A 71,329-nucleotide genomic window follows, 5' to 3' on the forward strand; every position below is an offset into this window, starting at 1 on the left:
GGAGTACTGTGACGATCATCCACTCGGGCCGGGAGTACTTGGGGTCCAAGCCCAGGATGACATCCTCCTCGTCCGAGATACGCTTGAAGATCTCGTAGACGCGCTCTGGGCTCAGCAGGATCTTCTTCTCCTGTGAGTCCTCGTTCACGTGCTTCCACTCAGCGTACAGCTCCAGGCCCGACCGGCGGATACGCGGCTGGTAGCGCCCACAGCCACCGTGGCCCTGGGAGTGTCAGGGAGAGAGTGTGTGTGCATGGGAGAGAGTGAGAGGGTGTGTGTTACAAGAGGAAACAGAATCAGACAGATGTTACTAAGGGAGATGCAGCAAAGAGAACAAAAAAAAATACATGTTTTAAGTATCGATGGCCTACAAATGACATGTCGACAAGCATCCCCGGTGAAAGTACCTTCTCCTTAGTGATGTCCTCACTGTCGTGCTCCTGCTGGTCCACTCCAAACTTGTTGTCCATCTCCTCTCCGCCCTCGCAGATGTTCTTGCCTTTACACAGGTCGTACACGTGGGTCAGACGCTTCCTGGGCTGCCCCTTGGACTTCTGCAGGATGTCTTTGATCTTTGGGTTATTCTAGAAGGAAGGAAAGACCATCACATAATTTAAGGGGTGGCAGGTAGCCTAGTGGTTAGAGCATTGGGCCAGTAACCGAAAGGTTGCTAGATCGAATCCCGAGCTGACAAGGTAAAAATATGTTGTTAGGCCCCTGAACAAGGCAGTTAACCCACTGTTCCTAGGCCGTCATTGAAAATAAGAATTTGTTCTTAACTGACTTGCCTAGTTAAATAAAATAAAATAAAAAAAATCAACAAGTCATTGGAATATGTGTAATGCAATTCCCAGGACTAATATGCAATCATTAGCGTGATTTATTCCATAGTGCTTATACCCATAAAATGACAATCAATTAGATATATCAGGAGTTAATGTACTGCTATATATTCTGTGTGTATGCTGTGCAGCGCAGATGTTTGGAGGTATAGTCTTGGTCAATTTCCGTTAGCCTCACAAGAGAATCGAATGCTGGAGCGGATTAGTAAATGTTACATATAGGTTGCGTAGCTGCACTGTAGGTAGTGATATGAGTTAGGAATGGAGGGTTACTGACCGTGTCCACCAGAAGCTTGGAGCACGAGTAGCAGACACATCGGAGGACCTTCATGATCTTGTTGACGAAACCCACGTGGAAGACAGGCTTTGCCAGCTCTATGTGGCCGAAGTGGCCCGGGCATTCTGTCATGTTGCCTGAATAGCAAAAACAACAATGCTTTGTTGACAACATCCCAATACAGTAGTGGTGACCTAACCTTACACACACCTGTTTGGGTTTGAGAATAAATTTACAAAAACACTATCAAATTCAAAACAAGTGTTTTATTATCATTGAGATGAAAATTGACTGCCTGGTAACTTTCGGGAGATGAAAATTGACTGCCTGGTAACTTTCGGTACCTGCACACGTTTGACACCTTCCGGATCGTTCGATGACCCCTTGTCTGGGGTCCATCAGCCCACCAAGTTTAGGACGTCCTCCTTCTGTGGTCTCGGGGTACTTGATTCCCCCTTCTGTGACCGACATCCGTTTCTACAGTGACACATCCATGGTCAACATCAAATCCGGTTCCAAAATATGAACAGCCCAAGTACATACACAAAACAGTAAAGCTGTCACAAGTTTACGCAGACATTGTAAAATGGCTTACATATTTCTCAAACCAACCTCTTTCAGGCCACATGGGAATCTAATTCAAATAAATAACTGCTACAAAATCAGTAATTGAATCAAGATATGACAGTACCTACACTTCAATTAGAACATGGTGGTACACTTCGATCAGTTGTATTTCTAAACCAATATTGGTACTATCTGACAAATCACTTGTGTGAGGACCAACTCATTAGATGAAAATCAATTGGAGGCGAGGAAAATGACAATGCAATGATTAAGGACTGTGTAAAGAACGTATTCTATTATACCAAACGAATAAAACAAAGTAAAGAAAACATGCATAACTTTGACTTTATTGACGTGACCTTTTATTACGATATAGCTCCCACATATAGTAGGTCATAACAAGAGGGAACATCTAGACTTACTAATGTTTGTGCATTTAACTTTTAGGGAACAATATAGCAGAGCAAAATAGCCAAGTTCAGTAAAAGTAGCTAAAAATTGTCTTTGTTTACATGTAGAACTTTCAATATAAAAAGGGAGTTTGATTCATGATATGGCTTAGCTCAGATGAAAAATACTGTGTGTGCTGAAAGTTGGTCGAACTTCCTACAACATGCTGTTGCTAGCTCAAGCTCCAACATGGCTTAGCTAGCTAGGCTATCTGCAAACGAATTGCTACATCCATTTCATTGTCATAATACATTCTAGGTATTATCATGTACAGGTAAGATCAATGTGAGAACGTTCATAAAGTAAACGAATCCCCCCACCCCAAAGCAAAACCTACAAGCTCATCTGGGCTGATGATGCCGAATTGCACTCGCTTGATGAGGCGCAATGGGCATGCGCTGTCGCCGGAGGGCGGTCCGTGCATCCTGTCTATTCAAAGAGAAGCGTCCTCCCTCGGCACGCCGCTTTTGTAAGAAAGAACAGCTTTAAATGCCACCAGGACTCTGGCCAGGCCGCCAACGGTGACCGGAATGTCTCCGAAGGCGATATCACGAAGACCCACGTTGGTTATTGCCCTTGGAGTCTATTTATTTACGTTTTACTCCTATCCACTACGGCTACCAGCTGTCCCCTTCCCTTTTCCTGATCTACACTCCAGTGCGCTCTACGCGCATCTGAGTTTGAAAGTAGCCAACGCGTGTTTATATAGACTGGATACTTTGGTACAGGTTGACACACTCAACGAAGCAGGGGCTGAACAGTCAGGAGGCGGGTTGTGGATCTGTGTAGTAAAACGTTAATTGGCTACATAAGATCATAACATGAATAATAMATTTCATAAGACGCATGACCAATTGTAGCTTACGTTTTCTTCTTTAACCAATTGAAACATAAGGTAGGCACTAAATTGATAGAAATGCTCACCATTGGTGAGAACAGAGCAGAGGCGGGGCTACAATGTAAATATGGTTGTAGTTCTATAAATATTCAATAAAATGCAGTGTGGTTGGTCAATTACGTTATTAATATACATTAATACACGGATCTTAACCAATGGCTATAGAGATACGATGGCGTTGGAAAAACCCGCCTTATTTCCGATTTTTGCCGAACTTCACCGATTCTTATTTTTTCCTCTCTAAGCAAAATTAAAAAAAAATCCGTGTTGTCTCGTTCGTCTCGCTCTGGATCGACTACAACTCTTGGAAAAGAAGCTCGTTCACGAGGCCTACCTCGACCTTTCGGAAATCAAAGACATATTTAAAGTGTTTTTTAGCTTAATATTATTTTTAAACCAGTTAAAACTAGTTATTTTTCTTACTTTTTTAAGAAGATGTCGAAGTTACTGTTACTTTACAACAACATTTTGTTTTTTACGGGACTACGCGAGAATCCTCGGTCTCAAGTGGAAACCATGCCGGCGTGATCAGTGTTATTTTAAGTACTTCAACTGGGAAAATCCGACAAAAGCCTGCGGTGTTTAATACAATAACGGTGAAAGACTTTACCGTAATTAAAACGGGAAAGATTGAAATACTCGTTTTTAGAGCAAATTTCGTTAATGTTATCTACATTTTATTTATATTCTGAAATAGGGACGAGATTGGAAGGCCACGTCTAAAACGAAGTGACACAGCTTGGCTTTGGCGGTAAGTGTCTTGCTAGTTAGCAAGCCAAAGTCTATGTAAAATCAGATGTCCACATAGTAGTACTAGAATGTTTGGTTGGTGTTCAAATGTTCACCTTTAAAAATACAGTTACCTACCTACACGTTAGCCTAAATCAGGGGTCGACAACCTTGTTCCTGGAGTGCCGCAGAAAATAAGAGTTTGTTCCAATTAGGCACCACACCTGACCAACAACTAATTGGTCATTTCGGCGATGCCCCAATTTAACACTCTTTCAGGTCGGCACTCCAGGACCAGGGTTGCCTACCCCTGGCTAAGTAGTTAGCACGATGTAGCTAATGTTAGTTGCTAGCCAGCCATCTAACGTCGTTACCCCTTTGTGGGCACTGTAAAAACCCGCCATTGAATAGGCTATGTAACTAACGATGGAAAATTAGCACACAAAAAAATATATTTTTTGGCGCTGATTTTGTTTAAATGTCACCGAGTATAATAGAGACGCATTGGCTAGCTAGTTAGTGTTTCTTTTTTAAATAGGAAAACATCTAGCTAATATACCTAGCTAGTTACAAGCAAAATGGCATCCAGAGCGACCAGGTAACGTTAGTTAACTAGCCAACCTCAGTCACTAGCTACCCTGTTGGTCAGTTGTATAAATACGTTAGCTAAGTCTGTAAATTCATAGAAAAAAAGATGGCGTGGAGTTTGTTAGTTTTGATACAGTTACGATAGTTGGCTACCGGACTGTTTAAGTTATTTGTACACATGTTGCGTAATCTTGCTAGTTAGCTGAGTTGGCATGTAACTTTAATTTATACAACATGGTCAAAACACTGCTGGACATAGCTAGTTGTCTGTCTGGCGCTCGGACGGAGCAGTTAGCTAGCAGCTCATGACATTCTCTGGTCGTTTTTTTTTCAATATCGTTGCTATACATTTATTTCGTTGGATACTTGAATGTTAATTAATGTTATTTTTTGGGGGACCATTTTGTTTCCCGTCTTAATTGCTAGCTACTACCAACTAACTTAGTACATTAAACGTTGAAACCTCGTCTCAACATGGCGGTGTTGTGGCTTGTGCTTCTTGTTGGCAAGAAAAATGGAGTCCTGTTAGCTACCAGAGAAACTGAAAGTTAACTTTCAAGCAGACCAGTTGTTGGATATACTTTTAAATAGTAGATGTGTTGTATAACGTTGACAGCTTACATATTCAGGTACCATCTAAATTGAGTTCAGTGATTGTACTAACTAGGTAGCGAGCTATTTCTCCGTTTCACGAATTTCCTGTGTCACTAGGTACCAGAAGTGTTTTCCCCATGGAAGGACCTGGTTGTTGCCACTAGACATTGTTCACAAAACTCTTGCTACAGAACATTACCACAAGACCAAGAGGTCTTCAACTGAAACTGTACTCCTAAAAGCTGATGTAACATATTGTAGAATGTTGTCCCCCTTTAACAATTTTTTTGTTTGTTTGTTCTTGCATGAGTGTGTAGCCAGGAGGACTTTTTAAAGAGGAGAGCAAATAGATTTAACAGGGAAGTTGTTACAGATATGATCACATTGATTGCACTGCATCGGTTGATTTTAAACGGCATGTTCATAAACCAATCAGTTTGCATTACCGATTTGCAAATACTTTTCTTAGTGGCTAGGCTCTTCTGTATGCTGCTCCTTTTTAAAGTATAGAATGGTAGTTGCAAATGTACACCCTGATTGTTGAGCAATGAACTGATTGTAACTGTATTTTGTTTAAAGTAATAAAGAAATCAAAGTTACTTATTGACTCTGTTTATGTGTTTGGGAATTGAATGGTGTTTGACTGTTGACATCATGAACATGCCATTTTGCTCTCATAATTTATTTGGCAGACTCTGTACATGACAGTTGTCAAGTTCCCACCCTCAAGCTGTTGTAGTAGTCAGATCAGCTGTATCCTTATTACTTCCAAATGCTTTGATAAATCTTTTTTTTTTTTTTTTTTACAGCCTGAATTCAAAATATATTAAATATAGTTTTTTTCTCAACCATCTATACACTACCCCATATTGACAACATGTTTTTAGAAATGTTTGGTATTTTATTAAAAAGGAAATGCATCTAATTTACATAAGTATTCACACCCCTGAGTCAGCTGTGAGTCTTTCTGGGTAAGTCTAAGCTTTCCACACCTGGATTGTGCAACATGTTCCCAATTAAAAATATCAAAATTCTTCAAGCTCTGTCAAATTGGTTGTTTATCATTGCTTGAAAACCTTTCTCAGGTCTTACCATACATTTTCAAATAGATTTGTCAAAACTGTAACTCGGCCACTGGAACATAATCTGTCTTCTTGATAATCAACTCCAGTGTATATTTGGCCTTGTGTTTTAGGTTATTGTCCTGCTGAAAGGTGAATTAATCTCCCAGTGTTTGGTGGATAGCAAAAACACAAGGTTTTCCTAGAGGATTTTGCTTGTGCACCATTCCGTTTCTTTTTTTTAACCTGAAAAACTCTCCAGCCCTTTCGATTATAAGCATACCCATACTATGGTGCAGCCACCACTATGCTTGAAAATTTGGAGTGTGGTACTCACTAATGTGTTGTATTGGATTTGACACATTCTTTTGCAGTATTACTTTAGTGCCTTGTTGCAAACATGATGCATGTTTTATTCTGTACAGGCTTCCTTCTTTTTACTCTGTCAATTAGGTTAGTATTGTGGAGCCCCTACAGTGTTGATCCATCCTCAGTTTTCTATCACAGCCATTAAACGCTGTAGCTGTTTTAAAGGCAAAATAGGTCTCATGGTGAAATCCCTGAGCGGTTTCCTTCCTCTCTGAGTTAGGAAGGACACCTGTATCTTTGTAGTGATTGGCTGTATTAATACACCATCATAAGTGTAATGAACAGCTTCACCATGCTCAAAGGGATATTCAATGTCTGCTTTTTCTCTGGTCTTTGTGGTATGTGTGGGGTACAGAGATGAGGTAGTAGTCATGTTAAACACTTATTGTACACAGTGAGTCCATGCAACTTACTTTGTGAATTGTTAAGCACATCTTTACTCCTGAACGTACTTAGACTTTCCATAACAAAGGGGTTGAATACTCATTTTTTATTAATTTGTAAAAATGTTGATAAAACATAATTCCACTTTGACATTATGGGGTATTGTATGTAGGCCAGTGACATCTCTATTTAATCAATTTTAAATTCAAGCTGTAACAACAACGTGAAAAAAGTAAAGGGATGTGAATACTTTCTGAAGGCGCTGTAAAAGGCTACCACTGTACTGTTATACAAACAAACCATTATGAGTCTTTTGGCTCCCCCTTATGGTCTATGATGCCAATGGCATGCTTTGTAATGAAATTGCGCAACAACAGTTCATATGCGGAAACGTCCCCTGCCTGCTCTCAGCCTCCTACTGGCAACAAGACACTGGTGCATGGGTAAGTGACAGCCTTAACAGCTGTGTGCCAACAGCATAGTATATGAATGTAATACCTATTCTGCCTACATTCAAAACAGGTAACCTGGTCAAATATACTGTATTATGCCAACAGCTTAGTATATGTATATAATGCTTATTCAAAACAGGTAACCTGTTCCAAAATACTATTTGTTAATGTTGGTTCATTAGCACCACCCCTCTTGCATGGTCCTAAAGTTGTCAATGGATTCTAATGTCTTTCTCATATGGTATAGGCCTATCTTAGTTCACATTTTATGTTGAGCCACATAGGCCCAGATTATGGACCTTATCACTCTGTAACTTTGAGTTGTAAATTGTGACTTATTTTCCTAGAGAGGGTGACTAATCTACCATGTGAATACTGATCTGTGAGTATGTCATTTGTGGGTGTGTGTAACACTTCAAATTTTAGACTAGTGTCCTCAGTGGGATGGGTGACGTACATGAGCGTACTTGTTTTTGTGTGTTATATTCATTGAAGGGCTTAAAATTACCCTTGTCCAGAAGGAGTTCTCGTTTTCAGTGTTTGCCTGGCAATATGTGAGCGTGCGAGCCAGCGACAGAGCTGGGTGAGTAAGAGAGGGAGTCCTCTGTAGCACAGTGAGGAAGGGAGGGAACCAGGAACAGCAGGGGAGGAGATAGAAATGACTCCATTTTGACTCCGAGATTCTGGACCCCTGTTTAAACGTCTCCGACGGAAGGTAGGCTAAGAGCCGGAGGAAATAGTGGGGAGGGAGTGTTAGATTATGTAGCTTTTTATTCCTGCCTTTACCTCCGATGTCCCAGGTACACATGCACCTGTAGTGCAGGCCTATTACTAACTATGTGTGTGTATTCTTGTCTTTGTCTGCCACTTTAAAGGTACGCATAAAGCATCTTAACTAAACACATGAGATTACATACTATGTAATACCATAGGTAAATATGGTTCTATCAGGTCATTGACTTAATACTCACTGTTTATTCGCACTTGATTGGTCAGCCCTGTTACATGTGCCTGATGACTTCTCAGCCAGGTTTGCCATCAGTAGGCCACCTGACCGGGTCACAACATGGGACTGCGGTTTCTTAATCAATTGTGAATTCCTTCCATTCAGGACACGTTGCTGTGCAAATCACTTCTGAAGGCGCCTTGTGGAAATTCAGTATCCGCAATTATTGAATTACACCCCGTGTCTAATCACATGATCAAAAGAGAAATTTAAGTTCGGATTCAGCCCATTCTGATAATATTAGTACCTAACAGACTAATTGGTCAAGCATAAATGTTTAGCTTCCAACTCCATAAAAATAAATTACGACGTTTCAGTTTATATACACTGGCCCGCTGTTTCGTGGATCATGACGTTTAGTAAGAGGCACGCTCTTGCTTGTTTAACAAATATAAACGGAACAAGCGAGCTGTTCTCTTGAAAGGCATCCCAGACCTTCACAGGGAGCCCAGGGAATGTCCTGTCTCCTTTACTGTTTGTTTTGATGATGTCACCAAGTGGCTCTCTTTTAGACATCCCTAAGCATCCACCCATCAGATCCAACTGTCTCACGTAGGCATTTTTTATAGTGATTCTTGCGTTGTTTGGCAAACATGCTAGTAATTTAAGATGCTTTGATATTTAAGACTCCAAGTCTGAGGGAACACTTTGTCTTCTTACAGGAGGCACGGAGAGCTTTTGGACGAGATTCACACAAGTGATGTTCCATTGTGTGAAGGCTTATGGAGCCTCTTTCTTTTCCGGAACTATCTGAGGTGCTAAATTAATTGCACTTGATCCCACCTCCCGTCACAATCGGTTTAGTGTTAATCTGGGCTCCGTGTGGTGCGACAAAGTCTGGCACAAGCAGCACGGTTGAGTCCTCCTATACTCCCCCAGAGGACTGCCCCTGACTCCGGGCATCTCCCCTTCCCTCTCTTGGTCTGTCTATCCTTCACGCCCTGCCCTTTCCCTAATTCTATTTACCTCTCCCCTTTTTTGCTGCCTCGCTCACACCCGCACCACCTCCCCTCTCCCTCACTGCCTCCCCTGTCCTTTATTCTCTCTTCTTCTCCCTCTCTCTTATGTTCTTCCTCCCTCTGTCACTCTCTCCCATACCTCCTCCCTTCACCCATATTCTCTCTCCATCTCTTCTCTGCCTCCCCCTCCCTCTCTCATACTGAGCTGTAGAGACTACCAGATGCTGGCTGCACGGACTCTCCCCTTGCCCAACCACTGTTTTCTCTCTCTCTGTTTTTTTGCTCTGCCTCTGTTATGTTTTCTCTGGCATGACGCCACCGCCTCTGACCATCTGCCTCTTTCTTTCTCGCTCTCTTTCTCCCGATGTCAACGATATTATCATAGTGTTTGTCCTTTTTTTTATCACTGGGGAATGATTTGATTTAGTCACTCCCCGCTTTCCCTCACACGCTCCCTTTCTTTTTCTGTTCCTCACATCCATTCTCTTTTCTCGGTGTCAAATTGAGGTGTGCCTGCTATTTAAAGAGGCATTGCGGAAGAGCTGGGGTGTTGATAGCGCTCTGAAAAAGTATGCCGTTTTAGGAACAGGAAGTATCATAAACCCGGATTGCAGCACTAAAGGTCCGCCCGCCACACAGTCAACGCACAGCTACTTCCTACTCGCCGCTGAACACCAGCAAATCAACCCTCCTCTCCTGCTTATAAGATAATTATGCCCCACTCCTCCCTCACCAATACCCCCGCTCCACTGCCCCCACCCTCCCAGCTCTCCTGAATCGAGCACATATAACAGGCTCTTCACTCCTCCACCAAGTTCTCTACACTCTCTCTTGTGTACACTCTCCTTCTCCCTCTCTTTGCCAGTACAGCATGCCTGAGTAGCTGCCTGGAGATGAAGAAGCTAATTAATTTGATTTAGCCGTTCTTTCCCTGGCAGTGGAAAATCCACCCCCCTTCTCCCTCCTCCTCCCCAACACCAACACCAACACCACCACCACCACCACAAACCATATCAGTCACCCCTCCCAGATGATTTTCCACCAATCTTTTCCAGTCTCTTTTAGAGGTGTTCCCTTTCCTTTCCCCTTCTCCTCCCCTCCTTTCCTTTCCCTCCTCTCCTTTCCTTTTCCCTTCTCATCCTTTCCCCTTCTCTTCCTCTCCGTTCCTTTCCCCTTGTCTTCCTATCCTTTCCCCTTCTCCTCCTCTCCTTTCCTGTTCGCTTTTCCTACTCTCCTTTCCTGTTCCCTTCTCCTCCTCTCCTTTCCTTTCCCCTCGAAGCAACCATGTGTTTTAGGTTTGCTCTTGGTTGTATATTAATTTAAATCACTATCCACTAGTCACCTCTGTATTAAACTAAACTAAATCACTATCCACTAGTCACCTCTGTATTAAACTAACCTAAATCACTATCTATTAGTCACCTCCGTATTGAACTAAATCACTGTCCACTAGTCACCTCTGTATTAAACCAAACTGAATCATTATCCACTAGTCATCTCCGTATTAAATTAAACTAAATCCCTGTCCACTAGTCACCTCTGTATTAAACTAAGCTAAATCACTGTCCACTAGTCACCTCTGTATTAAACCAAACTGAATCATTATCCACTAGTCACCTCTGTATTAAACTTAACTAAATCACTGTTCACTAGTCACCTCTGTATTAAACTAAACTAAATGAAATCACTGTCACTAGTCACCTCTGGTATTTAAAACTAAATCAACTATCCACTACTCACTCTCCGTAAAACTAAGCTAAATCACTATCCACTAGTCACCTCTGTATTAAACTAAGCTAAATCACTATCCACTAGTCACCTCTGTATTAAACTAAACAATCAGTGTCCACTAGTCACTCCGTATTAAACTAAACTTCACTATCCACTAGTCACTTCTCGTATTAAACTAAGCTAAATCACTGTCCACTAGTCATTCTCTGTATTAAACTAAACTAAATCACTGTTCACTAGTCACCTCTGTATTAACTAAACTAAATCAGTGTCCACTAGTGACCTCCGTATTAAACTAATCACTATCCACTAGTCACTTCCGTATTAAACTAAGCTAAATCACTATCCACTAGTCACTTCCGTATTAAACTAAGCTAAAGTCACTATCCACTAGTCACTCTGTATTAAACTAAACTAAATCACTGTTCACTAGTCACCTCTGCTTATTAAACTAAACTAAATCACTGTCACTAGTCACCTCTGTATTAAACTAAACTAAATCATTGTCCACTAGTCACCTTGTATTAAACTAAATCAACTATCACTAGTCACTTCCGTATAACTAAGCTAAATCACTATCCACTAGTCACCTCTGTATTAAACTTAACTAAATCATATCCACTAGTCACTTCCGTATTAAACTAAACTAAATCACTATCCACTAGTCACCTCTGTATTAAACTAACTTAAATCACTACCACTAGTCACTCCGTATAAACTAAACTAATCACTGTTCACTAGTCAACCTTGTATAAACTAAACTAAATCATTGTCCACTAGTCACCTCTGTATTATAACTAATCACTATCCACTTAGTCCACCTCTGTATTAAACTAAACAAATCAGTATCCACTAGTCACCTCTGTATTAAACTTAAACTAAATCAGTTCCACTATCACCTCTGTATTAAACTAAACTAAATCACTATCCACTATTCACTTCCGTATTTAACTAGCTAAATCACTATCCACTAGTCACCTCTGTATTAAACTAAACTAAATCATGTCACTGTCCACCTCTGTATTAAACTAACAATCACTATCCACTAGTCACCTCTGTATTAAAAAACTAAAATCAGTGTCCATAGTCACCTCTGTATTAAACTAAACTAAATCATTGTCACTAGTCACCTCTGTATTAAACTAAATTACTATCCACTAGTCACCTCTGTATTTAAACTAAACTAAATCAGTGTCCACTAGTCACTCTGTATTAAAACTAAATCACTATCCACTAGTCACTTCCGTATTAAACTAAACTAAATTACTATCCACTAGTCACCTCTGTATTAAACTTAACTAAATCATTGTCCACTAGTCACCTCTGTATTAAACTTAACTAAATCATTGTCCACTAGTCACCTCTGTATTAAGCTAAATCACTATCCACTAGTCACCTCTGTATTAAACTTAAACTAAATCATTGTCCACTAGTCACCTCTGTATTAAACTAAACTAAATTACTATCCACTAGTCACCTCTGTATTAAACTTAACTAAATCATGCCACTAGTCACCTCTGTATTAACTAAACTAAATCACTATCCACTAGTCACTTCCGTATTAAACTAAGCTAAATCACTATCCACTAGTCACCTCTGTATTAAACTAAACTAAATCATTGTCCACTAGTCACCTCTGTATTAAACTAAATCACTATCCACTAGTCACTTCCGTATTAAACTAAGCTAAATCACTATCCACTAGTCACCTCTGTATTAAACTAAATCACTATCACTAGTCACTTCCGTATTAAACTAAGCTAAATCACTATCCACTAGTCACCTCTGTATTAAACTAAACTAAATCACTGTCCACTAGTCACCTCTGTATTAAACAACTAAATCATTGTCCACTAGTCACCTCTGTATTAAACTAAATCACTATCCACTAGTCTACTTCCGTATTAAACTAAGCTAAATCACTATCCACTAGTCACCTCTGTATTAAACTTAACATTAAATCATTGTCCACTAGTCACCTCTGTATTAAACTAAACTAAATCACTATCCACTAGTCACTTCCGTATTAAACTAAGCTAAATCACTATCCACTAGATCACTATCCGTAATTAAACTAAACTAAATTACTATCCACTAGTCACCTCTGTATTAAACTAAACTAAATCATTGTCCACTAGTCACCTCTGTATTAAACTAAATCACTATCCGCTAGTCACCTCCGTATTACACTAAACTGAATCACTATCCAGTAGTCACCTCCGTATTAAACTAAATCACTATCCACTAGTCACCGCCGCTCAGTGTTGTTCAGTTTTAATTTCCCTTCTTCACTGGCGCACGTTGTGTGACTCAACACTAGCTGTGGTTGCGCAGACAGAAGGCATGCCACCCTAATCCGCTGTGACATGCTGCATGTTCGATCACGTTGCTGGTTTGGGGCATCTGCCAAATTGATGCAGGTAATCATGTGACAGACGTGATGTGTGCTGTATATCATGTGCCATTATGCAATAGTATGTATTTGTGTGTGCGTTGAAGAGTTCCAAAATGTGTGTGTGCTTTTGCAAAGTTGCTTGCATGCAATTCTGCATGTTTGTGGGTGTGCAAGTGTTGCCCATGTAAGTATGCATGTGTAATTGATTTTCTAATATTTTTTTTCTGTCTGCTGGCCAGAGTGAATGYTCGCCAACCTGACCCCTTCGTGGGGCGACTCACTTCCTGTTCCCATTTAAGATGACCCCTGACCTTTTAACCTGAGGTAAACATCTCTGGACATCCCACTTCAGCAGGTTTGTCTCTTTAGGGGTAGTTTTGGTTCTAGTTCTTCTCTAGGCTTCCGCCATGAATTCAAGACTGCTAGTCAAATACATTGAAATGCAATAGTAGCCGCCTCGGTATCAGTATCAGCCACAGTACTGGCGGTTTCAAGCAGGACTCATGACAGATACTGTAGAGACCGGATTCTATTGAATACAAATTCAAGTGCAGTTGAATGTATGATGTCCGCTCACTGTTGAAATCAATTGCACTGTTGAAATTATTTAATGCTTTTCAGGTCCCTATTTTTCAGTCTTTCTGTCAAACGTGACAATAACCATGATACATTTCGAGAAAATATATTTATGTTGTGTTTATAGATTGTAAACTATAAAAATAAATAAATATAGTCGCACACTCCATATAGATTGCCCAGCAAAATGGCCAAAAGGTATTTTTTCTTGTACTGTTTTCAACACACTTACTTCAAGACTGCTTTTGTGTAGTTGGGCACGAGTTTCTAAAACGAAATGAATGGTGAATGGTTTTACAATGAAACTCGTTCTAAACTCTTCGACCGAAAGTATCACTCCATAATGGCTCGGGTTTTCCAGCAAGATGGCTGTCTTGGCGCTTCCATCTTTGTGTATTCAGATGTGTGTGTCGCTTTGTAGCACAGCATGAAAAGCTATGATCACGTTTGGGCAAACGCCCATGAATAGGGACGGCTGGACGACGGGACTCCCTCTGAATACAGAGTTTGTGGCCGGCCGCCACTGCAACAAGACAGGGCAAACACTCGTGGGACTGGTCAGCCACACTCCAGTAACGTGAGCATGTGTGCACACCCCTCACTATAATTACCGCCAACAGCTGCAATTACCCAACCCCCAAATCACACACACTCACCACTTTATGTGAAAAACACACACACTTTCCCTGTCGCAAGCACACTCATACTCTGTCACCTACCGACTCTCTCTCTCCATTGGTGAAAGACTGTATTGGAGGGGAGAGAAAAGCAACAAAGTTCCTTGAAGAGCTGGAGAGGTTACAGCAGCATCACCCAATCCCAGCACCGTTCCCATGGAGACAAGTGTGCTGGTATACAGTCAGGTCCATAATTATTGGCACCCTTGATAAAGATGAGCAAAAAAAAACATATATAATAAATAATACAAATACTGAGCTGTATTGTACGCTCAATACAATTGAGAAGTTATATTATTTTTTATACTAATACAATTGCTCAGAGAAAGAGATTTTGTTTAACAAGTAATATAAAAAAAATCTCAAACATAGGGCTCAAGTTATTGGCACCCGTTTTCAATACTCCTGCACACTCCCCTTGCGAAGAAAACGTCACTGAGCCTTTTTCTCAAATGTTTTGTGAGATTGGAGAACACGTTGGGAGGTATCTTGGACCATTCCTCCATACAGAATCGTCCCAGATCCCTGATATCCATCGTCTGCTCTCTTCAAGCCCGGAGACTGAAATGACCATTGCAAAATGTTGATTTTTGTGGTCAATTAACCATTTCTTTGTGGATTTTGATTAGTGCTTGGGTTAAAATTGAGGAAGACAACTGATTAAATTGTTTATTAATCAAATGTGTTTTGTGTTCACATTTTAATTTTTATACTGATCAAAATACACATTTAGTAACGACAGTTTAAACTACATGCAGAGTAAAACTTTTGTATGACTTAATACAATTATTTTATCGTTAAGAGTGGGATAAYGGTGCTTCTGCATCGATAAGCACACCAAAGTACTAAAATAAAGACTGCACTCCTTAAAGTTAATTTCACACCATAGCCTCCTGAATTTGGAAGATAACTTTTCTTTCGTTTTGATTTGGGCAAAAATGAAAATGTGGCACTGAATTGTCCACGCGCAGTTACAAACCTGCTAGAGTTAGCGGCAGGCGGACGAACAATATCCACCATCGGATGAAGCCTGAGCTGGAATGTGAAGCAAACTGAAGCTGTCTAGCTTTAGAAAACCCTGAGTAGATGTAGCTTGCTTCGTAGTATACCCCTCAGACGGTGCTATGGCCAGATGACGTAAAGGTAGAGCTCTTTGGCCACGCACACCAGTGCGGGTTTGGCATTGGAAAAAACAGAAGCATATGCAGAAAAGTACCTCATACCAACGATAAAACATGGTGGTGCATCTTTGATGTTATGGGGCTATTTTGCTTCCACTAGTCCTGGGGCCCTTGTTGAAGACATGCTCCTGAACTTTGGCGACTACTAAGTATTTTTTTAACCTCCAGCTTTAGGCTGGATGTATCAATGTGTCGTTCATACATGCATAATCTCGGAGCAGAATTACTGTTTTACCTCAATTAGCAACAAAATCCCTAGTTTGAAAGCGACTGTTTTTCTGGAAGATGTGTTGCACCATTTTCCCTAAATTTCCCCCACACGGGCCAGCCCCCTAGCAATTCAAGTCCTAGCCAATGAGCTTCAGCCCCTTTTTATTTATTTAACCTTTATTTAACTTGCCATTTGAATGACACACAGCAGAGCAAGAGAGAGAGCATTGATGTACACATACACTACATTACAAAAAGTATGTGGACACCTGTTCGTCGAACATCTCATTCCAAAATCATGGGCATTAATATAGTTGCCCCCCCCCCCCTTTGCTGCTATAACAGCCTCCACTCTTCTGGGAAGGCTTTCCACTAGATGTTGGAACATTGCTGCGAGGACTTGCTTCCATTCAGCCAGAAGAGCATTAGTGGGGTTGGGCACTGATGTTGAGTGATTAGGCCTGGCTCGCAGTCGGCGTTCCAATTCATCCCAAAGGTGTTCGATGGGGTTGAGGTCAGGTCTCTGTGCATGCCAGTCAAGTTCTTCCAAACCGATCTCGACAAACCATTTCTGTATTGACCTCGCTTTGTGCACGGGGGCATCGTCATGCTGAAACAGGAAATGGCCTTCCCCAAACTGTTGTCTAGAATGTCTTTGTAATGCTGAAGCATTAAGATTAACAGTCACTGGAGCTAAGGGGCCCAGCACGAACCATGAAAACAGCCTCAGACCATTATTCCTCCTAACTTTACAGTTGGCACTATGCATTCGGACAGGAAGCGTTCTCCTGGCATCTGCCAAACCCAGATTCGTCCGTCGGACTGCTAGATGTTGAAGCKTGATTCATCACTCCAGAGAACGCGTTTCCACTGCTCCAGAGTCCAGTGACGGCAAGCTTTACACTGCTCCAGTCAACTTGGCATTTTGTATGGTGATCTTAGGCTTGTGTGCTGCTGCTCGGCCATGGAAACCCATTTCATTAAGCTCCTGACGAACAGTACTTGTGCTAATGTTGCTTCCAGAGGTAGTTTGGAGCTCGGAAGTGAGTGTTGCAACCCGAGAACAGGAGATTTTTACGCTCTACGCATTTCAGCACTTGGCAGTCCCATTCTGTGAGCTTTTGTGGCCTACCACTTCACAGTTAAGTCAGTGATGCTTCTTGAAGTGTCCACTTTACAGTAACAGCACTTACAATTAACCCGGGGCAGCCCTAGCAGGGCAGACATTTGACAAACTGACTTGTTGGAAAGGTGGCATGCCGTCCTATGATGATTCCATGTTGAAAGTCACTGAGCTTTTCAGTAAGGCCATTCTACTGCCAATGTTTGTCTATGGAGATTGCATGGGCGTGTGCTTGATTTTTATGCACCTGTCAGCAACGGGTGTGGCTGAAATATCCAAATCCACTAATTTGAAGGCGTGCCCACTTACTTTTGTACATATAGTGTATGTGCACTAGGGAATCACATGGGTAACTGGGATCTCGGGACTGTCCCGGGAACACTTCACATTTCCTGAAAAAATTAAATGAGAAGACCCGGGAAATTACATTTCCCCCCAAATCATATTGTATTGGTCACGTACACATGGTTAGCAGATGTTATTGTGAGCGTAGCAAAATGCTTATGCTTCTAGTTCCGACAGTGCAGCAGTATCTAACAAGTAATATCTAACAATTCCACAACAACTACCTAATACACACAAATCTAAGTAAGGAATGGAATAAGAATATATAAATAGATGGATGAGCAATTTCAGAGCGGCATAGGCTAAGATGCAATAGATAGTGTAGAATACAGTATATACATATTAGATGAGTAAACCAGTGTCACCACTAATGCAATTCCACAAAATACACAACATTCACAGTATCAGATTAGCAAAAAGTAAAACAGCACATTATCCGAACATGTTGTCCGTGGAAGCCTTTAGTCTAACAAATGTACTTCACACAAAGTTGCCATAAAACAAATAAACATGGCCACTGCCGGATTGCACACGCAACCCGCATGCAGCTAATAAACCCACCAGTAACCCCCTACACACCTATATAATGTATACAGCCTTTAAAATAACGTTTGCCTCTTTGAACTGTCATTGTGACTCTTCAGACAGTGACAAATTTGATATGCCTATGCACAATTCACTACATAGGCGTGTCTCTGTCACAGACATGAAGTCTGTTTAGTAATTCAGAGAGGCATGAATAATGGTGATTGAGAAAGTTACAGACGCACAAATATCATACCCCCCCAAAAAATGCTAACCTCCCCTGTTATTGTAATGGTGAGAGGTTAGCGTGTCATGGGGGTATGATATTTGTGTGTCTAACTTTCTTACTCATCATTATTCACGGTTCATTCAGGACTATCCGTAATCATGGTAGCATCCACATTAATGTAGAAGTTTTTAGAAACATTATTATTTACAATAAGTGACAATAATTACACAATACATAATTTCCCATTAATTTCTTTTGGGYACAAAATCATCTGAACACAACCAAAACAAACAGCAAATGCATCCAACAAGTTTGTAGCGTCACAAGCGTGATGTAATCACTGTGTACTAGGAATATGGGACCAAATACTAAACGTTTGACTACTTTAATGCACAAGTGGGGACTATGTACAAAAACTGCTGTAATTTCCAAACGGTTCACCCAATGTTGATTTAAAATGTCCTCAAATTAAAGCTCACAGTCTRCACTTTAACCTCATAGTCATTGTATAATTTCAAATTCCAAGTGCTGGAGTACAGAGCCAAAACAACAAAAATTGTCATTGTCACATTACTTTTAGAGATCACTGTATGTGACCTAATACGCAGTTTTCGGAGACCACTTTTGGCTCGTGAGCTTTACCTTCAGAACTACTGGCTAAAAAGCATACAAAAGTACCGGAGAATCTCTTTAAGGTCAATGGCATTATGAAGTTTACCAAGTACCAGGATATTTTAGCCAAAAACCTGGTTGCCTCTGCCAGGAGGCTGACACTTGGCCACAATTGAATCTTCCAGCAAGACAAAAACCCATAATCCACAAAGAAATGGTTAATTGACCACCATCAGTCTCCAGACTTGAACCCCATTGAAAACCTGTGGTTTTAATTTTAGAAAAAGGCTGTGTCATTATCCTTGCAAGGGTAAGGTCCTGGAGTACTGAAAACAGGGTTGCCAATAATTTAACAATAATTACTTGTTAAAGAAAATCTCATTCTCTGAGCAATTCTATTAGTATAAAATAATCTGGAGCATGCAATATAGCTCTCTCTCTCCCTCACTACCCCTCTTTCTCGCTCTACCCCCCCCCCCCCCCCCCCCAGAACATAAGATTCACACCGTTTTTGAATGGTTTCCCATTTGTGTGTGAGTTTGTCAAACCAAGGGTATATTCACTAATGCACACCGTAGCAAAACTTATTACAACGGAAATGAGTTTGTTGTTGGACAAGTTGAGTAGTTCCTCCCCGCTTCGTATTCTTCCGTTGGTTTCTAGTGAATGCGACCCTGATGTTTCGAAGACGTTCTGACAACGACAAGGAAGATGTTATCATTTTGACATTAAAAACATGTCAAGGCCACGCAGATGTCTTCTGACTGTCAGTCAACCAATCGATCGTACAGCAGAGCAGGTGGAGTTGGACTTAGGGTCATCCGCAGTGAACCCCAAACACACCACCTGACTTTTTCGCCATCGCTCGCTCCCCATAAACTTGAACCTTTTAACAGAGGCAAAAAAACAAAGACAGTGTGTCCCTGCCATTCTCTCTCTGCCATTTCTCTCTCTCTCCTCCTCTCTCTCTCTCTTCTCTCTCTCTCTCTCTTCTCTCTCTCTCTCTCTCTCTTTCTCTTTCTCTTTCTCTTTCTCTTTCTCTTTCTCTCTCTCTCTCCCACCCCTTCACTCTCTCGAACTCTCTTTGATCTCTGCTTCCCTCTTTCCGGCAACTTCACTTCCATCGGCCAACCAACTATTGTCTGTAGTCTTCTCTCTTTCTCCCCCCCCCTCTCTTTCTTTCTTTCTTTCTTTCTCTCTCTCTCTCTCTCTCTCGCTCTCTCTCCTAGTGCCCAGGTTTTTTTTTTGTTGGCATCGCTCCTGTTTGTTTTCAGCCATTTTGGGGACTGGCAGTGCTCGTAACAAACTGCTTAAATGGCGTCCTCTGCCTTTCTCTCTCTCTCTCTCTCTCTCTCTCTCTCTCTCGCCCTCCCTATCTTGCCGGGCTTTGTGTATATAAAGTAGTGTGTCTGTGTGTGTGGTTGGAGAACAACACTTCCAAATAAAAAGAGGATTGGATTCGGGTGTGGGGGGGAATTCACTTGCTGGGAAAAAAAGGCAAAAATACTGAGAATCATGTGCACAACTGAAGTGAGAGAGAGTGGAGCAAGTGAGAGAGAGTGGAGCAAGTGAGAGAGTGGAGCAAGTGAGAGAGTGGAGCAAGTGAGAGAGAGAGGAGCAAGTGAGAGAGTGGAGCAAGTGAGAGAGAGAGAGCGAGGGGGAGAGAGAGCGAGGGGGAGCGAGCGAGAGAGAGCGAGCGAGAGAGAGAGAGCGAGCGAGAGAGACCGAGAGAGACAGAGTGTGAGAGTCGCTCCTGCCCTCTGTCTTTACACACTGCTGCCTGTGTGTGCGCCGTCTCTCCTTGCCTGCACTCTCTCACACACACACACTCACGCAGACGCACGCTCACACAGACCGAGGGAGAGAGCGGATAGAGCGAGCAAGAGAGAGAGGAGGGAGAACACATCGCAGCAGAGATGCAGCAGGAGGTTTTCCGAGGTACGTTGTCTTGTTGTGTGCTTGCCTAGCAGTGAAAGGGAGGCTGATATGTTTCTCTCTCTTTTTCGTCTGCTTGTTTTTCTCAGTCACGCCATTGCCTGGTTGTTTTGTATGTCAGGAGAAATGTAATATTTGTTTTAAGTGTGTGTAAGGGTTGGTGTGTGTGTCTGTGTACTGTGTGTGTCTGTGTACTGTGTGTGTGTGTACTGTGTGTGTGTGGTGCCAATAAGAGGCCTTGTCTCCCTCCTCCTCCTCGGTCTCGCTGGCGTACCACGCAGTTCTTTTTCAGGAGCGATGACTCGTTCAGAGATTGTGATGAAACTTAAAAAATCTCTGCGTCTTTCGCATCTGCATGAAACACTCCAGATTGGGGGGTCTAGCTAATGTGTGTCAGAGCAAGGCGGTAGACGTGAGCATGACATGGGCTCTGTGTTTTAGGGAAACCTTTTCTCACTGACTGGTCAGCCAACTTAACTCCCAAAATGACACAAGGAGTTGGTGAAAAACTTGCACATACACGTCCCTGATAGCGAATCTAGCGCCGAGGTTAAATTATTCTCGTCTCCTGTCTGTTCTTTGGTGTGTCATCAAAATATCCTTCTAGTGCCAGGTTGTTATTTTGGAAGCGGAAGGAGGTTCTTGCTAAGCCTTGGAGGGCATTTTAACATCACAAACCCATTGTTGTTTCCCTAACCAACCCTGCTTTCTTTTTCCAAAACAACAGTCCCTCTGCCAAATATTTCCACATTCCTGGTCACCATGGCCACCAAGCCTCTGCCTTCACTGTATGGGAAATATGACCTACAATGCCACGGGCTTTAGGGGTCAGAGGTCAGGAGTTATAGGGAGCCTCGTTGCTTAGCGCCAGTGGCAGTTGATGAATTTCCAGCCAACAGTTTTCTGTTTGACTTGTTGTTTGTATACTGGCTAGACTATGTCAATGGCATCCAATGGAAGACTTGAATACCCTGGCAATGTTGGTTTTGTGTACAATTTCCACTTAAGCCATTCCAATTGTCCAATTCTGAAATTGAGATTTCAGCGTGCAATGTTACGCATAAATCTCTTGTTGATATGAATGACTTCCGCAGAAGTCTGAGTTGGCCAGAAGTTTGAGTTATGTATGCATCTATAAAGTCAGGATTTATCCCTTTGCTGGGTGATGCACTCTAGTCGTACGGTTGAGAAATGAAGAGAGCAGAAGACACATTTCCGTTGTTCGCTGTAACTGTGGACAATAAAGTTGTATTGTTTTACGCTGCACACACCTAACGGACCTGCACTGTATCTTCAGAGGGACTGTGTGCAAAATTGAAAATGGTTTTGGGGAAATGACCCCAAAAAGGTCAGTGGGTGTTGTGTTTCCATTCTCTATTACAGGGGTCAGAATGATGATAATTATGTGCCGGGTTGAGAGCTAACGGACCATGGAGTGTGGCGTTTTAACATGGGACAGGCTCGCTGGTGCGTGGAGTGGCATGCCAAATTGTAGCGATACCACAGATTACACTGAGGGGGGAGGGGGGGGCCATGTTGACACGCTGAGCAGGATCTGAAAGACAAGGAAACCATGAAATCTGGACCAGGAAGAGATGTGTTTGAAGTTACACTATCTACCCTTCCACCCCTCCTCTCTCCACCCTCCTCTCTCCACCCACCACTCCTCTGAACCACTCCCCGACCCATACCAACCTCCCTTCCTCCCCTCCTCTTCTCCTCCTCCTCCCTCTGCCCCATCTGGCTGGCTCCTCCATGTTTTCTGGGCCGGGGGGTTGTGGAGAGTTCAGTGTCTCTCCCTCTCTGTCTCCAACGACAGCCCCCTTTTCACGACCCAACTGGCGCCCCCGTTGCTGGGGAGAACCCAACCGACACCTTCCTATTCCCACAATCCCACTCCACTCGCTCACAGTGCGGAACGAGTAAACCCCCCCACACACTCCAATCCGGCCCCCCACATTTCCCCCCGCGTGCTGGCTGAAACCCACCCACCAGTCTCTTGCAGTAACTAGTCTATGGCTGAGCTGTACATATAAAGGAGACGCGATCGGAGCCATTGCATACTAACTGATTAGGACTCTAGGTACTTTTAATAGTGGCATGGTCACTGTGACCCGAGTGTAGCGTTTATGTTTTTCCTCTTGCTGACGTTGTGATTCTGCCTTGTGTTCATCTACGTAGCTTAGTCAGTCATTTGTGCCACACAAACCGTACCTGCACTTGCTGTTCTGTTTTTTTGTGTTTTTGTTTTTTTGCAGCACCGTGGGTGAAAATAGATGTACAATCCTTCGGCGGACATGTTTGTTTGTGCGGAACACTGTGCTTCAGAAGGGCACTGTATTTTGTGGGGGCGAGGCTGGGTCCTTGGCACACTGAGGGTCAGATGCTTGCGTGTGTGAGGGGGGAGGGTGTGTATGCATGCGCGTGGTGCGTGATTGTGTTGTGTGTGTGTGTAAATCTCCCCGTCACGCTTGGCCAGACCGTTGTTCAGGGCCTGTTTGTGGAGAGGCAGTTGTGTGCGTCACAGCAAGATGAAGAGAGAGAGGGCGGCAGACACATTTTCCCATTTGCGGCGTAAACACCAGATGAAATCGTGACATTTTTTTGCCCTCACGCCGTGTCCGCCTACAAGTAGCTGGCTTCTAAATTACATTTTTTTGTCATTTAGCAGACACTCTTATCCGGAGCAACTTGCTGTAGTGAGTGTATACATTTTTCGTACTGGTCCCTCATGGGAATCGAACCCACAACTCTGGTTTTGCAAGCTCAATGCGCTACCAACTGAGCCACACGGGACTAATAACAAGTGACAGTGTGTTGTCAGAGCAGACTGCACAGTAAACATATCCACATATTTCTCAAGAAGACACATCTACTTTAAAGGGATATTCAGGATTTTGGCAATGAGGTCCTTTATCTACTTCCCCCGAGTCAGATGAACTTTTATGTCTCTGTGTCCAGTATGAAGGAAGTTAAGCCGTATTTGGACGGGATATGTTTTACTGGGCATGAGCACAAATCATCACATTTGTAATTTTAGTCCCGTCAGAATCTGCCATGTCAGTCATTTTTACTTGGCATGTAGTTATTATTTCAGCCCTAAAAACCGAGAGTTTTTTTTGCTAAACTCCCAGGTCCTCTGATAATACTAGTCCAAATTGATGCGTAAAACAAAGTGCTATGCCCGTAGCCTACAGATGAATTAACTGTTTTGTCACGTATCAACTTTCCTAGTGCCGTACTTCTCTTTTTAAAGATGAAGTGGACGATATTGTGCCAATGAATTGATAAATTGCCAAATCCGTCAGGTAGTTAAATGTCTGCGTAGGTTAGTTCATGGTTGTTATTGATATTGATTATTATTCTGACTATCTTTGACCTGAAGGTCATTAGGCTATCCCTAGACATTTGAAGAGCCTCCAGGCTTCTGTCATAACGGTCAATTTTGAATGAAGAAAATAAAATGATTTACAGGGGCAGTTTGGTAAAACTAATCCCGTCCGTTTTGTGCTGGAGTAATAATTACATAACCGACATTCTATAGTAATACTAGTCTCGTGCGAATAGGGCTATAGAGGTAGATTGCCAAAATAGTCACTGTGTTTGCCTGTATATCCGGGTAAATACAGAGCAAGTGGGATTAGCAGCGTAGTTGTGCGACTTTACTGTGTATTTCGTTGTGTATCATTTCAGTGTATGGGTGGCGTGTCCCTTTCCCCCTTTATATCCTCTTCAAAGCTCCTCTTATTCTGTTCTGTAATTCAGTTCATTCCACCTATACAGACTCTCTGTCTGTTGCGGATTGCGCCCCTGCTTCACCCCATTGTTTTACGTATAGTTTTACACCCATTACATCAGTAGTATGTTTTTGTGGCTGTGGGTGCTTGCTGGTGCCTGTATATATGACTGCGTGCATTTCTGCCAATGGGGATGTGTTTGTGTCTGTCTGTCTGTGCGCTATCTGCCTTTCCGTCGGCCTGTGCTGTGTGTATGTGTGTTCCTGTTTCCAGCCTGGCCCTCTCTCTTCCTTTCTCTCCCTCTCTCTCTCTCCCTCTTCCCTCTGCAATAACAGTGCTGACCTAGTTTCTGCCTGTTCAGGGCTGCCTGTGGAATTTTACAGAGGCCTTTCTGCCTTGCTGCTTGAAAACACAAGCAGAAAAGCATGACTGTGGATTTTTCTTTTTGTCGCATCATTAAGGCCTCAACATCCATCTCCCCAATCTGCAGACCCCACAGAACGGCCTGTGCTAAATAAGTCATTACAATAAAATTGCCTATTGCAGGCGAATCTGCGAGCTGGCGTGTATGAATAGATAGCAGGCGAGTGGATCTGCCGCAATCGCTGCTAGAATTAGAATGGAAATGGGAAGCGCCCCGTCGATCTTTGCTCGTCCTCTCGAGCTTAACTGCGACAGAACCGGATGCAGCGGGCGGAAAAACACCCCTCCTCCACTATCCTCCCCTACCCTGCCTCCCTGCCTCTCTCCCTGGCTTCCCCTATCCTCCCCTACCCTGCCTCCCTTGCCTCTCTCCCTGGCTTCCACTATCCTCCCCTACCCTGCCTCCCTGCCTCTCTCCCTGGCTTCCCTATCTCCCCTACCCTGCTCCCTGCCTCTCTCCCTGGCTTCCACTATCCTCCACCTACCCTGCCTCCTGCCTCCTCTCCCTGGCTTCCCTATCCTCAGCCCTACCCTGCCTCCCTTGCCTCTCTCCCTGGCTTCCACTATCCTCCCCTACCCTGCCTCCCTGCCTCTCTCCCTGGCTTCCACTAACCTCCCCTACCCTGCCTCCCTGTCTCTCTCCCTGGCTTCCACTATCCTCCCCTACCCTGCCTCCCTGCCTCTCTCCCTGGCTTCCCTATCCTCCCCTACCCTGCCTCCCTTGCCTCTCTCCCTGGCTTCCACTATCCTCCCCTACCCTGCCTCCTGCCTCTCTCTCCCTGGCTTCCACTATCCTCCCCTACCCTGCCTCCCTGCCTCTCTCCCTGGCTTCCACTATCCTCCCCTACCCTGCTCTCCCTGCCTCTCTCCCTGGCTTCCACTATCCTCCCTACCCTGCCTCCCTGCTCTCTCCCTGCTCCACTATCCTCCCTACCCTGCCTCCCCTGCCTCTCTCCCTGCCTTCCCTATCCTCCCCTACCCTGCCTCCCTTGCTCTCTCCCTGCCTGCTTCCACTTAATCCTCCCCCTACCCTGCCTCCCTGCCTCTCTCCCTGGCTTCCACTATCCTCCCTCTGCCTCCCTCGCTCTCTCCCTAGGCTTCCACATTTCCTTCCCTCCCTCTCTCTCTCCCTCTTCACCAATAATGGTTAGAGTCATGGCCGGCAGATTCTGACCACTACCAGKAATGGGCCAGCAGGCTGTGATGAGAATCACCGCCCTTTTCCCCCACCATGTCTGTTAAACGGGACCTATTTGTTTTAAGTCCACAGGGCTATGGGATGCAAGTCAACACTCTATTCCAGGGGAATCTTGATTAAATCTTGATTAAATCTGAACGCCTTCCAATTAGGCGACGTGAATGTTGTGACACAGCCAAGATGGATCCCTGGAATTTCTTTCCAGTCTCTGTGTGCTGAAATCTAAACCAGCATTGCCACATATTCCTTCTTCTTCTCTCTTTCCCTGCTCTCGCCATTCCTTTTTGGATTTTAACATCAGTTGACGTTTGTTGCGCTCTTAAGCAACTTTAAGCATTTCCTTAGCATCATTTCCTTAGCATCAATTCCTTAGCATCATTTCCTTAGCATAATTTACTTAGCATCATTTCCTTAGCATCATGAAGGAATCTTTTTTGGATAGGAATGGGTATTTTCTTTCTTGTATAATACATTCAAATGTAGTGCTAATCCACAGCGACTTACAAAACTCGCATGCAGGGATCCATTCTAGCTTTAACACTCATCTCTTCTTGTCATTTCTCAGGTTTTGGGGGCCGGTCATGGTGTCCTGGCTGGAGGTGTTGGACCCCCTCCACGCAGGCCTCTTCTTGCTACGCCTGAACGAGCAACACCTGCCTGCCGGGCCCACCCTCTTCTGTGACGTCAACCTCATCGTCACCAGCGACGCCAAGTTGGCCGCCTGCTGCCAGTACTTCCGCCAGCTGTTACTGCCGACGTCTTCCCCACCGCCTACAACTCCTGTATTAGGCAGCAGCCACCCGCCATCTACCCCCTCTTCCAGGCTCATCCAGGGGGCTGAGCTGGACCTGCCTAACTTCCAGTCCAGTGTGCTGTCCAACCTGCTTGACTTCATCTACTCCTCCCGTGTTGCCTGCCAGGGCTCCAAGGGGACCAGGCGTCTGTCGGAGGCGGGCCTCAGCCTTAGGGTGCCCATCTTGACCAATCTGGTTGAGGAAGAAGAGGAGGCGGAACCAGGGCAGATGAAGGGTAAAAGCAGGCAGTGCCGAGGAGGGGAGGCCATGATGGAGGGGCTGATGAATGATGAGGCAGACGGCCCCGAGAACGCTAAGATCACCCTCAGCTTCCCCCTCAGCGCCGCCCTGCCCGCCGCCCTCACCGTTCACAACCACCGCCCCTCCTCAGCCACATCCTACCCCCGCCGCCGACATCCCTTCTCGGCCTCCAAGGCGTCCAACGAGGGGTCAGTGTGGAAACTGGATGCCACCACCACAGACAAACGGCGGCCCTTTAACCCCCCCCAGCGGGACAGCTCCCCATCCTCTTCCTCCGCCTCCTCTTCCCCTTCCTCCTCTTCCTCTCCTATGGATCTTACCGCACTGGTCAAAAAGGACATCAAATCTCTCCCACCTCTTTTCAAAGCCGGTCTGGACTCCCAGTTCCACAGGTTCCCCCCCAGGTCCTCCAATGGGCCTTTAGGTGGTTACCCAGGGGAGGGTCACAGACTGACCAATGGCACAGCCTCACCCTCAAAGACTGCACAGATCCTGTTCAACCTGAGCACCGTGGCCTATCGGGGCCAGGGGGGGCGGGGCACAGACAGAAAGGAGAAAACAGGGAAAAAAGGTGGGAGGGTGGGCAGCCCCCAAGTTGGAACAAACCTACGCCCGCCCAACCTCCACCTTTCTCCTCCTCTTCCTCACCCCTCTGAGTCTTTCACTCTTCCTCCTCACTCCTGCTCCACCCCCCCAGATGGCCCCAAGCCGGAGCTGATATGTGGGGTGTGCCACCGCCTCTTCAGCTCCGCCTTATCTCTCACGGCCCACATGCGGCTGCACCGTGGCGGCCGGGCCCTCAGCTGCCAGCACTGTGGCAAAGCCTTCATCCACAACAAGAGACTGCAGTCCCACGAGGCCTCCTGTACGCACGCTCTGAACCCGGCCCTCCCATCTAGCATCCCCCTTCTCCCCATCCTGGCCAAAGAGGAGCCCCTGGAGGAAGGGGAAGTTAGGGTGGAGGGAGGACAGATTGTGGGGGCAAGTGAAGAGGATATGAAGCCTGGCAAAGGGAAAAAAGGGCGAGGTCTCCTGGTTCGGCATGAAGGCGACGTGTCAGAGCTGGTGGGGGATGAGGACCACTTCGTCAAGGTGGTGGACGGCCACGTCATCTATTTCTGCTCGGTGTGCGAGCGCTCCTACATGACCCTGTCCAGCCTCAAGCGTCACTCCAACGTGCACTCGTGGCGCCGCAAGTACCCCTGCCACTTCTGCGACAAGGTGTTCGCCCTGGCCGAGTATCGCACCAAGCACGAGGTGTGGCACACGGGCGAGCGACGCTACCAGTGCATCTTCTGCTGGGAGGCCTTCGCAACGTACTACAACCTGAAGACCCACCAGAAGGCTTTCCACGGCATCAGCCCGGGCCTCATCTCCAGCGAAAAGACAGTCAACGGCGGTTACAAGCAGAAGGTCAACGCCCTCAAGTTCTACCGCCTGCTCCCCATGCGTTCCCAGAAGAGACCCTACAAGACCTACAGTGACTCCCTGGCCAACAGCCTGCTGCTGCCCCCGTCTGACCCCTCTGCCGTCCCCTTGCCTCAGCCCCTGGACTGCAGCCTGCCCGGCTCCCTGGACCTTCACAGCCTCATCAGTTGCTCTCTACCCAAGGGTGTGAAGCCTGACCCTGACGAGTTCCCTGCCGGCTTCCCCCTCTCAGTGGGCCTAGAGCAGGGAGAGATCCCCACACTGCCCCCCTCCCTAATAGGTATGGCCTTAGGGAGAGTAGCTGACAGAGAGGCAGAGTCAGAGCAGGTAGATAGCTGTGGCAGCAGCTCCAAGGCATCCGTTCGAAACAAAGTCAAAACTACAAAGGTCAGCGGTAGCCCAGAGTTGGGTTTGTCCTCTGTCATCACTTACGGCCACTCCAAGCCCTCCGTCATAGTGCATGGCACAGTTGCGCCATCCGTCATTGTCCATAGCAACCAGGTCACCTCTGGGGCCGGGAAAGGACCCCTGAGCAGCCCCTCCCCTGAAGCTAGCAACAGCCAGACACTCCCCAAGGTCAGTGCAAAGCCTGTTAAAATTCACAGGGAAAGTACAGAGAGCCATAGGAAGAGAGCTAAATTAGTGGACAGTTCAGATGCCACAGAGGAAGGGGAGAGGAGATCAGAAACAGGTAGGTCCCATCATAAGTCCCGCAAGGGGCACAGCAAGAGTGACAGCTGCTCAGCCAAACAGTCGTCCACAGGGTCAGAGGGCAAAGGGGCCGGGCCGCTGTGCCAGATAACGGTGCGGATAGGCGAAGAGGCCATGGTCAAACGCAGCATCTCCGAGACGGACCTCAAGAGGGACAGGAGCCCCCCTCCTTCCAGAGCCAAAAGGACGGACTCCTCCCCACATGACTCCAAGGAACCTCGCCACTCCCACCACCACCACCACAAACATCGCTCCCATCGCAGCTCTAGCGTCGAAGCTGAGGGGGAGAGAGGAGGAGATGGGGAGAGAGAAAATGGAGAGGGGGACAGCCGGAAGAAAAGCCCCAAAGCCACGGGCAAGGTCAGAGAGTACTACTTCCGCCAGGAGGTGCGCAAGCAGGGGGAGAGTGAGGACGATGAGGACAACCTCTGGAGGCCCTACTACTCATACAAGCCCAAGAGGAAGGCCCCTCATGCCCACAAAACAAAGAACTGGCAACGCAAACTCCATTACAAACGCTCCCTCCGGCTAATGAGGAGGGCAGAGAGACTCATGGACCATGTGAATAAGGAGGACCAAGAGGAGGAGGATGGAAAGATGGATGAGGTGGAGCAGGAAGTGGGGGAGGTGAAAGATCACATGGAGCAGGAGGAGGGAGAGGCACCTGAATTGTTCAGTACTTCCTCTATACCTTCAAAAGAGAAGGACAAAGAGGGGGAGGAAGAAATCGGGGAAGCCCACCTTAAGCCCGCTGATCCTCCCCTGGTCTCTCCTCAGCCCCCATTGTCTACCTCAGTCCCCCCTATGGACACAAAATGCCGGCCCTGGTCCGATGGGAGTGCGTCGGAGTGCGATACGTGCGGCCGCTGGTTCTCCAGTTCCAGGAAGCGGGATAAACACGAGCTTAGCCACCTGCTGGAGTTTGTGTGCCTCCTCTGTAGGGCCCCCTTCCCTTCCAGGGACCAACTAGAGGACCACCAGAGATCCCAGCACCCCAAAGCCCCCAACCCCTCGTCTGTGCCATCCCGAGCGGGGTGTCTGTCACGAGATGAGGGCATGGAGACAGAGACTGAGTTAACAGAGGTAGACAGGGCGAGAGAGAGGGTTATACTAGGGAAGGGAAGTCCAAGTCGCCTAAGCAGGAGGTCGTTGGCGAGACACACCTGTCCACAGTGCCATAAGGTGTGCAAGACATCCTCAGCGCTAAACCGCCACGTGAGGCGCCACGAGTTAAGCAGCTCCCCGGAGAGAGAAAAGGAGGAGACGCAGACAGAGTCAAAAACAGCAGCAGCAGCAGAGACAACAGTTAGCACTGTTAGCAAAGACGTAGATACCACAAGTGACCATGTTCCCGTTGTTCACTCTGTCCCAGTTATCAGCTACCCTATCCCAGAGACACAGCATAGTAGCGAGGCCATAGAGCCGCTGCAGTGCGCGAGCCAGCCTAGCGAGGTGAAAGCAGAGCACCAAACTCCAACACTGTGCAGCGGCCTTGAACTCAAAGAACTTAATGAACTCACAACTCCCATTCCTGACAGAGAGCCCAGTCCTCAGATTATTCAGCCCCCTCCAGAGATCCCCACAGCCGACCGGCCGACACCATCTCCCTCTCTCTGCTGCTCCTCGGCCCTCCAGGGTGTGCTGGTCATGAGCAGCGTAGCTGAATGTCTGGACTACCGGACCCCCAGGAAGAGGAGTCTGGAGGGGCAGAACCACAGGAGGACCAGCCCTGCACCTGTCACGGGACCACCCACCGCTTCTCCGAACATGCACCTGACCTCGCAGATGAGAATCAACCACACTGCTGCTCCTCCGTCCGTTGCTATGACAACAGTGCCCCTCCGAGGGGTCTGTGGCGTGAAGCGGGAGGAAGATAGTGTGGAGAAAGGACTGAGGCAGGGATGTGGGATTGGCCTCCTCCATCATGCTGGTTTTAAGAACTCACCAGTGGCCCAAGATCTCAGGGTCCCACCCTTGTCCAGGAGCCCCAGTCCCAACCAAGCACAAGACCTGACCATGTCCTCGATTCTAGCCAGGGAGAGGGAGGTGGAGAGGGAAAGGCAGAGAGAATGGGAGAGGGAGATGAAGAGAGAGCTGGAAAGGGAACAGGATATGGAGAGAGAGTTGGAAAGGGGGAGGCAGAGGGAAAGGGATATGGACAGAGAGCTAGAAAGGAGGAAGCAGAGGGAGAGGGATATGGACAGAGAGCTGGGAAGGAAGAAGCAGAGGGAGAGGGAGATGGACAGAGAGCTGGGAAGGGAGAGGCAGAGAGAAAGGGAGATGGAGAGGGCTCAGCAGTCAAGGGGAGCATCACTACAGGAGCAGCCCAGAGACATGGAGGGGACCCTCCTGGTACCCAAAGAGGAGCCGATTAGTCCCGCACCATCCCCGATACACACACCAATTCAAACTACTATTAACAGCCCACCCTTGCAGAGGCGGCCCTCCAAGTCTCCCCGCCGCTTCCCCACTGCCATGGACCTACTGATGCAGGCCAACCGACAGGTTGCCCAGTCCCTGCGTGGCACACAGGGTCTCGAGAGGTTTCAGTTGCCCCCTGGGTCGGTTAGTGGCAGCGACCGCCCTTCTGCCCATGCCCTGCTGCTTCCCCGGGCCCCCCCACCGTCCGAGGAAGAGCCCCGGGACCACTCCCCAGCACCATCGAGAGACCCTCACAGAGGGGMGGTCACTGCCAGGGGATACCCCATGCAGGACTACCCGCTGCCCCTCATCGTCCAGGGTGGCTACCGCTCTGGCAAGAAGCAGGAGGACAACCTGCTCATGTCCTACCCGACGGGGCCACTCGCCTTCGGGCCGCTGGGGAAGATGGTGCCTACCGGGGATCTTGCCAAACTGCCATTCTACCCCGACCCCTACCACCTGCTTTACGGGCCGCAGCTGCTGGCCTACCCCTACAACCTGGCCACCCTGCCCATGGCTTTGAACATGATGGCCCCCGGGGGGGAGAAGGTGGAGCCGTTGCCCTTCCTCCCTGCCCTCTTCAACTACGCTGCTGCAGCTGGTCCCTACGCTGGCATGGCGCCACACCACCTAGTGGGTAACCCCAGCCTCTACAACAGCAGCRGCGGTAGCAGCAAGAAACAGCGGGACAACAGCAGCGGAAAGTTGTAGAAGGTGTATAAAGAAACGACATCTGAGGAATATTTCAAAGCGGACGACCAGTCCCTGTAGTGGAGAAGGAAGGGTGCCATCGGCTCCTTTGTAGTGAGTACACTTGCACAGTCCCCTGCCTCTCTTTTGTAAAGTAGCGATCAGAGCCAAAGCGTTGAATCAGGAGGAGGGATGATGGGAAGTGGGGGAGTGAAGTAAGAGGAGGAGAGAAAAAAGACAGATCCATCATTAGAGACGGATATCCCCCTCTCCTTTCCTCTGGCTCTCCCCATTCACCTCTGGTTTCTGTTCTCACGTCTTTCAGTAGTAATAGTTCTAGAGCTTGATTAATTGTCCTCTCAAACTTGTTATGACAATATCTATAATATAAGAATAACAACAGCTAACAGGGTGTGTTTTGCGAATCATTTGTTTCGGTCCGCTTCCCATTCTGTTGACCGCATAATAAATACAGGGGAGGCTTTGTTTTAGGGACAGAAGGGATCAGCCAAAAAGGACATAATTCGACACAGTGGGAGTCGGAGCATTAAAATACACTGTGTGAGTGTGTGATATGTGTGATTGCTTTAGTAAACTTGTGCTCCAAGTGTCTGTGAGAGCTTTATATGAGCAGGTAACATGCACAGTATGTAGGAATTCTGTTTGTGCACGCTGAGGTGGGATTTTGCTTGTTTGGCGTGGATATGTGTGTGGGTGTGTGTGTGGATGTGTGTGTGTGTGGCTGTATGGCTGCCATCTGAGTGCTGATCGTTACATGGGGTTCTGAGGTGTTAGCAACATTCTAACACTAGATGGACTAGGCATTATAGGTCAGTGCATGGAAGCATTAGAAGGAATTCCTCTATTTCCAGTTCACAAAGCAGCAACTCTAGCGAACCTTTTGCCTGGAGTAGAATCTGTATTTGCATCAATTACCGATCTTGTGAGCTTATGTTGCCTCCAGTAACCATAGTGGCCAGATGACTTTCAGTCCGGGTCACTAACCTAAGACCATAGTGGCCAGATGACTGTCAGTCCAGGTCACTAACCTAAGACCATAGTGGCCAGATGACTTTCAGTCCGGGTCACTAACCTAAGACCATAGTGGCCAGATGACTTTCAGTCCAGGTCACTAACCTAAGACCATAGTGGCCAGATGACTTTCAGTCCAGGTCACTAACCTAAGACCATAGTGGCCAGATGACTTTCAGTCCAGGTCTGCTTCGAGGTTCATGTTAGTTTTTACCTTGTGCATAACAGCTGGAAAACATTCCTAGAAAAAGGGGGGGGAAGACTTGACACTTGTAGCTGTTATGTACATGTACTGTAGCTGGCCACTGGGTGACAATCATAGGCTAGTGTAGACCATACACTTCCAGTTCTCCTTGTACTCATCTCATTTCTTCCAAGGATTGAAAATAATACAAGAATCAGTCAACCTTTTTATTCTTGTGGCCTTTTTCCTCCCCCTGATGCCCCCTGGTGTCCACCAAAGACCCACTCTATTTGCTAGGCCGTGTTGAAGAGAGGGGGAGTGTACAAGGAAATACATAGAGATGGAATCAGGGTAGGGCAATTCCTGTGATCCTAAGAGAGATTAAAAGAGAAACACAGAGGCCAGGGCGCACCTAGGTCAGTACCCTCAACGGAGCTTCCTACATCTTGATGTAGAATCAAAAAGACCCCTCCCCCTCTACTGAAAGGAGATAGAAAAGGACAAGGCGAATGGAGTCGGAAGACGCAGTAAGATCACGCCACACTGAGGTCTGCTTGTCTCAGACAGCTTTTTGTGTTCCAATAGCTCCTCTCCTCCCTCCTTCTGCGCTCTGGGGTAGAGAAGCGAGAGGTGACGTAATCGTCTCCCACAGAGCTGGTGTTGAAGGGCCGGGCTTAGCAGCATCCACTGTGCCGCTCTGAGTTTCCCAGAATCCTGTGGGACTTTTTCCTGTTCTGAGTCTTTCTCTGTGTGATTTATCTGTTACACTACATTTTTTGATTTGTTTAACTTTTTCTACCCCCTTTTGCTAGCTAGACAAAAGTGGATTCAGCAAAAGGGGGTTTGAGTACACTTATAAATATGAATGTAATTTTAGTCAAGAGGTTATTGAAGTACAAAATGCATTAAAGGTAGATGGATTTCAGTTTTTCTGACTTGAAAAATAACATGTGTAAAGAGCCGTTATGAAGTCTGATATGCATATATACTGTACAGTCCTAGGAAAGTCAAGAAACTTGGGTTCTGTATCCACTAAAGCATGAGCAACACTCGCTTCCTAACAGTTTATATCCTCCTAGGTATCCAAAATCACTCACTTTCTCTTCCCCATAACTTTGTTTCTTTTTGCTTCCACATCCTGTCCTTTTCCCCCATTATCTCAGCTCTCAATCTCGGTTTTGTCTCGGTTGTATTTGTTCCGGAGTATAACCCCCTCAAAAAGAGCAGCTGCCACGTTTATTTCTCAGAATCAGTATGGGAGCTGTCCAATTATCCCCCTTCCTCCCCAAACAAACACACACTTTACAACACCTCTTTGAAGTGTGTAATGGGTATGTGTGTATGATGCCACCGCTGCGCTGTTAGTTTCGGGCAGGAGGACGAAAACACAGCGTGACCAACCGCAGGGGCTTGCGGCCTCCACTTGGGTGTGGTTACAAGCCTTTTGTGCGTCTCGTGTGTGTGTGTGTGTGTGTGTGCGCGCACATCTCTGTGTGTGTGTCTGTGAAAAAGGAAAACCAAAACAAATCTGCTTCTATGCAGCATATCCCTCGGGGTATAGGGACCTCCTGTATTTTTTTGTTGCCTTTTTCAGTGGTTTTGTTCCAGAGCCCCCCCTCCCTACCCAGCTGTAAAGACTCTCTCCATACTATACCTATCGGAGCCCATTTCACTATATGGACATATTTGTGTTTTGTAAAAAACATTTCTTATGCCATAGTTTTGCCATCATGGCAATCAATCATTGACCAAACGCCTGCAAATAGACATAAAGATTGAATTCTGGTGATGATATACACATTTACGGTATGTTTAGTAAGTTCAAATGAATTGTGCCTCCGCAGTGATATATTTAAACGTAGCTGTATTGAAATGGTGAGGATCTTCCAGATTTCAGACAAGGTGCCTTTTTATGGCATAAGAAATGTAAATGGTATATGGCTGAATTGATCAAAATGGCAAATAACTTGAAGAAAAACCATGTGGTTTAGTGTGCTATGAAGCTGGTCATAGTTCTAGGGGTGTGGCTAAACAGTTTGGTATTGTGTATGTTTAGGTAAATACTGTGCCATAGTTTTTAGAGTCCACAAATACGTTATCGTTTTCTTTCTTCTTCAAATATAAAATGTTTTAATGTTGCCTGATAACGTTGTCTCTGGATTTGATACAAAGGCTTGTAGCCACAGCTTTCCCAAAGTCCCTTGTTTGTTTACTTCCATGTTTCTTTAACTCTTTCCTCTTGTTCTCCTCTCTCCTCTTCGCTACAATCAAACAAATAAAGTATTAACCTGATGACCCAACAGAAAGAAAGTCTCATGTCTGATTTGAACATCTGCACTGAGATAAAACCGATATACCCTATTATTTGAATCATTGTATAACGTGTTCCTCAACATTCTTTGTTCTCCACAAGGTGAAGTGGTGGTTGGTACTGTGTTTGTTGAAGCAAATTCAAAGTACATAACAATAACAATAGCATAACAATAGCTGGTGTTGTACTACACCACCAAGTAATACAGTTAGCTGTTACTGTTGTTGTACTACACCACCAAGTAATACAGTTAGCTGTTACTGTTGTTGTTTCTACGACCATCGAAGTAATACAGGTTAGCTGTTACTGTTGTTGTACTACACCACCAAGTAATACAGTTAGCTGTTACTGTTGTTGTACTACACCACCAAGTAATACAGTTGGCTGTTACTGTTGTTGTACTACACCACCAAGTAATACAGTTAGCTGTTACTGTTGTACTACACACCAAGCAATATAGTTAGCTGTTTAGTTGTTTGTACTACACCACCAAGTAATACAGTTAGCTGTTACTGTTGTTGTACTACACACCAAGTAATACAGTTAGCTGTTACTGTTGTTGTACTACACCACCAAGTAATACAGTTAGCTGTTACTGTTGTTGTACTACACCACCAAGTAATACAGTTAGCTGTTACTGTTGTTGTACTACACCACCAAGTAATACAGTTGGCTGTTACTGTTGTTGTACTACACCACCAAGTAATACAGTTGCTGTTACTTTGTTGTACTACACCACCAAGTAATACAGTTGGCTGTTACTGTTGTTGTACTACACCACCAAGTAATACAGTTAGCTGTTACTGTTGTACTACACCACCCAAGTAATACAGTTAGCTGTTACTGTTGTACTACACCACCAATAATACAGTTGGCTGTTACTGTTGTTGTACTACACCCAAAGCAATACAGTTAGCTGTTACTGTTGTACTACACCACCAAGTAATACAGTTAGCTGTTACTGTTGTACTACACCACCAAGTAATACAGTTAGCTGTTACTGTTGTTTGTACTAACACCAACAGACCAAAGTAATACAGTTAGCTGTTACTGTTGTACTACACACGCAAGTAATACAGTTAGCTGTTACTGTTGTACTACAACCACCAGTAATACAGTTAGCTGTTACTGTGTGTTGTACTACACCACCAAGTAATACAGTTGCTTTACTGTTGCTTGTACTACAGCCTAAGTCTTAATATGTTGCTAGTTCCTGTTTTGTTGTTAGCTGAACGGTGCTACAAGGCAATATAGGTTAGCTGTTCTGTAGGTATCTAGTTGTACTACACCACCAAGTAATAAGCAGTTAGGCTGTTACTGTGTTGTACTAGCAACCACCCAAGCAATATAGTTAGCTGTTACTGAGTTGTTGTACTACACACACCACAGTAATACAGTTAGCTGTTACTTGTTGTCTACAACCACCAAGCAATATATAGGTTAGCTGTTCAGTTGTTGTACTACACCACAAGTAATAACGTTAGCTGTTCTGTTGTTGTACTACATAGCAACACAAGCAGCGACAGCAATATAGTTAGCTGTTACTGTTGTTGTACTACAACTCGCACCAAGTAATACAGTTAGCTGTTACTCGCTTGTTGTAGTACACCAAGTAATACAGTTAGCTGTTACTGTTGTTGTACTACACCACACACCATTGTAATGCATGGTGTACTGTTACTGTTGTGTGTACTTACACCACCAAGCAATATAGTTAGCTTTTACTGTTGGTACTACCACACCCCAAGTAATACGATTAGCTGTTACTGTTGTACTACACCACCAAGCAATTACTAGTTAGCTGTAGTTGTTGTACTACATACCACAAGTAATCAGTTAGCTGTTACTGTTGTTGTATCTACAGCACTACCAAAAAGTAAATACAAACTTATAGGCTGTCTATGTTGTATACAAAACATATAGGTAGCTGTTACTACTTTGTACTACAACCACCATAAGTATATATAAGGTTGGTACTGTTAACTGTGTCTTTGTACTACACCACGCAATATAGTTTAGCTGTTACTGTTGTTGTACTACACCAACCAAGTAATACAGTTAGCTGTTACTGTTGTTGTACTACACACCACAAGTAATAGCAGTTAGCTGTTACTGTTGTTGTACTACACCACCAAGTAATAGACTGTAGTTGACTACGCAATGTTACTAGTTAGGTTGTTGTCGCTACACACCAAGCAATATAGTTAGCTGTTACTGTTTTACTACACCACCAAGCAATATAGTTATGCTGTGTTTACTGGTTGTACTACACACCAAGTAATACAGTTAGCTTTACTGTTGTACTACACCACAAGCAATATAGTTAGCTGTTACCACTTGGGGGAGGGGGGGGGGGCATACTAAATCAACATATGCATGGATTTTTCACCTTAACCTAATCATAATTCTTACATATGTTTTTCACTAAAGGGCAGATATTGGGGTTAAATCCGGGAAGGATAGGGTTATTAGGAGGTAGTGTAGTGAAAGGATAGGGTTATTAGGAGGTAGGTTAGTGAAAGAGGATAGGGTTATTAGGAGGTATGTTAGTGAAAGGATAGGGTTTATTAGGAGGTGTTAGTAGGATAGGGTTATTGAGGTTAGTAGGTGGAAAGGATAGGGGTTATTAGAGGTAGTTATGAAAGGAAGGTTATTAGGAGGTAGTTAGTGAAAGGATAGGGTTATTAGGAAGTAGTTTAGTGAAAGGATAGGGTTTATTAGGAGGTAGTTAGTAGAATGAGATAGGGTATAGTTAGGAGTATTGTATGAATAGGATAGGGGATTATTACGGAGGTATCGTTAGTGGAATAGGGATAGGTTATTAGGAGGTAGTTAGGTGAAAGATAGTTTATTGGTAGGAGTTAGTGAAGGTAGGTTGATAGGAGGATTTAGGCAAGGTAGGTTATTAGGAGGTGTTAGTGAAAGATAGGGTTTATTAGGAGGTAGGTCTAGAGATTGGTTAAGAGTAAGATAGGATGGTTATTAGGGAAGGTAGTTAGTGAGGAAATAGGTTATTAGGATAGGTTAGTGCAACGGGATAGGTTATTAGGAGGTAGTTTAGTGAAGGATAGGGTTATTAGAGGTAGTTAGTTGAAAGGAATAGGGCTTATTAGGAGGTAGTTAGTGGAAGATTTAGAGTTATTATGGGGGGAGTAGTTAGTGAAAGGAAGTAGGTTTTAGGGAGGTATGTAGTGAAGAAGGGATAGAGTTATTAGGGGAGTAGTTAGTGGGGCAAGGATCGGTCTATTAGGGAGGTAGTTAGTGGAAAAGGAGGGTTTGTTGTTTTGAGGGTCGGGAAGTGGATTTCCAAGACCAATGTCTATTTCCGAGAACATGTAACTTTTTGAAACCCCTCTTAAGAGTGACACACAGTGGCACAAGAAGGTACTGCCAGATGTGATCCCTGTAACGTAAAACCGCTGAACTCTTCTCCAGTTAACTCTGTGGAATCCAGGCTGTCTGGTTATTAAAGGAGCTTTCCACTAATACGCTGACGGGCAAAATGTTAATCAGGGCATTTGACTTGCACTGCAGGAGTAGAACAGTGCTGGAAGTGGTCTCAACCGCCAATCACTAAAGCAATTTACAGATTTATTTTTAGGTGCACTAAAGAAGTAATCTCATATTTTGCAAAAACTTGGGGATGTCAGAGCAAGATGTCGGGACACTGTGACGTAAAACCAATCAGACAAAATATTTTGACTCCTTCGTCTGGTGATAGCTTTCCCATTGCAGGGTATGAGAGAGGAGTACTCTTGTCAGCATCACCGTACCCTTCCTGGAAGCGGAGTGTCCTCAGATGACCATACAGGAATGCTGCCAACACGGCAACGTAAAGACACCCCAACACACTTAGCCACTGCTCTCTCAGCCAACAGTCAAGGTCTCAGTGGAACTGGTAAACAACCATCAGTCGACACTGATGTCTGTTTGACCATCGCTAGAGAGGTAGTGGTGGATCACATCGGTCAGTTGCAATCTCATTATCAGTTGATAAAAATCATGCCAGGATCTGTTGTTCTGTAAGAGAATATTCCGTATTGAAAAGTTGGTCTCGGATGGCCTATGAGCTCATCAATATTTTGTCCTGCACTCTGTTGGTTTTCTCTGTCACTGACACTTCCTCTTTGCCCCTCTTGTCTTTGTATTAGTCTCTCGCTTTATTTTCACTGGTTTTCTGTGTTTCCCCTTGCACTTTCCCTCTCTCTCACCTACAAACAGTTACATTTGACATTTGAGCAATTTAGCAGACGCTCTTATCCAGAGTGACTTAAAGTTAGACATACATTTATTTATATAGCCCTTCGTACGTCAGCTGATATCTCAAAATGCTGTACAGAAACCCAGCCTAAAACCCCAAACAGCAAGCAATGCAGGTGTAGAAGCACAGCCAGTCTGTGCAGGCCAGTCAAGTTCTTCCACACCGATCTCAACAAACCATTTCTGTATGGACCTCGCTTTCTGCACGGGGGCATTGTCATGCTGAAACAGGAAGGGGCCTTCCCGAAACTGTTGCCACAAAGTTGGAAGCACATAATCGTCTAGAATGTAATTGTATGCTGTAGCCTTAAGATTTCCCTTCACCTGAACTGTCGGACTGCCAGATGGTGAAGCGTGATCAATCACTCCAGAGAATGCGTTTCCACTGCTCCAGAGTCCCAATGGCGTTGAGCTTTACACCACTCCAGCCGATGCTTGGTGATCTTGTGTGCGGCTGCTTGGCCATGGGAGGCTTGTGTGCGGCTGCTCGGCCATGGAAACCCATTTCATGAAGCTCTCAGTTAACAGTTCTTGTGCTGAAGTTGCTTCCAGAGGCAGTTTGGAACTTGGTAGTTAGTGTTGCAACCGAGGACAGACTATTTTTACGCGCTACACGCTTCAGAACTTGGCGGTCCCATTCTGTGAGTTTGTGTGGCCTACCACACAAACTAGACGTTTCCACTTCACAATAACAGCGGTTACAGTTGACCGGGGCAGCTCTAGCAGGGCAGAAGTTTGAAGAACTGACTTGTTGGAAAGGTGGCATCCTATGACGGTGCCAAGTTGAAAGTCACTGAGTTCTTTCGCAAGGCCATTCTACTGCCAATGTTTGTCTATGGAGATTGCATGGCTGTGTGCTCGATTTTATACACATGTCAGCAATGAGTGTGGCTGGAATAGCCGAATCCACATACTTTTGTATATATAGTGTATTTGCCCTATGGTCTCTTTGAAGCACAGGAGGTTGGTGGCATCTTAATTGGGGAGGATGGGCTAGTGGTAATGGCTGGAGCAAAATGGTGGAATGGTATCAAATACATTAAACACATGGCTTCCATGTGTTTGATTCCATTCCATTTGCTCCATTCCAGCCATTATTATGAGCCGTCCTCCCCTCAGCAGCCTCCAAGGATTTGAAGGTAGGATTCTGACGGGCTCACGTAGCTCTGGCTCACTCCAAGTCAGGCGTCAGAGTGTCACGGTAGATCACTAGCCCCACCACTACTACCACAGGGTTAGTTCAAAGTGAGTGGAATGGATCAACTACTATGTGGTTCTGGATACTGGTAGGGTGGCTCGTTGAAGATGATGTCAGGTGGACTGCTGCTGGGTTTATGTCTCACTTTGCTGGGATTGGAAGCTGAGGGACAAGGGAACGAACACGGAAAGGTACGTCAAAATTCTCTCACAACTGAAAATGTACAGGTTTCAAATGAGGGCCAAGGTGTTTTTCTCATGATATTCCTTTTCTAGGTTCATTATCATTGGATTTGGGAAAATATACAATATTGGTTGTAGCATTGCCTTTACTGTAATCTCTTGTGTAAACGAAACATCTGATTTCTGGGCTAACTTAGATTACCTTTACTGTAATACAGAGAAATTGACTGGAGCAGTGGAAGAGACTTTGCTCAGTAGTCTGTGGGCGGAAAGAGCGTGTCAGGTCACCCTAACTCTACTCCACTGGTTTGAGCTCACCCACATTTAGCTGTATCACTATAAATGTATAATTACGACTGGTACATAAGAGAAGGCCATATGTTCAATTGATTTTGCCATACATTTGGCATAATGTTAAATATATGCACAAGTATAAGAGTGTGGGTGTTCTGTGTATATTGAGACTTAGGGGTGTGCCACTAGGATAAAAAACTTGTTGATTCACCGTTGTTTATATGTCATTTAAAGCATTTTTTATCAATGTGATGACCTCAACGTGGAAAACTGATTGGATTTGCAAAAAGTCATCACCATAAGGGCATGTGTAAACCATAAACTAAAAGTGCAGCTATCATGCTTGTAAACCAATCATAGTGTTTGAAAACCATATGAATAGATTGTTCTTTATAAATAGTTTTCCGTTGTTACATTTAACTGCTGAAAATGCAGTTATTTTCTTAGTAGGTAACATCAGAGGTCAGCCTGTGATGATAGACGAGTTTCCCCACTATTAATGCTGCATTCATAACCAAGTGGGAAGGTGGTATTTTAACAAATACAACTGGGAAAAATCCACTTGAATGCCCCTCCAACTCCTAATTACAAGTGGGAAACTCAACTATCATCTCTCAGCTCCGACTTCTCCCACATGCTGACCTCTGACGTCACCTACTAAGGCAGGGGTCAAAGTCATTCCACGGAGAGCCTAGTGTCTGCAGGTTTTTGGTTTTTAATTTCAATTAAGACCTAGACAACCAGGTGAAGGGAGTTCTTTACTAATTAGTAACCTTAATTCATCAATCAAGTACAAGGGAGGAGTGAAAACCCGCAGACACTCGGCCCTCTGTGGAATGAATTTGACACGTGTACTAAGCAAATTCCCCTCATAACAGCATTTTCGGCAGTTAAATGTAACAAACCATTATTTATAAAGAACAATCTATTCATATGGTTTTGGAACACTATGATTGGTTTACAAGCATGATAGCTGTGCTGTTGGTTTATGGTTGACACAGCTTGTAGGCTATTAGCCAATCAGCATTTCTCAACAAGTTCAAAGCATGTGAATGCATTCAACTAGTATTTAAGACTTCACAAACGTGCACATGATACTTTCACTGCAATAATACCTGACATTAACAATATTTCAGGTGGTCACTCTTATCTTCTGTCTTCGGTCCTCCCTGTTGCACACAACAAGCTTTGATTCCCCATCACAACTGGATTTATGGCAGATTTAAGATGACATCGTCAACCCTGTTACAGTCAACTCGGCTAAACTTTATTTGGCAATTAATAATAGGCACTTACCATAGTATTTTTTTCCATTTAACCATGAGGTGGGCAAAACATTTTTTAAATTAAAGTTCAACATGCATATTTGTGACAGAATGTTAAAATGAGGTGAAATAAAACATTTATTTTTCACGAAGTTACCCTACCAAACAAGGTACTAATTTGGTGGAATGACCCTTTAACATTATTTCAAGGGGTCACTCTGTCTTCTGTCTTGATTTAGTTTTCTTGCAGCACTTGCGGAAGCAGAAAATGCATGTTTTAATGGATACAACTATGACAAGTGCCACTATGGTGAGCAGAGCAGCTGCCACATCTAGGCAGTGGTACTGGTACCAGCTCAAGTTATGGGCCTCCACCCTCAAGTGCTTAGCCCCTTTGTTACGCATCACAAATTCGATCCAGAACACAGCTGTATCCAAGGGTTTCATTGGTTGGTCGTGGTGAATTCTTGACAGCCTCATCATGCTTGCTTTATACCTGGTGAAAGGGGAATAGAGACAGTTATTTCACTGCACATTTTCAACAGTTTCCCAAAAGGTTGGCGTGAGGAAACCAGTTGTGTATTTGTGACTTACGATGGATCATTGATCACACAGTTGAGGCCATCAACAAGGTCTTTGGATGTCATCTTGTTGAAGTCCACCATTACAGCAGCTCCCTTGTTTTTCATGTGCATGATATTGTCTGGCTGGTCAGCGAACAAGGGGATGCCCACCATTGGGACTCCATGGTAAATGGATTCATATAGTCCATTAGTCCCACCGTGGGTGACGAAGGCTTTGGTCTTTGGATGACCTTTTTCATACAACACAACGAGAGGAAGCAGGGTTGTTGAACACTGTTGTACGCAAGGAATGTTTATATGTTTATGACTGTTATCAAGAAAGACATATCACCAAGTAAATCATTTTGTGGAATCCATTCATAAACTCTTGTGTTGGGGGCAAGAGTCTCTGGTTTCTCCCCACTGTATCTCCACAGCACCTACGGTGAGAAAACAGGAATATGAATGAGAATCTGCAATGAAACGGTACTTATAACCAGAAGCTATGTTTTTTTGAAGGGTCCCTGATGGCCAAATGCAATATCTCTGACAGAATTCTATGTAAAGGAAAACTGTTAGCTAGCTTGTTTGAATCGTACAAATGGATCAAATATCGGGATCAAGGAGATGATGACACCTCTACTTATAACAATGTTACAAAGCTATTTAAAAAAAGCAACATACTAACCTTCTGTGGTATTTGTCCCAATGCAGTGGCTATGGTGTTTCCCCTCTCTTTGGTGAGGTTCTTGATCATGGATCCCAGGGAAAACACCACAATTCCATCATCTCCTGAACTTTGCACAAACTCCTCCATGGCCTGAAATTCAACACAATCTGTTAGCGTATGATTCAATGATATCAGCCCAATAGACGGACTTGGTTCAGTATCTTGTAAGACAGTTGATACGTTTGTGTTTAAAACCCTTACTTTTGAAAGTGGTTTTGCAGGTTTGCAGTGAAGGCCTCCCACAAATTTAAAGTTGGGAAGGAAAGGTCGAGGATACTCAAAGTCCCAGTAGGTCCGTATCAACCAGATATCTGCCTTCCCCAAGATCTCGCATAAAGTCGTAGGTCTGCCTGATAAATGTCGAGATGCATTATGAATGAGACGCAGTACTGCTGAATAAGTGGTCCACAAAACCTATACAATCTAATCAGTAATTATATTGTTACAACTTTTACAGCGGATTCTCTCTCTCAGAATGTAACAGTTATTGTACTAAAAAAGCCATTGTGCATAATAAGCATTCAATAACAAACATGTTGCAGATTTGCACACAGAACAGCTTTAGTATACTGTAGACCTAGCCCTATATATAACGTCAATGGGGAAAACACTGCTTCAATCAGAGCTCTGTCAAAGGAGTGCCTAACTTGATTCTGCTTATCCACTTAATCAAAGATATACACAAATAAACCAAGTTATGATATTACATTCTTCTTGTAGATATTCCAATCTTTATAAAAACCAAACCTGAGATTGAGCTTGTGGTGCAAGGACCCTTCCAACTTTTTGACAAATTTTCTGATCAACTTACCCTTGATCCCACTGTAGTATTTATCCATGGTCTGTAGGGAGTGTATAAAGAAAAAGCTAGAATGTATCATATATGTAACAAAATTGTGGACCCGCTCAAAAAAACTCATTTGGTTTGTGTACGTCAAAGGGGGGGCAGGAACAAAAGAGGGGGGCGCTGGTATCTGCCCGCAGTGCCTCTCCATAACCATGCCAAATGTAAACCTCAACGAGATAATGAAAGGCACGTTAAGAGCATCTGCCATTAAGTCACTGCATGGCATCATTGGATCAGAAAGGACTGCGTCAAACTCCCACTGTCTCAGTGTGTCCATAAGCTCTTTGTTGTGGAACATGGCATCACACATGTTGAGATGTAGAGCTGTCATACTTCCCAACACCTCCCGGATCTTCAGGCCCACCTGCAACATTGAGGCGTTCTGAGCCTCGTATATCCAGAAGTTTAGGAAGTCCTCCTGGAGAGACTCCAAATCACGTCTCTCAAAAGGAACATTATACACCTTGAAGCTGAAACCCTCTGGTTTGGTATAGTTGACTGTAGGTGAGGCAGAGCAAACCAGCACTGTGACACTATGGTTTCGCTCCACTAGTTCCTCCAGGATCACACGCATGTTGAGCCAGTGACTGAACTCCCCAGGAAAGACCAGCACATTACCACTGTGTGTGCCCTGACACCCACAGAGAATGAGGAGGGCCACGGACATCAACCTCCCAGACACCATTGTAGCGGAGTAGGTAGAGACAGAGAAGACCTCTATGTGTTCAACAACGACATACAGGTTTTGACTAGAATTGTGTAAGATCAACCTGACTATAAAAGAGTTATGTGTTCTCCTCTGCAGTCTCAAAGTCTATAGGCTACTTTATGTCAGAGATAACCATGGTGCACATTTGCACACTGCACAGTTGTCTAAAATCTGCCACTGCCAATTTACCTTGGACTTCAGAACCTGAACCCTCTTTCTTCAATGAGGCAAAAGTGCATGTCTAAAACGACGTATACTCGTTCACCTTTCGGTCTTTGCAACTTTTTCCAAAGTAGTATAAAAGAACAGGGTTTCAAGTTTACAATGGGATTTTAGAATCAAAGTTTGATTAATCTTAATTTGCTTACTTCTGACCGCAAGAGCTGTCTGCCCAAAATAGTTTTAGGAAGGCACCTGTGCGACCAGTTTATATCCGGTAGATGGCAGTGTTCCTTTCTCTATGGTGGCAATGCTTTTATGTTGATTTCTTTCCTTGACAGGCATGCTAAGGAAAGAAGCTAGCAGCAGAATCCTCAAAGGAATTAGCACGTTCATACATTCACATACGTGTCATTGTATAAAAAGACAATTATGGCGAATTGTGACTATTTAAAAACTCAGCTAACATCTGTCTTGAACCCGGTTTTGAAATTTGTGGTCCTCGAACGACTGGGAATTGTAGAGGATGGCGCATTTTCAACTTCGGCTGGAGGTGTCCAAGATTAAACTTGAGAACGAACAATGGTGTAAAGTACTTAAGTAAAAATACTTTAAAGTACTACTTAAGTAGTTTTTGTGGTATCTGTACTTTACTATTTTTTACAAATTTTCTTCACTACATCCCTAAAGAGTGTACTTTTTACTCCATACATTTTCCCTGACACCTAAAAGTACTCATTACATTTCGAATGCTTAGCAGGACAGGAAAATGATCCAATTCACGCACTTATCAAGAGAACATCCCTGGCCTACTGCCTCTGACCTGTCAGACCCCCAAAACACAAATGCTTGGTTTGTAAATTATGTCAGAGTGTTGGAGTGTCCCCCTGGCTATCGATAAATAAATAAAAAACAAAAATTGTGCCATCTGTTTTGCTTACTAAAAGTAATTTGAAATGATTTATACTTTTACTTTTGATACTAAAGTATATTTTTGCAATTACATTTACTTTTCATACTTACGTATATTTAAATACTTTTAGACTTTTACTCAAGTAGTATTTTACTGGGTGACTTTCACTTTAGTTATTTTCTATTAAGGTATCTTTACTTTTACTCAAGTACGATAATTGGGTACTTTTTCCACCACTGACAACAAAGCACTGAAACTGTTGGATGAATCTAACAAAAATAAGTTACAAAGTTTAGAAGCAGAACTGTCGACAGCGGGGGATCGACAATGTTCCATTTGTCGTTGTCATGTTGGAATTCCAGCTCCTGGTAAAGTGTCAAGACCAGTATATTTGTATGTAGAGAGTGCCAATCGAAAATTGAAACAGCATGGGAAAGAGAACACTGAAAAGGCTTATTTCTCAGTGGAAAGTTTTGCTGGAGAAACTGAGGAACAAGGGGAATTTCCAACACAACACCAACATCACAAATAAGGGATCCGGGTGACTCATAGTGAAATGGAAACCCAAACCGGGGTGGTGCGAATAGTTTCCAATAGAAAGGAATTTTCATTTGGCAGGATTTGCAGAGGAGCTTGGGAAGATGGCTTTTGTAGACCTGAGGCCAGAGATCAAAATCAATAGCATCGTTATGGTGAGAAGCGGTTCGGACAGAGCTGGGGTTGCCCAGCATTCAAATCCTGGAATCTGGAAGATGAGTTAGATAAGTCAAAATGGCAATGCAATGTGGGTGTAGAGTAATTGTTTTTATTTGAAATGCTACCTCAGTGATGATTCATGTCGCAACCATAGATGTGTGGTACTGTGATACCAACGTAGTGTTCGTAGAGGACTGTCAGATTTATTAAAATGTTCTCATCTTTCTGTTCATTTTCTATTGAATAATGTTATATGACTCATGAATTAAATATATTTTAACAGATTAAATAAGATTATTGACATGTTTTAAATGTGTTTTTTTGCATTTCTCCTGGTATTCTAAATATACTGTAGTTGATTAATATTGAGATTACAGTGGGAAGGCACATTTTAAAATAGAAAGACAATTTATAGCCTATGAAGTTAATATAATATTGTTTGACCAGTGACAGCATAGTTGCTTGCTTAATAGTTGTGCAAGTACATTTGAAATACATTTTAAAATCTTAATCTCATAATTCAAATCATAAAATTCTAAATTCATTTTGGTACTTGCACCACACCATACAGCATGACCAACACGTCAATAGCTCCTCCCCAAATARGAAGTCATGCACAAGCATTGTTTACAATTTGCCAGGCAAAGGTAGAAGACAACGTGAATACGTGTAGGTTTTGATGACAATTCATCACATTATTGTTTTCTAAAAAAAGTTTAAGATTTATTAGCAAATGACAATGGAGAATGCTGGCCACTTTCAAAGTCAGCTAACCTCTCTCATGAACGCGGTAGTGACGGCAGCGGTCGTGGAAATAGTCCGACTTGTAGAGGACAGTGCCGTGGTCCTTCGCCAACAGTTGTCCAAGAGTAAACTGGAGAACGAAGCATTAAAAGTCGAAAACGAATCGAATAAAAAGAAGCTGCACATTTTGGAAGGAGAGTCGAAGGTGGCAAAGCAGCCTTCTGTCGCTCGTCGTCATGAAGCTGATGGCAGGAAATGTAACTCGTGTGGATGGTTGGAAACTAAGTTGATTGCATTGGCTTTGTTACACGATTTATTTTTTGGCAAATAATCAAACATGTATTTTATGGTTTCTTCTGTTTATGGTAATTGTATAGATGAATTTGTCCACACAAAAGAAGATGGAAAGGGAGAGAAGACAGGTGCAGGGCTGCAATCTCAGGAGCCGGCTGGCCAATCCCAGGTTTGTATACGGGCATTTCCATGTAAAAGGCCCATGAGTACTAATTATGTGTAGTTCATAGGAGCACATCAAATTTGGTGTCAAATGAAAGCTAAGAGGCTATATGTTTAAAAAAAAATTAAGGCATATATAAATGTTTCAACCATTTTCCATCCTAAAAATTAGGAATAAGCAAAGACTGATTTTTGGGTCAAACATGGAAAATGGGTCTTACTACTAAGATCCATTTTTCTAACTTCCGGCGCCGACAGAGATGGCCGCCTCGCTTCGCGTTCCTAGGAAACTATGCAGTATTTTGTTTTTTCTTACATTGGTACCCCAGGTAATCTTAGGTTTCATTACATTACATTACATTACATTACATACAGTCGGGAGGAACTACTGAATATAAGAGCAACGGATCCTGTGTTTTGCCTTCCACCCAGTACAATGGATCTGATCCCAGCCGGCGACCCAAAACAACGACGCCGTAAAAGGGGCAAACGAAGCGGTCTTCTGGTCAGGCTTCGGAGACGGGCACATCGCGCTCCACTCCCTAGCATACTACTCGCCAATGTTCAGTCTCTTGACAACAAGGTTGATGAAATCCGAGCAAGGGTTGCCTTCCAGAGAGACATCAGAGACTGTAACGTTCTTTGCTTCACGGAAACATGGCTCACTCGAGAGACGCTAACGGAGTCGGTGCAGCCAGCTGGTTTCTTCACGCATCGCGCCGACAGAAACAAACATCTTTCTGGTAAAGAAGAGGGGCGGGGGGGGTATGCCTTATGATCTACGAGACGTGGTGTGATCATAACAACATACAGGAACTCAAGTCATTCTGTTCACCTGACTTAGAATTCCTCAAAATCAAATGTCGACCGCATTATCTACCAAGGGAATTCTCTTTGATTATAATCACAGCCGTATATATTCCCCCCTCAAGCAGACACATCGATGGCCCTGAACGAACTTTATCTGACTCTATGTAAACTGGAAACCACACACCCTGAGGCTGCATTCATCGTAGCTGGGGATTTTAACAAGGCTAATCTGAAAACAAAACTCCCTAAATTCTATCAGCATATCGATTGTGCTACCAGGGCTGGTAAAACCCTGGATCATTGTTATTCTAACTTCCGCAACGCATATAAGGCCCTCCCCCGCCCTCCTTTCGGAAAAGCTGACCACGACTCCATTTTGTTGCTTCCAGCCTACAAACAGCTAAAACAAGAAGCTCCAGCGCTCAGTCTGTTCAACGCTGGTCCGACCAATCTGATTCCACGCTTCAAGACTGCTTCGATCACGTGGATTGGGATATGTTCCGCATTGCGTCCAACAACAACATTGACGAATACGCTGATTCGGTGAGCGAGTTCATTAGAAAGTGCATCGGCGACATAATACCCACAGCAACGATTAAAAAAATCCCAAACCAGAAACCGTGGATTGATGGCAGCATTCGCGTGAAACTGAAAGCGCGAACCACTGCTTTTAACCAGGCAAGGGACCGAAACATGACCGAATACAAACAGTGTAGCTAATCCCTCCGCAAGGCAATCAAACAAGCGAAGTGCCAGTATAGAGACAAAGTAGAGTCGCAATTCAACAGCTCAGACACAAGAGGTATGTGGCAGGGTCTACAGTCAATCACGGATTACAAAAAGAAAACCAGCCCCGTCGCGGACCAGGATGTCTTGCTCCAGACAGACTAAAATAACTTTTTTGCTCGCTTTGAGGACAATACAGTGCCACTGACACGGCCCGCTACCAAAACCTGCGGGCTCTCCTTCACTGCAGCCGAGGTGAGTAAAACATTTAAACGTGTTAACCCTCGCAAGGCTGCAGCCCAGACGGCATTCCCAGCCGCGTCCTCAGAGCATGCGCAGACCAGCTGGCTGGTGTGTTTATGGACATATTCAATCAATCCTTATCCCAGTCTGCTGTTCCCACATGCTTCAAGAGGGCCACCATTGTTCCTGTTCCCAAGAAAGCTAAGGTAACGGACTAAACGACTACGCCGCTCCTAGCACTCACTCTCGTCATCATGAAGTGCTTGAGAACTAGTCAAGAGACCATATCACCTCAACCCTACCCTGATACCCTAGACCACTCCCAATTTGCTTACCGACCCAATAGGTCACAGACGACGCAATCGCCAACCACACTGCACACTGCCCTAAACCAATCTGGACAAAGAGGAATACTAGTGAGAATGCTGTTCATCGATTACAGCTCAGCATTTAACACCATAGTACCATCCAAACTCGTCATCAAGCTCGAGACCCTGATCTCGACCCCGCCCTGTGCAAACTGGGTACTGGACTTCCTGACGGGCCGCCCCCCCAGTGGTGAGGTAGTAACAACATCTCCACCCCGCTGATCCTCAACACTGGGCCCCACAAGGTGCGTTCTGAGCCGTCTCCTATACTCCCTGTTCACCCACGACTGCTGGCCATGCACCCTCCAACTCAATCATCAAGTTTGCGGACGACACTACAGTGGTAGCTTGATTACCAACAACGACGAGACGGCCTACAGGAGGAGTTGAGGGCCCTCGGAGTGTGGTGTCAGGAATATAACCTCACACTCAACGTCAACAAAACAAAAGAGATGATTGGACTTCAGAAACAGCAGAGGAGCACCTCCCTATCCCCACATCGACGGGACAGTAGGGAGAGGGTAGTAAGTTTTAAGTTCCTCGGCGTACACATCACGGACAAAACTGAATTGGGTCCACCCACACAGACAGCGTTTGTGAAAGAAGGCGCAGAAAGCGCCTCTCAACCTCAGGAGCGGAAGAAATTCGGCTTGTTCACCAAAAGCACTCACAAACCTTCTACAGATGCACAATCGAGGAGCATCCTGTCGGGCTGTTATCACCGCCTGGTACGGCAACTGCTCCGCCCACAACCGTAAGGCTCTCCAGAGGGTAGTGAGGTCTGCACAACGCATCACCGGGGGACTACCTGCCCTCCAGCTCCAGGACACCTACACCACCCGATGTCACAGGAAGGCCATAAAGATCATCAAGGACAACAACCACCCGAGCCACTGCCTGTTCACCCCGCTATCATCCAAGGCGAGGTCATTACAGGTGCATCAAAGCAGGGACCGAGAGACTGAAAAACAGCTTCTATCTCAAGGCCATCAGACTGTTAAACAGCCACCACTAACATTTAGTGGCCGCTGCCAACATACCGACTCAACTCCAGCCACTTTAATAATGGGAATTGATGGAAATTTATGTAAAAATGTATCACTAGCCACTTTAAACAATGCCACTTAATATAATGTTTACATACCCTATATTACTCATCTCATATGTATATACTGTACTCTATACCATCTACTGCATCTTGCCTATGCTGTTCTGTACCATCACTCATTCATATATCTTTATGTACATATTCTAATACTGCATTTTCGGAACTAGAAGCACAAGCATTTCGCTACACTAGCATTAACATCTGCTAACCATGTGTATGTGACAAATAAAATTTGATTTGATACTACTACTATTACTAGAGGTCGACCGATTATGATTTTTCAACGCAGATACCAACTATTGGAGGACCAAAAAAAGCCGATACCGATTAATCGGTCAATTTTTATATATATATATTTGTAATAATGACAATTACAACAATACTGAATGAACACTTATTTTAACTTAATATAATACATCAATAAAATGAATTTAGTCTCAAATAAATAATGAAACATGTTCAATTTGGTTTAAATAATGCAAAAACAAAGTGTTGGAGAAGAAAGTAAAAGTGCAATATGTAAAAAAGCTAACGTTTAAGTTCCTTGTTCAGAACATATGAAAGCTGGTGGTTCCTTTTAACATGAGTCTTCAATATTCACAGGTAAGAAGTTTTAGGTTGTAGTTATTATAGGACTATTTCTCTCTATACCATTTGTATTTCATATACCTTTGACTATTGGATGTTCTAATAGGTACTTTAGTATTGCCAGCCTAATCTCGGGAGTTGATAGGCTTGAAGCCATAAACAGCGCAATGCTTGAAGCACAGCGAAGAGCTGCTGGCAAATGCAGGAAAGTGCTGTTTGAATGAATGCTTACGAGCCTGCTGCTGCCTACCACCGCTCAGTCAGACTGCTCTATCAAATCATAGACTTAATTATAATATAATAACACACAGAAATACGAGCCTTAGGTCATTAATATTGTCAAATCCGGAAATTATCATTTCGAAAACAAAACGTTTATTCTTTCAGGGAAATACGGAACCGTTCTGTATTTTATCTAACGGGTGGCATCCCTAAGTTTAAATATTGCTGTTACATTGCACAACCTTCAATGTTATGTCATAATTATTTACAATTCTGGCAAATGAATGACGGTCTTTGTTAGGAAGAAATGGTCTTCACACAGTTTGCTACGAGCCAGGCGGCCCAAACTGCTGCATATACCCTTACTCTGCTTGCACAGAACGCAAGAGAAGTGACAATTTCCTTAGTTAAAAGAAATTCATAAACTAAATATGCAGGTTTAAAAATATATACTTGTGTATTGATTTTAAGAAAGGCATTGATGTTTATGGTTAGGTACACATTGGTGCAACGACAGTGCTTTTTTCGCGAATGTGCTTGTTAAATCACCTGTTTGGCGAAGTAGGCTGTGATTCAATGATAAATTAACAGGCACCGCATTGATTATAGGCAACGCAGGACAAGCTAGATAAACTAGTAATATCATCAACCATGTGTAGTTAAGATTGATTGTTTTTTATACGATAAGTTTAATGCTAGCTAGCATCTTACCTTGGCTCCTTGCTGCACTCGCATAACAGGTAGTCAGCCTGCCACGCAGTCTCCTTGTGGGGTGCAATGTAATCGGCCATAATCGGTGTCCAAAAATCCCGATTACCGATTGTTATGAAAACTTGAAATCGGCCCTAATTAATCTGCCATTCCGATTCATCGGTCGACCTCTAACTACTACTACTACTACTAATAATAATACAAAGAGAATAGCAAAGATCCTGTAAAAACAAACAAAACCAATGTAGAGATCTGGCCGGTCTTGGGCAATCGTCTTCCACAGCTTCAGATGATAAGGTGCTGTTCAGCTGGGCAGTAGTTTAAGTGGAAAAAGTGGAGTGGGTGTTTTCTTAAACTACATCTAGCAGAAAAAGTCTAACAAGGTATTTGAAATGCATCAAAACACAATGTTACCACTACCAACTAATATCAACATTTAAATGTAGTTTTGCAGAAATCATTAGCCTGTAAGTTTAGGAAATATATTGTTATACTTTTACCAAAACACCACATATCTTCAAGTGGGAAGATTATGAAAGTTTACAGAAGTAACAATTAAAGGTAGAGCTACCAATTAGTTGTAGTTTACTGATCATTTGGTTTATGATTTATTAAGTGATTAAAACGTATCACTCTGTTTCCAAATCGGTAACTGAATGACCAAAAAATGATTAGCAAAATGACTGCAACTGAATTGGCCACAATAGGAAATCATAGTAGACACAAACCACAGTTGTGTCTCCTGCTACTGTCCTACCTTCCACCGGCCTAATGTTATGTTCAGCTCATAGTGTCTCCTGTTACTGTCCTACCTTCCACCGGCCTACTGTTATGTTCAGCTCATAGTGTCTCCTGCTACTGTTCTCCCTTCCACTGACATACTGTTATGTTCAGCTCATAGTGTCTCCTGTTACTGTCCTCCCTTCCTCTGACATACTGTTATGTTCAGCTCATAGTGTCTCCTGCTACTGTCCTCCCTTCCACTGACATACTGTTATGTTCAGCTCCATAGGGTCTCCTGTTACTGTCCTCCCTTCCCTGTATACTGTTATGTTCAGCTCATAGTGTCTCCTGCTACTGTCCTCCCTTCCCTGACAACTGTTATGTTCAGCTCATAGTGTCTCCTGTTACTGTCCTCTCTTCCACTGACATACTGTTTAGTTCAGCTCATAGTGTCTCCTGTTACTGTCCTCCTTCCACTGACATACTGTTATGTTCAGCTCATAGTGTCTCCTTTTACTGTCCTCCCTCCCTGATAACTGTTATGTTCAGCTCATAGTGTCTCCTGCTACTGTCCTCCATTCACTTGTTTATAACTGTTATGTTCAGCTCATAGTGTCTCCTGCTACTGTCCTCCCTTCCACTGGTATAACTGTTATGTTCAGCTCATAGTGTCTCCTGTTACTGTCCTCCCTTCCTCTGGTATAACTGTTATGTTCAGCTCATAGTGTCTCCTGCTACTGTCCTCCCTTCCACTGGTATAACTGTTATGTTCAGCTCATAGTGTCTCCTGCTACTGTCCTCCCTTCCACTGGTATAACTGTTATGTTCAGCTCATAACTTTATTTATTTTCCTTTCCAGTGGGGTTCAAAGCAAGAGTGTGAAAACAGTCTGGACAACCCCCTCACTCTCCCTGTCTCTCTTCTGTCTCTCTCCAATTGGCTCTTACTGACGCCTACCCATGAGTCCCCTCTCTTTCCATTTACTGTAACCAGCCACCTCACCCACTGAGCACCAGGTTTCCATGGACGTTGAAAAGTAGTTGAAATTTGGTCAATCCACATCTGAACCAATCATAGACATCTGTTTCACAAGTTTGGACAACAGTAGGGAAAAGTAGAGTATAGGTCAGTACAGTTGGAGAGCTCCTGTAAAATATTGTACATATTTAGTTGATTTAAGTGTTATTTTTTAAATTGTATTATGTTTTTGTGTGTTTGATAACTGAATTGAATTTCTAGTGAATATGTCTAGGTGCCTTGACCAGTGGAATGGCAGGTTGATTTGTTTGCTTAGCTACCTGACTACTGTTTGCATTACAAAGATGCATTCAGCACCGCTTCTAGTTTCACCCAGCCAAAGTGAGAGGACTGCAGTGTGGAGATGGCAGAGGGCTCCCTTGTAGTGAGGGTGGCTTTATACACTGGACGGACGTGTGGTGAGCTTTTAGCGCCGTATCGGACGCAGAAGAAGCGTCACCCAAGTGGATGTTACATATCACTAGTGGAGGAGTCGTCCTGTGGCTACCGAGGGCTGGGGACTGAGAACAACGTCAGGACCGACTAGCCAACTCCACCATCATCTAACCTGTCCCTCCCTAGTACCATCTAACTCGGCTGCCAGACGAATAGAAGCCTTCACCAAGAGCAGGCACCATCTGAAGCTGTCAAGAATTCACTCTCATATTTTTTCTTAATTTTTCTTACTGCAGTTTTGTGTTCTGTTACCGATTTGTACTGTGATGTCCAAACTTGTGAAACATAGACGTCCATGATTGGTACAGATTTGGTCAAGCCCGGACCAACCAAATGTGGTAGCCAGTATTTAGAATAATACTCAAAAGGATATTATATTTTTGTACCATGAAGAGAATGACATTCTTAATTATGCATATCTGTGTAGTACAAATCATAGACCCATGATGTCATTCTGTCACCATAATTGTGTTATAGGGTGTTAATCCACTTAATTTACTGTAGTTCAATAACTAAAATAGATTTTTTTTCAAAGTGAAGGTGTCATGTCATTGCTGACATCCCATTATTTCTGCAGACATCATTCTGTCTTAATTCAAAGTAGATATTTAAGAGTTTTTGGAAAATTTAGTAACATAAAAAAAGAGAGATTTTACTCATTCTGTTACCAAACTTTACATCTGCACTGCTCTTCGTGTCAATTCGTTTTTGTAAAATTTTCAGTGGAAATTGTTAAAAGTTGTTACCATGGAGAAGGATGGAATGAAAGTACTTCGCATCAAGAAGGAAATAAATGATGACACAGAACATGACACACCATCTCCAGTGACAGGTGAGTGTGACAGTTTGACGTATAACAGTTCTATGTTTGAGAATAGTACATAACCTTTTGCCCAGACTGTACATATGTACCTTTTTGAAGTGAATTTCAAACGTTGTATTTACTGTAATGGCACCTGTGTCTGTTTTCAGATGAGCAGCTGTGTCCCAAAGTGGACATGGTGTTTGATAAGGAGTGGAGCCAAAGCCTGTGGCGAGACGACAGAATAGACAGTAAAGACAGAACAGAGGAAGAAACTCCAGGATCATCAATGACCCAGCATCAGGTCAGTCCACTTTCCATCAGAGTTAAAAAAGAAAATCTTAGTTAAGGCCTATGTGATACAAACACACATGCTGTTGAGATGGTTGGTTGTGAGATATACAGATCTATTGAGCCATGTTTTGGTCATAAAAAAAACAACTAATCAGAGACATGACAAAAGATGGGAAAGGGAAGTAAAATACAACAGTCAAATAATCAAACCCAAACAATGGAAATGTTCTTCAAGAAGTGAACCCGTCCCAGTCATCTTAGTGTCTCCAAAGGTCCAGCAGCATCTGGAAATGAACAACAAACTCAACCCTCTAAAAAGACAGCTAGGACCGATACATAAAAAAAAAACTCATGAAGCTTTTGGAATGTACAGAAGTGGCGTGTTGTATCGACATAAGCCTCTGACTACCAGACAGGCTACCAAGTCCCTCTACGTGTTTACTTACATAGAGTTGGTCGTCTTCTTACAGAACGGAGGTCTACTTCAGTGCAGTAAGCTGAATCCCTCCACTCCCATCCTCAAAGTCTTCTGTGATCCTGAACGAGACACGTATCCCGACTACCGACTGAAGAGGGAATCTCTGAATTATCTGTTCTCCTTGGCCCTGACTGGTCAAGACAGACAGACGGCAACATTCAAGATCCTCGTCTTTATTTACTGGTTGGCCCACGGGACCTCCTATAAAACTGTCTCGGAGACTTTCGGAATCCCTCTGTCCAATGCTACCAGCATCGTCCGCGACGTTGCAGACAAGCTGGTCAAGCTCTCTCTGAAGATTGTGAACAAGCCCTCTTCAGGCGAGCTGGCTGTCACAGTGCAAGGGTTCGGCAGACTGGCCCGTCACCCGGTGTTTGAGAAGGCTGTGGGGGCCATAGGTGGGTGCCACGTCAGGGTCAAGATCCCCGGTGTACCGCAACCCCAACAGCGTCCAGGTGACCAGCCCCTCCCTGAGAAGGCCCTCCCCACCATCAACTTCCAAGGGGTCTGCGACCACACGGGCAGCTTCATCGACGTCTTCGCGGGGCTGCCTGGGTCTATGACCGACGTGAGGATCCTGAGGCACAGTCCCCTTTACAAATGTGCCCTCTACCCTCCACCCGGATGCTTCCTCCTAGGCAACGGCGGGTACCCTTGCCTACAGACGCCTGTGTGCCTCATCACACCCTATTCAAAGTCTGACCAGAACCCGGTGCACGTCCAGTTCAACCAGCACCACGCCATGGCTCTCTCCTCCATCGAGAGGACCTTCGGCATCATGAAGAAGCGCTGGCACATGATCTTCCTGCAGCCTCTTGAACTCCACCCGAGCTTCATCCCCAAAGTGCTAGCGGTGTGCACCGTGCTACATAACATCTGCCTTAGGTCAGGAGACTTGCTGGAGCCAGTGAAGATTGAGGATGGAAGCAAGGTGACAGAGGCTCTGAAGGAGTGGCTAGCGTCCAATGAGACCAGCGGAGAGGTGTTGAGGGACAGTTTGGCTAAACAGATGTCTACAATGAAATGCATGGCCACTGTGAAAGATGAGCGAGGTACATCTGCACCAGAAAACATGACGGCAGTGCAAAAAGAACACGCTTACAACATAGTGGTGATGGAACATTGATTTGGTGATCACAATTGATGGGTCGAATAAGTCACCATCAGTCACCGATTACACCACTGGCTAGCTGTGATACTTCATGAGCCCATAAGTGGTGGTGGAACTGTTACTACTGACATTTTTCACTTTTTCACTAAAACAATTAAGCATAGTCACCTCATATGCCAGTGTTTCTATACCAAAAATCATCCACTTTATTTCAAATATTATTTCCTTTATACCGTACACAGTATAGTGAAACACGATTTGGATTATGTTTTTTTGAGTGGTGTAAATGAGTGGGGCAGGTATTTGAACTTATTGCTCTCTTTTTGATCAATTCAGTGATTATTACAAGTGTTTTCTACTCAATGAGTTATACTGTATACTCTAGATGACTGATAGGGGGCGCTACCACCTTGCCTCCATCTTGGCACTCCCTTATTTAGCATCAAAATTAAGTGAAAAAATATATGAACATTTTCCTTAAAGTACATTTATTTTTTTAGATTACTAATGTTACCGTCCCCACTACAACAACAAAAATACTTAAATACATGTAATTTTGTCCTTGAATCCATTTAGTTAAACTACTGTAGAATTCCTATGGAGGACTGCTCCTACTAGGGGTGTCATATGGCCGACTGGAGCCTTCAAAGCCTCTCAATGGTCAATACATGGCATTAGTAGTCCTTGGTTTATATACATTGTTTCTACTTGTTACATTTTCTTTTTCTGTTGAGTTGAAAATAAAGCAATATATCTACCTCCAAATCCTTTGTAATGCGAATGGATACATTTTTTCTTGTGCCTTAGCCTTTCTGCCCTATAATACTATGGTTTATTCAAATGTGTGTGTGAGAAGTTTTTCCTGAATTTTCAATGCAGTAGTTTCGGCTTAGAAAAACTGAAAGGTTATGTTACTTCCCAAAGGTACCGCCAGGAGGCACTGAATGAATTAGCGTTATTACTGTATGGATACTCCGGGGGGGTTTAAATCTGTCTTCAGGGACCCGCAGCCGTTTCATGTATTTGAACTATTCCATAGCTAGCTCACCTGATTCAACTTGTCACCTAAGCATCAAGCCCTTGAATAGGTGAGTTGGGTCAAGGCTACAACAAAATTGTGAAACATCTGGGTGGGCTCCCCAAGGAGAGGTTTGAAAACCCCTACCCTATAGTCAGCAGGCTGTGGTATGCAATCAAGTCTTTGATTAAAGCATTCTTCATTGTGCCACCTAAAGGGACACTTCTACCTTAGAGAAAAATACGACATGAAAGGTTCATGGTGCCAGGCTAATTTCAACCACCAATGCACTCYGTGATAAAACAGACCAAAGCACTCTTGCATCCTCAAGGCATATATTATTTTGGCAACTGATTTAATTGATTCTCATTTATTATTTGGACTTTTCACAGAGAAGGAAAAGGAGAGTTGTAAATTATGCAGATGATTGGATTAAAGAGGATGAGGACATCCTAGAGCAAACCCATGGAAGTGCAAGTGTTTGGCGAGTAACCATATTTAGTTTTGTGAAGTGCATATATTCAGTACTCACTTAATAGCACTCAATGAATAGTCAAAACCAAATGATTCAGTTATTTTACAATTGAAACATTGTTTTAAAATCAACAAATCATTCTTCTCCATGTTTTTTGCAGATTGATACTTCAGTCAATCCACTCAGTGATTTGTCAGATTTGAACAGAGACGCTTTCCTCATTTTGCAGCCAAGAGAATTACATGGCTAGGATAACAGAGTTTGAGAGGCAGATTAGGGTCTGTTAAGGACAAACAACAGAATTGTTGGGGAATACCAATGCCAACAGTGGTGGAAAAAGTACCCAATTGTCATACTTGAGTAAAAGTAAAGATACACTTTTACTTAACACTTTTAACTTAATTTTCTATTAAGTTAAGTCACCCAATAAAATACAACTTGAGTAAAAGTCTAAAAGTATTAGGTTTTAAATATACTTGTAAAGGCTAAAATATACTTAAGTATCAAAAGTAAAAGTACAAGTATAAATTATTTCGCATTCTTTTTATTAAGCAAACCACAATATTTTATTTTATTTTAAATTTACGGATAGTCACGGGCACACGCCAACACTGACATAATTTACAAATTAAGCATTTGTGTTTAGTGAGTCCGCCAGATCAAAGGCAGTAGGGATGACCAGGGATGTTCCCTCGATAAATGTGTGAATTTTGACAATTTCTCTGTCCTGCTAAGCATTCGAAATGTAACGAGTATTTTGTGTGTCAGTGAAAATGTATGGAGTAAAAAGTCCATTATTTTCTTTAGGAATGTCTCAATTTACATCAACATAGCTCAGGCAGTAGGAAACTCTCATCCATTTATATGCAGATGATAGTCTTATACTCAGCTGGCCCCTCCCCGGATTATTAAACGCTCTACAACAAGCTTTCCTAGTGTCCAACAAGCTTTCTCTGCACATAACCTTGTTCTGAACACCTCCAAAACAAAGGTCATGTGGTTTGGTAAGAAGAATGCCCCTCTCCCCACAGGTGTTATTACTACCTCCGAGGGTTTGGAGCTTGAAGTAGTCACCTCATACAAGTACTTGGGAGTATGGCTAGACGGTACACTGTCCTTCTCTCAGCACATATCAAGGCTGCAGGCTAAAGTTGAATCTAGACTTGGTTTCCTCTATCGTAATCGCTCCTCTTTCACCCCAGCTGCCAAACTAACCCTGATTCAGATGACCATCCTACCCGTGCTAGATTACGGAGACATAAGTTATAGATCGGTAGGTAAGGGTGCTCTCGGGCGGCTAGATGTTCTTTACCGTTCGGCCATCAGATTTGCCACCAATGCTCCTTATAGGACACATCACATCACTGCACTCTATACTCCTCTGTAAACTGATCATCTCTGTATACCCGTCGCAAGACCCACTGGTTGATGCTTATTTATAAAACTCTTAGACCTCACTCCCCCCATCTGAGATATCTACTGCAGCCCTCATCCTCCACATACAACACACGTTCTGCCAGTCACATTCTCTTAAAGGTTCCCAAAGCACACACATCCCTGGGTTGCTCCTCTTTTCAGTTCGCTGCAGCTAGCGACTGGAACGAGCTGCAACAAACACTCAAACTGGACAGTTTTATCTCAATCTCTTCATTCAAAGCCTCCATCATGGACACCTTACTGACAGTTGTGGCTGCTTTGTGTGATGTATTGTTGTCTCGACCTTCTTGCCCTTTGCTGTTGTCTGTGCCCAATAATGTTTGTACCATGTTTTGTGCTGCTACCATGTTGTTGTTATGTTGTGTTGCTGCCTTGCTATGTTGTTGTCTTAGGTCTCTCTTTATGTAGTGTTGTCTCTTGTTGTGATGTGTGTTTTGTCCTATATTTATACTCTATTCATTTTTATTCCCAGGCCCCCGTCCCCGCAGGTGGCCTTTTGCCTTTTGGTAGGACGTCATTGTAAATAAGAATTTGTTCTTAACTGACTTGCCAAGTTAAATAAAGGTGAAAAAAAAGAAGAAAAAAAAGTGAAAGTTGTAAAAAAATATAAATGAAGTACAGATACCCCAAAAAACTATGTAAGTAGTACTTTAATGTATTTTTCTTAAGTACTTCACACCACTAAATGCCAATAAGAAACAGAATAATACAACTCATCTGGATGGACAATGAGCAAGAGTACAAGCAAGTCAGGACGGTTAACGGTGAAGGTACAAGACACTGTTGACAAAAAGGAGAACTGTTGAGGAAGTCCGAGTAATGGCAGAGGAAATGTTTTTCCCAAATGGACTTTCAATTAAAAAAAGACAACTGAAGGACTATCATAGAGAAATCAGATGGGTATTCTCAAGTAAACAATTCAAGCACTGTGGAAGAACGTTATGAGGAAACCAAAGTCTGAGGTCTTTGACTCTATCTTTGTACAAAGGCACACATTAGAGATGTTACCTTTGTAGAACTTCAGTTTGGTGGTAGTTAGCCTTATTTATTAAGTGCCTAGTTCTTGTGTACACAATTACCATGTCTTTGATTCATTAGATTATATTCGGCTATATAAAATATGTGAGTGGAACTCTTCAGTCTACTGTGCTATATGTAGGCTAATCAAACTGCGGCCTACTTGTTTTGTTTTTTATTGATCTCGAGTAAAGTTTATCTGCTGCTGTTTTGGATATGTCATACATTTTCATATTTCCTTATTGTGTGTTTTGGCTATGTATGGGGAGATTGAAAGCACAACTGTTCATTCAATGCACTCCTCCCATTCTCACCTTCTAAACTCAGCAAAAAAAGAAACGTCCCTTTTTCAGAACCCTGTCTTTCAAAGATAATTCGTAAAAATCCAAATAACTTCACAGATCATCATTGTAAAGGGTTTAAACACTGTTTCCCATGCGTGTTCAATGAACCATAAACAATGAATGAACATGCACCTGTGGAACGGTCATAAACAATGAATGAACATGCACCTGTGGAACGGTCGTTAATACACTAACAGCTTACAGACGGTAGGCAATTAAGGTTACAGTTATGAAAACTTAGGACACTAAAGAGGCCTTTCTACTGATTCTGAAAAATACCAATAGAAAGATGCCCAGGGTCCCTGCTCATCTGCATGAATGTGCCTTAGGCATGCTGCAAGGAGGCATGAGGACTGCAGATCTGGCCAGGGCAATAAATTGCAATGTCCGTACTGTGAGATACCTAAGATATCGCTACAGGGAGACAGGACAGACAGCTGATCGTCCTCGCAGTGGCAGACCACGTGTAACAACACCTGCACAGGATTGGTACATCCGAACATTACACCTACGGGACAGGTACAGGATGACAACAATAACTGCCCGAGTTACACCAGGAACGCACAATCCCTCCATCGGTGCTCAGACTGTCCGCAATAGGCTGAGAGAGGCTGGACTGAGGGCTTGTAGGCCTGTTGTAAGGCAGGTCCTCACCAGACATCACCGGCAACAATGTCGCCTATGGGCACAAACCCACCATCACTGGACCAGACAGGACTGGCAAAAAGTGCTCTTCACTGACGAGTCGCGGTCTTGTCTCACCAGGGGTGATGGTCGGATTTGCGTTTATCGTCGAAGGAATGAGCGCTACACCGAGGCCTGTACTCTGGAGCGGGATCGATTTAGAGGTGGAGAGTTCGTTATGGTCTGGGGCGGTGTGTCACAGCATCATCGGACTGAGCTTGTTGTCAGTGCAGGCAATCTCAACGCTTTGTGTTACAGGAAAGACCTCCTCCCTCATGTGGTACCCTTCCTATAGACAATGCCACCAGCCATACTGCTCGTTCTGTGTGTGTTTTCCTGCAAGACAGGAATGTCAGTGTTCTTCCATGGCCAGCGAAGAGCCCGGATCTCAATCCCATTGAGCATGTCTGGGACCTGTTGGATCAGAAGGTGTGGGCTAGGGCCATTCCCCCCAGAAATGTCTGGGAACTTGCAGGTCCCTTGGTGGAAGAGTGGGGTAGCATCTCACAGCAAGAACTGGCAAATCTAGTGCAGTCCATGAGGAGGAGATACACTGCAGTACTTAATGCAGCTGGTGGCCACACCAGATACCGACTGTTACTTTTGATTTTGACCACCCTTTTGTTCAGGGACACATTATTCCATTTCTGTTAGTCACATGTCTGTGGAACTTGTTCAGTTTATGTCTGTTGTTGAATCTTAATTTTGTACAAATATTTACACATGTTAAGTTTGCTTAAAATAAACGCAGTTGACAGTGAGAGGACATTTCTTTTTTTGCTGAGTTTATTAGTGATGGGTCGTTCGCGAACGAGTCGGCTCTAGGAGCCGGCTCTTGTAGGTGAAAGTTGGGAGCCAGCTCGCATATCAGAAGAGCCGAATCTATTTATAAAAATAAATAAAAATTAAGATATGAATAATCAAAAGATTTACATGAATAGAATTAACTAATTCAAATAAATAAAAAATAAATAAAATAATATAGTCCTAAATGCTCAAGCGCACACATTCGGTCTGACTGTCTGCTCAGAGTAACAGCCTCACCTGTTGTTCCTGTCAATCAGACACGCAGTGTCAACCAATGAACCAAAGATGCGTGAGGGAGGGCCGAGCCAACTCACTCACAGTCACACACTTAGCAGCCGAGGAGAGAGAGGAAGGACAGCTGTGAAAACAACAGCTAGAAAATGAGTCGGAAGCACAGTAACATTTGGATGCATTTTAGTAATGTAGATAATGTTAGAGCACCACGTAGAATTTGCCAAAACAAAATCTAATATAAAGCCGGTTCTACGCACAACCTGCACCGGCATATGCAAACTGTGCACCCAACTGTGAAGATAGCTGTAGCGGAGCTTTGAGAAACTAGCGGGCCTGCTAGTGATAGTGGTGGAGCCAGCACCTCCACACGTGGAGATGTGTCCAGTCAGTCAAGTAGGCCTACTCTGCGACCCACAGCAACACAGTCTTCTATGGACCAGTTTATGCCAAAGTCTATGTCTGTAGCAAAACAAGGCCAGATTGATATTGCATTGGCTAAAATGATTGGCAACAATTTCCAGCCATTTTCGATCATGGAGATCAGAGGTTTTAGATATTATAGCAATAGTCTAAATCCAATGTACACAATTCCAAGCAGGAAAACCCTTTCAAAATCACTTATTCCACAACTGTACGAGAGCACACAGGCTTCAGTGCGGGAAAGAGTCCAAAAAGCTACTGCAGTTTGCCTTACAACTGACTGCTGGACAACAAGGGTAACCACATCTTACATGTCGGTTACATGTCACTTCATTGAAGATTTTTCAATGTCTAGCTGTCTTCTGGACTGCTTTGAGTTCAGCGACAGACACACCTCAGAGAACTTGGCAGAGGAACTGTTGAGAGTGGCCAGAGAATGGCAAGTAGATGGAAAAGTGGTCTGTTGTGTTAGCTAACATAACCAAAGCCATGAAWTTTTTTWAAATGGACCCATCATCCATGTCTTGCCCACACAATCAACCTTATTGTAAGAGATCCTCTGAAGGTGATATGGACAAAGTCCCACTGTGGACAAAGTGAAAGCAGCTGTGGAATACTTCCACAGAGCACAGTAGGTGCTGAAAAACTAAAGTCTACACAACGCCAGATGGGCATGCCTGAGCTGAGGCCTTAACAAGACTGCACTACAAGGTGGAATTCAACATTTTATATGTTGAAGCGGTTTCTTGAGTCAAAGGATGCCATCATCTCTACCCTGGTCATTGTCAATGCACCTGTTGATGCTCTGACCCAAGAGGAATGGGAGGTGGTGGAGGAGGTGTGCAGAGTCCTGGAACCATTTGAGCAGGTCACTGTGGAGAACAGTGGAGAGAGGTAGAGTAAGCAGTTATTACTACATCATTATTTAATCCAATATTATATATGTACAGTTGAAGTCGGAAGTTTACATACACCTTAGCAAAATACATTTAAACTCAGTTTTTAACATTTCCTGACATTTAATCCTAGTAAAAATTCCCTGTCTTAGGTCAGTTAGGATCACCACTTTATTTTAAGAATGTGAAATGTCAGAATAATAGTAGAGAGAATGATTTAACCTCTAACGAGTCTCCCTCCCGGATCCGGGATCCTCCTCATCAAAAAAGCTGACTAGCATAGCCTAGCCTAACGCGACAGGGATATCATATAATATAATTTCATGAAATCACAAGTCCAATACAGCAAATGAAAGATAAACATCTTGTGAATCCCGCCATCATTTCCGATTTTTTAAATGTTTTACAGCGAAAACACAATATATATTTATATTAGCTCACCACAATAGCCAAACACACAACGCCATGTTTTCACCATGTTTCCACCGCATAGGTAGCTTTCACAAAACCCACAAATAGAGATCAAATTAATCACTAACCTTTGGACAACTTCATCAGATGACAGTCTTATAACATCATGTTATACAATACATTTATGTTTTGTTCGAAAATGTGCATATTTAGAGCTACAAATCGTGGTTTTACATTGTGAATACGTAGCCACAATGCACCATATTGTCCAGAGATATTTTGGACAGTCGCCTAATCTAACCAAAGAACTCATCATAAACTTTACTAAAAAATACATGTTGTACAGCAAATGAAAGATACACTGGTTCTTAATGCAACCGCTGTGTTAGATTTTTAAAAATAACTTTAGTACAACATACAGCATGCAATATTGTGAGACAGCGCCCTACAATTCTCCGCCTTGTTGGAGCCAACATAAAACACAAAAATACGAAATAACATCATAAATATTCTCTTACTTTTGATGATCTTCCATCAGAATGTTGTGCAAGGAGTCCTAGTTCCAGAATAAATCGTTGTTTGGTTTTAGAATGTCCATTTCTTCTGTCGAATTAGCAACTTTGGCTAGCCATGTGGAGGGCACATGTCCAAGAAATCGTTGCGCCTGGAACGAAAAATTCCAGAAGTCCCAATAAACGTTGAATAAACTGGTCAAACTCGGTTGAAAATCCTACTTTATGATGTTTTTCTCATATGTATCCAATAAAATCAGAGCCGGAGCATTTCGTCGTGTATACGTAAYGYATTTCAGAAGACAATGTGGAGTTCCCCTGTGCGCAGTTGAAAACTGACAAAAGAGCGGACCTGTCACTCCAAAAGCTCTCATTCGGCCTCACATCAAGCTAGACACCCCATTCAACCTTCTACTGCCTGTTGACATCTAGTGGAAGGCGTATGAAGTGCATACAGATCCATAAATATAAGCCATTTGAATAGGCAGGCCCTGACCCATTTTCAGAATTTTCACTTCCTGTTTGGAAGTTTGCTGCCAAATGAGTTCTGTTTTACTCACAGATATAATTCAAACAGTTTTAGAAACTTCAGAGTGTTTTCTATCCAATAGTAATAATATGCATATTGTATGATCTAGAACAGAGTACGAGGCCGTTTAATTTGGGCACGATTTTTTCCCAAAGTGAAAACAGCGCCCCCTATTAAGAAGAAGTTTTAAGTTGGGTGAATTTTTTCCCATTCCTCCTGACAGAGCTGGTGTAACGGAGTCAGGTTTGTAGGCCTCCTTGCTCGCACACACTTTTTCAGTTCTGCCCACAAATTTTCTATAGGATTGAGGTCAGGGCTTTGTGATGGCCACTCCAATACCTTGACTTTGTTGTCCTTAAGCCATTTTGCCACAACTTTTGGAAGTATGCTTGGGGTCATTTTCCATTTGGAAGACCCATTTGCGACCAAGCCTTAACTTCCTGACGAATGTCTTGAGATGTTGCTTCAATATATCCACATAATTTTCCTCCCTCATGATGCCATCTATTTTGTGAAGTGCACAAGTCCCTCCTGCAGCAACGCACCCCCACAACATGATGCTGCCACCCCCTTGCTTCACGGTTGGGATGGTGTTCTTCGACTTGCAAGCCTCCCCCTTTTTCTTCCAAACATAACGATGGTCATTATGGCCAAACATTTCTATTTTTGTTTCATCAGACCAGGGGACATTTCTCCAAAACGTACGATCTTTGTCCCAATGTGCAGTTGCAAACCGTAGTTTGGCTTTTTTATGGCGGTTTTGGAGCAGTGGCTTCTACCTTGCTGAGCGGCCTTTCAGGTTATGTCGATATAGGACTCGTTTTACGTGGATATAGATACTTTTGTACCTGCTTCCTCCAGCATCTTCACAAGGCTCCTATTTGGAGGAGCCCCTCCAAAGATCTGCAGATCCTCTGAGCTGGTGGAAGAACAAGGCCTCTGTCTACCCATGGCTTACTAAAGTCATGACAGGGATATTCTGCATAGTGGCCACATCCGTTCCCTCTGAGAGGGTCTTCTTGACTCTTCTCGCTCTGTCGCGGCCGGCTGCGACAGAGCCTGGGCGCGAACCCAGAAACTCTGGTGGCACAGCTAGCGCTGCGATGCAGTGCCCTAGACCACTGCGCCACCCGGGAGGCGCAGCTTGCATTTCTGAATGCTTGCATTTCTGAATCATAAAAGCAAAATATGGTCAGCATTGCTGTGTGCTGCTAGTTATGACATGGAAATAAAGAAGAGAGAGAAAAGAGGGACCAGTTTAATGTTTTAAGTGGGATGTGGCAGTTTTGCACATTGTTATTTATTTTTCTTTGATATGGTGCATTATTCTATTATTATGTTGTTCAGATTGTATTCGTTTTGAATTGTTACATTTATTTGCACTTTGTTTATATACATTAAAAAGTTATACTTTAAATGCACATGTGTAAAAGCATCGTTTTTTAACATTTATTTCAATTTGTGGGATGCTGCAGTTTTGCAAATTATTTATTTTTCTTTGATATGGTGCAATATTCTATTACGTTGTTCAGATTGTATTCGTTTTGAATGGTTAGATTTATATGCACTTTGTTTATATACATTAAAAAGTTATACTTTAAATGCAAATGTTTAATAGTATTATTTTTCATAACAAACCAATGCATTTAAAAAAAAAAAAAAAAAAAAACATTGTGGTTATTAAGGTAGAGTATGATTTCATTTAATAATTGAATTAGAATTGTCTTAACATCAATCATAGTCAAACTATCGCAAACGATTTGACTTGGAAAAAATACAAAACATAGAGCCGTTTGGGAGCCAAAAGAGCCGAGCCGAACGACCATCACCACCTTCTATTGGCGATGTCCGAAAAACTAGTAGTGCGCTATGATGACATATGGGGAAGGGCATCCGAGCAGTGAGCTATGTTGTATTTGGTTGTATGTGTAACTTCTTATTTATACCTCAGTGTGTGTAACGCCGAGTAGGGGAGATGATGAAGATTAGCCTACGTGCTATGTAAAATTGTTACAGCAGCACAGCCATTCGTAACTATTTGGCTCTCGCGCTTTTTGGAGCGAAAGGCTGCATTTATCGTGTTACATTTTATCCTACATGTTATCGCTTTAGTATTAGCAGCAACTCCGTCTTTTTTTTTGTTGCGTTGCAATAATGAAAACACAGTGATCTGACTGCCGCACTTCTCATCTCTACAAGGTTAGTAGGCGTGACATTACTCTTCTTGCCTACACCACGATTTGACATGAAAGGCGGGAATTAATTGTTACATTGTTAAACTTAATTGTAGCAATGAATTGTTTTACAATATAATCATGTGAACGGGCATCAGTCCATACTTTTGGCAGGTTTTCTTTATTATTGGTCGTTAGGTGATGCGACACGACAGCACCGCTCTTGTTCGCCTGGCTGCGCGGTTTCTGTGACGGATAAATGGGCCTCTKCTCCCTTATAATATTGCTAGAATAACGTCGCTTGCTACAACGGTCAAATGGGTTGTTTAGTGAAATTAGATGATTGGAAATGTGCGGACGGGAATTTTTTCTTCTTCTCAAAATCACATTCCCAACGTCTTTAGGCTGAGCACTTCCTCAAAATTCATATGCCAACGGAGGCAGGTTGTAATTCACACATGGCTAATTCTTATATTACAGCCTGCCTCCGTTGGCATATGAATTTTGAGTAAGTAACTTAACAACCCATTTGACCATCACTGACAGAGAGGCTGCGGCCTATATACAGACTCGAAATCATTGGCCACTTTAATAAATGGATCACTTGTCACTTTAATAATGCCACTTTAATAGTGTTTACATATCTTTCATTACTCATCTCATATGTATATACTGTATTCTATACAATCTATTTAATTTTGCCTATGCCGCTCGTATATCGTTCATCCATGCATTTATATGTACATATTCATATTCCACCCCTTTACTTAAATGTGTGTGTATTAGGTAGTCGTTGTGGAATTGTTAGATTACTTGTTAGATATTACTGCACTGTCGGAACTAGAAGCACAAGCATTTCGCTACACTTGCATTAACATCTGCTAAACATGTGTATGTAACCAATACAATTTGATTTGATATATATTTATAATTTATGCTTGCTCTGGCAATGGGGTCCAGAGCGTACTGAGAGTGTGGCACAATAGCGGAGTCTGGAAGCCAAATCTAGCTCCATCCATCCCCATGCGCCTCCCAAATGTAACAATGGCCTTCTCCCATTTGACTGTCTCCCAATCTCATTTCATTACTGTCTGAATAAAATGTCAAACTACCTAAAATATATATATACATCTTTCAAACGATATTAGCATACTTTCAATTTCATCCCTCAAAAAAGTAGTCCAATTTTGAGTGCTCATTTAATGTTCAGAGCATCTGACCTGTGTTTTTGTTTTATTTTCCAACCTGGACATAGCCCTAAACCATGTCAAAATATGTAGAATAGCAGGAAATTAGCTTTAAAATATTAAATGTCCTCCCTTCTAGGGTTTGTGCCAGTGGGCAAGGAAATTCACACAGCAAAAGTTGGCAGCCCTGAAAATGCATGTGTTGATTAATTGCAGGTGGCCAGTCCACCTGATTTATCAAAGAAAACAAGCAAAGCTAACCTAGGTTTCCTCTTTTTATCTGAGGATTAATTGTCGGAGTAGAGAACACATGATTTTGTATGACTCAACATGGGTCAAAATTCAACAAAGATCCAGTTGGTAGAGCATGGTACTTGCAACGCCAGGGTTGTGGGTTCGATTCCCACTGGGGACCTGTACGAAAAAAATATGAAACTGTAAGTTGCTCTGGATAAGAGCGTCTGTTAAATAACTAAAATGTAAAAAAAAAAAAGAAGAAAAAAAGGAGCATATGAATTTCAGGTAAAATAACAACCCAATGTTTATTTTCCAGGACAAATTAGCTAGCCACAGCAAGCTAGCTAAATGTCCATGAATGTTTCATGT

The 71,329-nt window shown here is 43.6% G+C and overlaps 5 protein-coding genes and 1 long non-coding RNA gene across 8 annotated transcripts in view; 4 read left to right on the forward strand and 2 right to left on the reverse strand.

Annotated features, from left to right (window-relative positions):
• The window catches only part of LOC111955018 (DNA-directed RNA polymerase II subunit RPB1), a 16,882-nt gene extending 13,742 nt beyond the window's left edge, over positions 1-3,140 (reverse strand). Inside the window, exons 1-5 of the mRNA XM_023975055.2 lie at positions 2,474-3,140; positions 1,464-1,596; positions 1,120-1,256; positions 408-584; positions 1-223 (exon numbers count right to left, since the gene is read on the reverse strand). The exon at positions 1-223 is cut by the window's left edge and continues 59 nt beyond it. Of these exons, the coding sequence (XP_023830823.1) occupies positions 1-223; positions 408-584; positions 1,120-1,256; positions 1,464-1,596; positions 2,474-2,560 (757 nt within the window). The 5' untranslated portion in view covers positions 2,561-3,140. The remainder of the gene's footprint in view (positions 224-407; positions 585-1,119; positions 1,257-1,463; positions 1,597-2,473) is intronic.
• A 97-nt stretch (positions 3,141-3,237) lies between these two features.
• Positions 3,238-5,544, forward strand: LOC111955027 (uncharacterized). Of its 2 annotated transcripts, XR_002876063.2 has the most exons (3): positions 3,238-3,630; positions 3,732-3,785; positions 5,063-5,544. It is a non-coding gene; the product is annotated as an uncharacterized lncRNA (long non-coding RNA). The 2 variants fall into 2 exon arrangements; XR_002876061.2 differs by having other exon boundaries at positions 3,238-3,785.
• A 14,613-nt stretch (positions 5,545-20,157) lies between these two features.
• Positions 20,158-35,904, forward strand: LOC111955037 (zinc finger and BTB domain-containing protein 38). Its single transcript, XM_023975075.2, has 2 exons — positions 20,158-20,718; positions 26,639-35,904. The coding sequence occupies exon 2, from the start codon at positions 26,655-26,657 to the stop codon at positions 32,397-32,399; it is 5,745 nt and encodes a 1,914-aa protein (XP_023830843.1). The 5' UTR covers positions 20,158-20,718; positions 26,639-26,654; the 3' UTR covers positions 32,400-35,904.
• A 5,424-nt stretch (positions 35,905-41,328) lies between these two features.
• Positions 41,329-59,982, forward strand: LOC111955048 (uncharacterized). Of its 2 annotated transcripts, none has more exons than XM_023975104.2 (5): positions 41,329-41,554; positions 48,843-48,928; positions 56,617-56,725; positions 56,866-56,999; positions 57,460-59,982. In XM_023975104.2, the coding sequence occupies exons 3-5, from the start codon at positions 56,641-56,643 to the stop codon at positions 58,591-58,593; spliced, it is 1,353 nt and encodes a 450-aa protein (XP_023830872.1). In that variant the 5' UTR covers positions 41,329-41,554; positions 48,843-48,928; positions 56,617-56,640; the 3' UTR covers positions 58,594-59,982. The 2 variants fall into 2 exon arrangements, with proteins under 2 accessions (XP_023830872.1, XP_023830863.1); XM_023975095.2 differs by lacking the exon at positions 41,329-41,554 and adding an exon at positions 48,291-48,722.
• LOC111955059 (UDP-glucuronosyltransferase 2A1) lies at positions 42,539-46,067 on the reverse strand. Its single transcript, XM_023975116.2, has 6 exons — positions 45,209-46,067; positions 44,599-44,747; positions 44,356-44,487; positions 44,020-44,107; positions 43,699-43,918; positions 42,539-43,600 (listed from the first exon to the last, which is right to left on the reverse strand). Exons 1-6 carry the CDS (start codon positions 45,927-45,929, stop codon positions 43,318-43,320), a joined length of 1,593 nt encoding a protein of 530 aa, XP_023830884.1. The 5' UTR covers positions 45,930-46,067; the 3' UTR covers positions 42,539-43,317.
• Positions 59,983-69,041: 9,059 nt separating the features above from the next.
• Positions 69,042-71,329, forward strand: part of LOC111955065 (equilibrative nucleoside transporter 2) — a 46,121-nt gene continuing 43,833 nt past the window's right edge. Inside the window, exon 1 of the mRNA XM_070436200.1 lies at positions 69,042-69,561. The gene's annotated coding sequence lies outside the window, so the exon portion shown is untranslated. The remainder of the gene's footprint in view (positions 69,562-71,329) is intronic.

The sequence above is a fragment of the Salvelinus sp. IW2-2015 genome, linkage group LG3 (genome assembly GCF_002910315.2).
Source record: "Salvelinus sp. IW2-2015 linkage group LG3, ASM291031v2, whole genome shotgun sequence".
NCBI lineage: Eukaryota > Metazoa > Chordata > Actinopteri > Salmoniformes > Salmonidae > Salvelinus > Salvelinus sp. IW2-2015.

Bases quoted from the DNA above. Each gene is read 5' to 3' on its own strand.
- LOC111955048 (XM_023975095.2), top strand. From the start codon at position 48,455: ATGACAATGGAGAATGCTGGCCACTTTCAAAGTCAGCTAACCTCTCTC. The intron at 48,929-56,616 runs GTTTGTATACGG...TAAAATTTTCAG, and splicing joins AGCCGGCTGGCCAATCCCAG to TGGAAATTGTTAAAAGTTGT. The intron at 57,000-57,459 runs GTCAGTCCACTT...GTCTTCTTACAG, and splicing joins CATCAATGACCCAGCATCAG to AACGGAGGTCTACTTCAGTG.
- LOC111955059 (XM_023975116.2), bottom strand. From the start codon at position 45,929: ATGGTGTCTGGGAGGTTGATGTCCGTGGCCCTCCTCATTCTCTGTGGG. The intron at 44,748-45,208 runs GTAAGTTGATCA...GACATTTATCAG, and splicing joins ATACTACAGTGGGATCAAGG to GCAGACCTACGACTTTATGC. The intron at 43,601-43,698 runs GTAAGTCACAAA...CCCTTTCACCAG, and splicing joins TGTGTGATCAATGATCCATC to GTATAAAGCAAGCATGATGA.